This window comes from Gastrolobium bilobum, unplaced genomic scaffold (assembly GCF_033153095.1).
Source record: "Gastrolobium bilobum isolate Gb01-03AN ecotype WA unplaced genomic scaffold, APGP_CSIRO_Gbil_v1 utg66855, whole genome shotgun sequence".
Lineage (NCBI taxonomy): Eukaryota > Viridiplantae > Streptophyta > Magnoliopsida > Fabales > Fabaceae > Gastrolobium > Gastrolobium bilobum.
In genome coordinates this window covers 72,583-144,671 of record NW_026895258.1, presented here as the reverse complement: position 1 = coordinate 144,671, position 72,089 = coordinate 72,583, and the positions used below count along the sequence as shown (strand labels likewise).

General features: G+C 35.5%; 3 protein-coding genes across 3 annotated transcripts in view; 2 read left to right on the top strand and 1 right to left on the bottom strand.

Moving 5' to 3' along the window:
* Positions 1-25,779: 25,779 nt before the first annotated feature.
* Positions 25,780-30,381, top strand: LOC133302313 (probable LRR receptor-like serine/threonine-protein kinase At2g16250). Its single transcript, XM_061502073.1, has 5 exons — positions 25,780-26,232; positions 26,313-28,219; positions 28,529-28,654; positions 28,821-28,843; positions 29,085-30,381. Exons 2-5 carry the CDS (start codon positions 26,355-26,357, stop codon positions 29,684-29,686), a joined length of 2,616 nt encoding a protein of 871 aa, XP_061358057.1. The 5' UTR covers positions 25,780-26,232; positions 26,313-26,354; the 3' UTR covers positions 29,687-30,381.
* A 2,086-nt stretch (positions 30,382-32,467) lies between these two features.
* Positions 32,468-46,184, bottom strand: LOC133302350 (uncharacterized). The gene is made up of 16 exons (XM_061502117.1): positions 45,903-46,184; positions 45,573-45,650; positions 45,200-45,420; positions 44,682-44,774; positions 44,434-44,517; positions 35,113-35,223; positions 34,593-34,698; positions 34,439-34,501; positions 34,231-34,284; positions 34,017-34,074; positions 33,655-33,731; positions 33,354-33,424; positions 33,217-33,277; positions 33,057-33,116; positions 32,874-32,936; positions 32,468-32,590 (listed from the first exon to the last, which is right to left on the bottom strand). Exons 1-16 carry the CDS (start codon positions 46,182-46,184, stop codon positions 32,468-32,470), a joined length of 1,605 nt encoding a protein of 534 aa, XP_061358101.1.
* Positions 46,185-72,061: 25,877 nt separating this feature from the next.
* Positions 72,062-72,089, top strand: part of LOC133302358 (probable methyltransferase PMT28) — a 6,644-nt gene continuing 6,616 nt past the window's right edge. Inside the window, exon 1 of the mRNA XM_061502129.1 lies at positions 72,062-72,089. This exon is cut by the window's right edge and continues 1,049 nt beyond it. The gene's annotated coding sequence lies outside the window, so the exon portion shown is untranslated.

Here is a 72,089-nt window from a genome sequence, read left to right as displayed (position 1 = left end):
GCATAGTTCATAACATAATCTCTATTCCGTGAATCAAGAATTTTCTCAAAGTTCTGTACACATCTCACATATACTTCCCATCACACAGGGATCTTCTAAACATATTCGTCCTATCACAAAGACTAATTTCACCTCAATCCGTGCACTGGAAAGTTATATCAATCCTTGCACTAACACTTATACCTCAACTCATTAACTAATCTTATCATTTTTGTTTTGACATTACACATTAGCTCTTTTGCTAAACACATAATTCCACACTTTATTGTAACTTAGTTCATACACTACTCACATGATTTCCCATCAGGTTGTACATTAGCTCATTCTCTAATCATACAATCTCTTCAGATACTTCCCATCATCGGGGATTTCATTCGGCCTCATTGTCCTTTTACAAAAATTTAATAATTTACCTCAGCACGGATAATTAGGCGCTCAGGCCATCACAAGGCGTACATACATATATATGTATACTGGCACTTAGACCATCACTGGATTATCATCCGTTTATTCATCAGAATAGGTATACTGGCCATCAGGCCATTAGGTATTATTCACAATGCATTACAACATCCACTAGTAATTAGGCCATTTAAATTACGATATTCATTCTTTGAGATTTCCAAGAGACCTACATCATGGATCAATCCTCTTATGCTTCATAACACCTGAATCTTATAGCCATTTCCAAGGAGAATTTCACACATTAACGCACACCTATAATCATATTTGTTTCCTTCATGGCATATCGGTCAAGCTAGACCATTATTCCGTTACGGACAATCATACTCTCAATGAACCTTGTTCAATGCCATCCATGGCGATTCTATCAACTTCTTCCTTATACATATAATACATAATTAATTCATCTCCCTTATGCTTAATCAATACTACCTCCTTATGGATTTAAATCCCATATTTCGATACATCTCAATTTAACAATTGACCAACATTATAATTTCAAGTGGTCAAATCCCATAGGATTAATCATCAATTATTCTATTTATTTCTCTGCATGAACCATCTCACTTTGTTTAAGTGTACATCATCCATCAAGGACTTATAACTTCTAGTCAACATAAAATATTCAAACTCATGCCTAAGCATATCTGTTCACCATTTTCAATAATCCAACAGGTTCTAAACCTTTCACCTTGATGAAGTCTATTCACCAAGTCCATTGTACACACTATACTACACACATACTTGGAAGCTTTACCCATACCATTTCCATACTATGGACTCATCTCATTTATATATCTTTATTATTCATGGTACTACAAGGTTCATCCATGCAATACCGTACATATCATAGATTTGTTTACAACTTTCACTTATAATCCAGCATTATAAATTTCATCTACAAGGTCAGACGAAACATTTAAGTCTGTTTCCCATAAGTCCTATAATATTCATATTTTACTTACTGCCATCTCTTGTCCATGGAGCAGTCAATACTGCAGCCACAACATCAGGCTAAGGACTTACATTCAGTGCTCCAAGGTTGCCACGCAGGCTTCTTACGATGACTACGCATGTAACACAAAGGAATGGGTTGATCAGACCCACACTAAGGAATCACATATGCAGTAATCGATAAGAATCTACATACAACTATGCAACACACAACACAACTATATATACATTATCAGAGTTCCCTAACAAAACTGCTCTGATACCATAAAATGTAACAGCCCGTTACGTACCGGTATTGTTAACATTAATTATGATATTAAGCGCAGTTACAATCACAGCAGTTCATTTATGAAACGCGAATAAATTTTTTTCGATTATTACGCGAGCATTTAAAACATAAAAAGGCGTAATAATTAAAAGCTGTGACCGTAACCATAAACTCTTGCGGAAGACTTATTTAAACTATTTTTATCACTTACGTTACTTATTATAAGTTACTAAGGAGTTCCCATAAACTCACTTAGCCAATTTCCAACTTTACGTTTTACACCAATTCGAAAATGTTACACTCTAAGCTTTTCTGCGACCAAACAGATCGCAACCAACCCTACTTCTCAGATTATATCTTTGTGTTACTTAATTCCCTTTTTAACAAGCTAAAATACGCTCAATTCGGAGCTCATTTGCTCCGGTTATCGCCGTTTGAAGTTGGATAAGCAATTAGCCCAAACAACCCCAAAAACAGCCCAAACCACTCACTTTGCCCGAATTACTGCACTCAATCTACTCGACCATTTGCTCTCAAATTTTTATCCTACAAACTAGACATCTCAAACTTCATTTTGATATATCACACGCTTAATTTGACGGAGAAACGAAGCGGGAATTAATTTCCCAAATCCGGTCCAGAATCTGCCTCAGGTGCAGGGGCACATGGGCAGTCCGTGTTTATCTATTTTTTTCAGGCCGAAGATCAACCCAGAATTTCCTCAAATTTTGACACAAGGTAGAGGACATCTCAACCTTCAAAATGGCGTATAGCACGTCCCTAGGGGACTTCTATGGAGGGAGATATGCTCTCCCAAAGTTCGCCTAAAATCTGCCAATTCTACAGAAAATTCGCCAGAGTTTCCTTTGTTTTTCCAATAATCCCAAATTTGTAAAAGATCATTTAAAACCTCAATGTACCTAATAAACACATGATAATACAGTAATAATCCAATGGGTGGCACACACAAGGACCAACAACGCCTTGGGGCACTTACAACCCAATCCAGTTTATAGTTATTAAACATAGAGTCCATATTAATCATTCTTAAGTAGTTGCAATCACTAACACCTTTTTCATGCATATTTCCATCATACATATTATCATAACCTAAAATAGGCCTAAGGCCCTTCCATCATAATTAGACATGCATCAATACTATTACAATATGGCTTTACAAATTACAACTTGAAACTAAAACTTCAAATTACATTCTTCTAAAATTTCGACTTAATTAAAAGACAACATAACCAAATACATCACTACTAGACTTAGGCAAAATGGCATGAACAAGATGCTAATGAAGCTACTAATAAATACAAATGACATGTTCATGCCCTAAGTCTAGCCTAGGCCACACGGCCAACAAAATGCAAAATAAGAAGCGCTCCACCGCTCACTCTGCGGGCCTCTTGCCCGAGGCTCCTGCTCCACTGCTACCTCCTGAAATAAATGCCCCGAGACGGGGTGAGATATACGAGTATATCTCAGTAACCAAGAGGTTCTGGAGAAAACTCCACCCAATGGTTCACTTCGATGCATATCAATAGAATACAACAACCACTTTGAAAACGGGATATAGCATGGGATTTAGAGAAGGGGGAATATAAAGAAAACAAAATACGACGATACGGGATGGTAACCCCAATTCCACGTACGCCCTCGGTATCATCCAAGGTGTGTTCACAGAAACCACAACCATGATGCCCAAACCAACCAAAACGCCAAAGACATTCCTAGTGTGCTCCTACCCGAATCACACACCATGACCGCAGTCAACTGGAACTCCCTCCTGGAGACCTATCCAGCGGAAGTCCGAAAATGCCCGAAGGCTAATAAAACTGTCTACTGGCCAGAGACTCGGTACCGCAGTACCCATAGCAATAATGCATGCATGCTCATGTGTTCTATACTATTCATACACACTTCCTACCGTTGCCATCAACTGGCAAGGTGGAACAAAAAAGGGGAACAAGCCCCAGTACCAAGAGGTTACCTTAATTCGTGTTTCCACAAGCTCCGCAGCAGCTTATCCCTCAACTCGGTACACAGCGGAATGCCTACACAGAGGACATTCCCAATCACTCTCAGTTCAACCCATACATGTTAATTTATAATTACACATGCAATGAACCAATTTCTTACCTCAATCCACTTGGTCCCGGACCAAGGGCAACTCACTGATTCAAGATTCGGGATTCAGGTCGACGTACGGCAACCTATACAATAACGTACATCCATCAGTACTCGTCAAATAGTATCAAAACGCAAAAACACAAAAATCCTCCCTTGATGGTTCGGCCATTGTAGTGTAAATGTGAGATTTATTTTTCTAAATTTTCTTTCTCATTTTGTTACGTCTCATTAGGTTGTCAATAGGCCAGTTCAAGTGTCGGTTCGTCATTTTCGCGTCGAATTACATCAAAACGCGAAAATCGCCAAATCACCCCTTTTCCCCTTGGAGGTTCGGCCATGTAGGTGTAAATTTGAGATTTATTTTCCTAAATTTTCTTTCTCATTTTATAACACTCCCTTAGGTTGTTTAGAGGCTAGTTCAATCATCGTTTTTCCGTTTTTCGACATTTACGCATCGTTTTGCGAAATATTTCATTCTGGGCTCATTTAGGTCTCTAACACAATTCATTTTTCTCCATTGATTCAAACATTCTCCAAGCACAACACAACCCATCTAAGCACCATATAACTACACAATTCATTATCCAAACCATTTTTCAACATCAATTCCACAATCTTTCCTCAAAGAATCGAATTTTAACCTATGGCATTCCAAGGAATTTCCATACAACTTTAATCATTCCAACCATCATACATCCTATTATATCAACATACAATCATACAACAACTCATCAATCCAATCCTAACACATTTTCAAAACTCAAAGTCATGACAACCTCAAAATTTTCTAAGTTAAAAATTCACATTTTTCATCAATAAATTTCATCGCATTTCTAGCTTTAATACATCATTCTAACACATTATCATCTAATACACATTTTCAAATTGAGCTCTCTAACACAACACATCATCAAATCAAGCTTTAGGTTTCCAAAAATTCAATCACAATTAAACCATGTAAATGGGATGGAAACATACTCACAACAAAGGCTAGAAGCTAACCCAAGACTCCTCCAAGCAATGGAAGATCAAAAAGCTCCATGGACAACCATTTTTTCTCCAAAATTTCGTGGCTGTAAATGGCCAATATCTCCCCAAATACACGGTTTCAAGGCTCAAGAGTGGTACCAATGTGTTTAGAAGGTTGTTTCCAACAAATTTCAACACAAAAATCACTTGATTTGGTTAAGAAATGATCAAGTTATGGTGAAAAGAAAATTTGAATGCAAATGGGGTTTTTGGGGGAGGGGGCTGCGGGTTTCATGAAGAAGAAGGGAGGAAAGTGATGCATGAATAGTGCCAAGCACATGTGGCTTAAGTCACTTAAGTGGGGTGGGTCTCACCGCCACCTCACGCGATTTAAAACTAATCCGAATTTTCCTCCGATTCCACTAAACGTCCGTAAATTCACAACCTATTTAGAAACTCAAATTTTTAACATTAACTATTCCCCTTTAATTAGGCTTGATCAGGTGAATTAAGAGTCCTCCATTCGTTCGGAGAAAACACTGTTTTAAGCTATTACGCGCGCCATTGGCACGCTTCCCCAAACTGTCTTAATTTCATCGAATATTATAAGAAATCATATTTCCTAACTCATTAGACCATTTTTAACTCATATTTGAAACCTAGAGCTCAAAATTCAACTGGCACGTTTTACGGTGCAATCGTAACGCGATATTTTTACCCGCGAAAAACACTATTCACTGATTTTTCTGAAACTTGCCCATCCACTCAATTTTTCGTTCTGAACCCATTTCCAGGGTTATTTTTACCATCTGAGACCTTCTACTCAATTTTTATCTTCCTAGGGTTGCGTGTTGGCTAATTACTGTTTTGCCCTTTCTTTGTATTTTGGCCTAATCTTTAGGATTTTCACTAATTCATCACTTGATTGCTCATTTAATATTTTAATTAATTGATTTAAAATTGTGAGGTGTTATACTAAGTCTAGTGTATATGTCATTTGAAGTTTTATGTTTCAAGTTGTAAATTAAAGTTGTGAATTTGTAAGTTGTAATTTAAAGTTTGAAGTTGTAAGTTGTAACATGTAAGTTAAATGTTGTAATTGTACAATGGATGCATGATGTATTATGATGGAAGGGCCTTAGGCCTTTTTTAGGTTTCTGATTATTTGTATGTTGAGAAATTGCATGAAAATGGACTTTGGTGATTGAAACAAGTTAAGGATTATAAAGTGAGCTATATTGTGTAATAAGTATAAACTGAGTTGGGTTGTAAGTGCCCCAAGGTATTGTTGGTCCTTGTGTGTGCCACGCATTGACAACTTGGGAATTTTAGGAAAAACAAAGGAAACTCTGGCGAATTTTCTGTAGAATTGGTAGATTTTAGACGAACTTCAGGAGAGCATATCTCTCTCCACAGAGATCCGATAGGGACGTACCATATTCCATTTTAAAGCTTGAGATGCCCCCTACATGTTGTTAAAATATGAGAATTTTCTGGGTCGCACGCAGCCCTGTAGGAGCCAGTGAACACTGACTGTCCAGATCACTCCTGAGCAGGGGCTGTTTCTGACAATTTTTGGAAAATTAATTCCCGCTTCTTTTCTCAGTCAAATTAAGCGTATGATATATCAAATTGAATTTTGAGGTATCTAGTTTGTAGTATAAAAATTTGAGAGCAATTGGATGAGTGAATTTTCCGCAGTAATTCGTGGAGTGAGAGTGGTTTTGAGTAATTTTGGAGTTAGTTGGCAGTTTTGCTTGTCCAACTTCAAATGTCGATAACCGGAGCAAACAAGCTCTAAATAAGGTGTGTGATAGCTTCCTAGAAAGGTAATTAAGTAAGAAAAAAATATAACTAGAGAGGAAGGTCTGGTTTTGCGTGATGTGTTCGCAGAAAAATAATTAGTGAAACATGTTCGGATAGGTAAAAACGTAAGATTGAGAAATTGGCTAAGTGGGTTTATGGGAACCCCTTAGTAACTTATAATAAGTAAAATAAGATATAAAAATATTTTAAATAAGTATTCCGCAAGAGTTTACAGTTATGGTCACAGCTTTTAATTATTACGCTTTTATTGTTTTAAATGCTCATGTAATAATCGGAAAAAGTTTATTCGCATTTTTATAAATGAATTGTTGTGATTGTAACTGCGCTTAATATCATAATTAATGTTAACAATACCGGTGTACAACGGGTTGTTACACATCTCAACCCAAAACCTTAAGATATTGGGTTCATGGGTCCATCCACTTATATTCAAGTCACTTAGCTAATTACCAATCAATGTGAGACTTATTACACTTGAATATCTTAACAAAATCCACATACACCCTTAGGGATTTGGTGCACAAGATTAAAAGGGATAGGATAAGATAGACTATCTTATCATATCCTTATCCATTGTTTGGTGAACCAATAGGATATCATGAACTTATACTATTGGCTTCTCTTATCCTACTTATGGTTTGATATTTATTTGGGGGGGGGGGCTTCAGTTAAGATGAGGATATGATAGGATAATAAAAACTACTTTTTTATTTTTCCCACTATAGCCCTTCCTATACATGAAATGACCTAAGAAGAGTATCCGCCTAAATCCCTTCTTCTCCATAGTTGCATTGGTTGGTTATCGCATCATCATTTTACTTGTCATCCCCTTCAGCATTTGTGCAAAGAACATAGTGTAGTGCAAGGTTTTCTCATTCATTTTGACAAAGGGTAGTAATGTGAAATCTGGTTCTAGATTTCATTTTTTTGTTTTTTTGTCTCACCTTTTTCTTCATTGCTTATCGATTTCATTACGTGGTGCGTCACAATTATGCTCTCAAATTTTTTTCATTTTTTGCAAGTACATATTATGCATCTCTAAATTTTTGGTAACTTTTCTATTATTGCTTATTCCTTCTATTTTTTTAAATGCTTATGAAATGTTTGAGGTAATTCAAATTTTGATTTTGTCTTTAAAATTTTAGTTTTGCTACACATGATCTATAACACCTCGTATTTCTAAAACGTATATTTATACATAAAAATATGGATTAAGGGGTAGGATTAGTGAAAATCCTGAAATTAGGGTCAAATCACATAAAAGAGATAAAATGGTAAATTACCAAACACGTAATCGTAGAAAAGAAAAATTGAGTAGAAGATCTCAAATGGGAAAGCTAACCCTGGAAATGGATTCATAACGAAAAATTGAGTGGTTAGGCAAGTTTTTGAAAATTTGATGAATAATGATTTTACCGGTGTTAAATACTACGATATAATTGTACCAATAAATGCAAAAATATGATCAGTATTTCTAGGAAGTAAAAATATGATGTGAATGAGAAAAATATGTAGATTATGAATTTATGAGTTAAAATATGCGAAAATATGATCAATATTTCTACAGTAACTCCTGGTAATCGATTACCACACTGCAAAAAATTAAAAAGATGTTATTATATAACCCTGAGTTGATGGTATTGCTCGGAGGGGTTATAAAGAATAAGTATTATGCTTCCGCGAGTTTTGCAATTATAATTACGGTGTTGGTTTTAATTGATTATGAAAATGGTTAATGGTTAACAACAAGGATTTAATAAAGGAAAAAGTTTACCCGTAATTTAATTAACTCAATTACTGTGATTATAACTGTGCTTAATATCATATGCAATGTTAACACTACCGGTATGTAACGGGTTGTTACATGATCGGTTTACCATTAGTGTGGGTCTTCACTATTTTCATGAATAAACTTACGATGTTAGTGGATAACTGTATTCTTAGGTCTAGGGCTTGGTGTTGGTGGTTGCTATGGATGATCTGACTGTGACTGTAATTTTTTTCCCTTCTAGGGTTGGCTGAAGTTGACTAAATTTACTTGGTCATTTTGGTTTGGACTTTAAGTTGACTCTGTAGTCTCACATAGTTGGGAGTCTATATAGGTAACAAATTCTAAAAGTGATATTGATCAACACATTGTTGTGGCTATAAAGCATTGTAACATTTGCTTCATAAGATATATATGATTTCTTGTTAGTTACTTCATTTTTCTGTGTCTGGGGAGGCTAAAATTGTGATGCATTTTCCTTAATTTATTATAGCCAAAAAAAATTGTTATCGTTTGTGATACATTTGTTTCAAAAAAAATTTCCTGATGTCTTCGAGTAATTGATATTTAGAAGTCTTACTCTTTGTCTTACACTTGTTTTGAGTATTCCATTATCTTTTTTCATCTTTCATGATCTTCACGTAGTCATTCTCTTATTCTGTGCATTTTATTTGACTATTTCATTGCTATGTTTTCCCTCACTCACTATGTATGCAACTTATTTCTTTATATTGTTGCTATATTTTCCTCTTTAAAAACATAGGCTTCATGTAGTCATTTTATGTGAGTCTGTTATGACTAATATTTTTATCTCAATAACATACGTTATGGATTGTAAGCGTTGTTCATCTCATAACTTCACTCTTGTTTCACTAACACATTTCCTATACCCAAGTCATACTACAGATAGCATACACAAATACATGTCTTTAACACATAACTCACATCTAAGGCATCGTTTGTAACGTAATACATGTATTTATTTGTTTCTAGAAACCAGTTCTAAACTCCACCTTACTAGTCATTTGCACGTTAATAATATGCCATTTTACTTGTTCAATAAGGAAGTGTGACTTATATGTAATCAACTTCCCATATAAATGGCAATTTACCGCATGTCTAAACGGTTCTACTGCAAGTAAATAGTTATAGTTGTGCTCTTTAACACCATTGTCAAATAAAAAAACCAATCATTTCTCGTTAAACCCGACTAGCGAATGTGGAGTGGAGATAATCCTTATACGCAACCTTATCCTTGCATAATTGCAAAAAGGCTATTTCCTGGATTCGAACCCATGACCTTTCAGTCATGAAAGAACAACTTTACCATTGTCAAATAATGGAAGTAAATAGCTATAGTTGCCATCGACATTCAGTAAACTAACTTATTGCTCTGTCATTTCTGGTTATTGAAGTTTGTTGATGGGGCATGATTTATTCTTTTCAATTCATAATATATTGTTATTTTTTATATTGACTACTTGTCTGTCATGTCTGGTTATTGGAGTTTGTTGATGAGACATGATTTGTTTTTTCAATTCATTGTACACTGTTATTTTTCATATTGCATATTGCTTTGTCATGTCCTAAATCCAATGAACCCTTACATTTGTCTAATTTATGATTTATTATTTGGTAATGTGTAAGAATAGAATCCGAGAACATCATGCAACAAAGTGGCAAGAAAAGAAGAGATCGTAAGCAATGGTCTGATGAGGAGGATGGAGCTCTTCTTGATATTTTAATTGAAATTGTGAATCAAGGTCAAAGACTTGAGAATGGATAATTCAAAGCACATACCTTAGGAATGACAGAGAAATAGGTTGGTTTACTGAATGTGTTGTTGAGGAGAATTTGGAAATGATTGTGCCACTAGTAAAGAAGTTGTTACCCTTGTTGACGTTGTTGAGGAGCTGGATAATGAAAATGAAGAAAGAAATGATGATGATATTAGAGTTGAATTGACTGAATCAACTTCTGTCAACAAAGCACAATTTAAGAGAAAGCATGATCAAATTGAAATTCAGCCAAGAAAGAAATATAGGAGCATAAGCCATTGCTAATAGCATATCTAAATTGAGAAAGAGTTTAGGGAAATTGCTAGAAAAATGCTCAGAATGATTGAAAAGAGTTGCAATCGCCTTGGAGTTGTCAAAGATTTATTTGATAATTCTATCGGCATCATGAATGCATTACAGAAACTTGATTTAACTGAAGAATAGTGCTTGGTTGAAGCAGATAAGATACTATTTGTGCCTTATCGGTTGCGTATATTTATGGGATCTAATTATGTTGTTCGTCTTACATTCGTGAAGTCATTGATATATAGATTGCTTTGGAGATTATCTATTTTGCTTTACTTTGTTCCTTTGATTATTTGATTTGATACAACTTGTCGATGATAATGATTTGAGAACTTAAGAACCTTGGTTATTAGTGACTTTATTACTTCACTTATTTTGTTTATGGCCTCGAAACATTATGTCAATGATTTTAGAACTTGAGAATCTTATTTGTCAGTAACTTTGTTACACTAATTATTTTGTTTATGGCAATGACATGTTATTGGCAATCATTTCTTTATGGCAAGAACCTTGTTAGCTAAAGAAAGAACCATTAATCTCAATGTCTTTTTGAATTGAATGAAAACATGATTTTTGAATGAAAAATGGAGCATGATTTTTTAATGAAACATGATTTTTGAATGATGCATAAGTTAGTAGTTAAATGAAACATGGTAATAGTTTGAGAACTTGGGAACCTTGGTTAGTAGTGACTTTATTATTCTACTTATTTTATTTATGGCCAAGACATGTTATGTCAACAATTTTAGAAATTGAGAACCTTATTTGTTAGTGACATTGTTACTCTAATTATTTTGTTTATCAATGACATGATATTGGCAATCAATTATTTATAGCAATCAATTCTTTATGGCAAGGACCTTGTCAGCGAATGAAAGAACCATTAATCTCAATGCCTTTTTGAATTGAATGAAACATGATTTTTGAATGAAAGATGGAGCATGATTTTTTAACGAAACGTAACTTTTGAATGATGCAGAAGTTAGTAGTTAAATAAAACATGGTAATGATTTGAGAGCTTGAGAACCTATCCTTGGTTATTAATGACTTTATTACTTTCCTAAGAGGTATCAAAACGGGCCACCCCGGCCCGTTTAGCGCTCGCCCACGCGGGCCAGAGCCAAAAAGCCCACATATTAAACATGCTTTAAAGTGAGACAGTAAATAATTACAAAAGTGAGGGGATACCAAACATACATATGATACTGATGCATACTAGAAACTTATTTCCGCGTATAAAATTGCATCAAGAAAAAAAGGATCGATGATAACAGTAAGAAGTCCAATACTCAAAAAAAAAGTGATCCAACAGAAACTCTCGATTTACAACATTTGATCAGGTACATTATTATGTTGTAAGCTTACTAAACACATACAAACTAATAAATACTTCAAATCTGTCCCGAAATGGTATCAGCGCCAGAAACCTTGACATCAAAGAGGGCTTCTTCAACATTAATAGCCTTAATCTTTTCATCTACCATATATGCAGACCATCTACACATAAACAACTACTACTCTTCTGAGATTTGGAATTTATAATGAAAGATATAACAAGTAAGTAATACCATCTAACACGACATTGGAAATCTATATCTAGATAACCAAGTTTATATTTTAAATCCACTTAAGGCAGTAAAGGCATTATACTTGAAAACATCAAGAGCTATAATTGTTAAAGCAAAGAAAACCTGCACAAAAAATAAATAGTAAGAATCAATTCATCAGAAAGATTAAAAAAATAGAGGATTCAAAGTGATATATGTACCAACTCTTCGTACTTCTCTAGTCTTCAATTTGAAATTCTGGATGTCCCTTGGGATTATGATGTTAGTGCTTCATGATGAGTAATTTTACAATCATCTTCATCTAAAACTTACAATCCATTGAAATGCAATCACTCAATTAGACAATCAATTCCAACATAACCAATGAATATTACAATTATGTATAAGAGATTATGAAAATTAACGCAAAGCATTACCATAAAGATTGAGAGTAAAACCATGCAACCAATTCCTAGTGCAAATCAATATTTTAATATTTTCAGGAAGAGTAGAACTTCTATATTTGGTAAGAACACGTCCACCAATACTAAAAGCAGATTCTGATGCCACTGTCGTAATCGGGATACTTAGCACATCTTGTGCCATAATATTAAGTGTGGGAAATCTACTTTCATTTAGCTTCCAATAGTTAAGCGAATCAAAATCTTCACCTTGACCAAATTTAACTTTTTGTTCATCCAAATAAATATCTAATTCACTCTTACCAACAACATACATGCTCTTGTTCTCAAATATTTCAAACTCCTGCAAAATATAATATATCAATTATTTAAATGAAACAATAATGAAGAAAATATTAAATTAGCATAAAAGAACATATTCTTATGTATAATTTTGATTTTTTGGGCTTATTCCCTTCTCCACTCGACTTGGGCAAGATACTGGATTTATTGGATAAAAGAGAATGAGAAGAACTTGATACTTGGAGATTGCTTGCATATCCTTCATAAAGCTTCTCAATCTTTTCTCTCACATTTCTAACCTTATCGTGAGAGGTTGAAGGATCCAGTTTTGTATAACAAAATTGTAAGAAAACAAGCTTCAAGCGCTTGACAAGAATAGCTCCAAAAGCGAGTTGACAAGAATAGCTCCAAAAGCAAGGACTACGTTGTACTCTTTCCACTATTTGTCAAACTTCTCTTTCATTCTCATTGACATATCCCTTATAACATCACTATCACTACACAAGTTTTCATCCAATATATACTCAATCTTCCAAACTTGCATAAAATACAAGTTAGAGGTTGGATAAGATGAACCTGAAATCATGTTTGTAATCTCATAAAATGATTCCAAAAATTCACATATTATCTCCATTCTTCTTGTGACAAACAATATTTATAATTCCTATCTCACACTTAGAGAATGTCAAACGCTTTTTCATACTTAAGCGCACTTTCTAGCATCAAATATGTTGAATTCCACTTGGTTGACACATTTGTTCTCAAACTAATGCTTGTGTCTATGCTAGCTTGTTCCATGCAATCTTGAAATTTAATCATTGTCACATCTGATGCTCTCACATACTTAACATTTTCTCTAATTTTATACAGTGCTTCAAAAGCCACTTTCAAACCTTCTTAAACAATTAAATTAATTATACGCGTAGAGAAAACGTATATGAAAAAACTCACCTTCTCACAACAAATTATTTTGCAAATGAAGATGGTTTATTAATATAAGTTGCATGTTATCATTCGCAACAGCATTATCCAATATAATAGAAAATATCTTCTTCTCAATACAGCTTTAAGCAATCAAACAAAGTAGTTTCCAATTCAACCCCAGTATATAGAGGCTTCATTCAACAGAAGTTCAGAATCTTACTAATTAATCTTTAATTATCATCAACAAAGTGAGCTGTTAAACAAATGTAACACTCACTGTTAGTTGTTGTACAAACATCTGAATCCCGACACACTCTATTTGGAATCCTCGATATGATTTGCTTAAGTTTGTCTTTTTATTTGACATATATTTTTTGAACATCAGACACAACGATTTCAAACATTCTTAAACAATTAAATCAAGTATATGTGCAGAGTAAACGTATATGAAAAACTCACATTCACACAACAAATTGTTTTGCAAATGAAGATGGTTTATTAATATAAGTTGTATGTTATCATTCGCAACAGCATTGTATAGTGTTATATAAAATACCTTTTTCTCAATACCCTATTGCTTCAAGCAATCAAACAAAGTAGTTTCCGATTCAACCCCAGTATGTGGAAGCTTCATTCGACAGAAATTCAGAATCTTATTAATCAATCTCCAATTATCATCAACAAAAAGAGTTGTTAAACAAATGTAACCCTCACTGTTAGTTCCTGCCCAAATATATTATGTTAGACACACTGTATTAGGAATCCTCGACATAATTTGCTTAAGTTTGTCCTTTTCTTTGATATACATTGTTTGAACATCTGGCAAACAGTTTCAAACCTTCTTAAATAATTAAATTAAGTATATATGCAGAGTAAACGTATATGAAAAAACTCACCTTCAAACAACAAATTGTTTGCAAATGAAGATGGTTTATTAATATAAGTTGCATGATATCATTCGCAGCAGCATTATCCATTGTAATAGAAAAAACATTCTTCTCAATACCTCATTGATTCAAGCAATCAAACAAAGTAGTTTCCAATTCAACCCCAGTATATAGAGGCTTCATTCGATAGAAGTTCAGAATCTTACTAATTAATCTCCAGTTATCATCAACAAAAAGAGTTGTTAAACAAATGTAACCATCACTGTTAGTTTCTGCCCAAACATTTGATGTTAGACACACTGTATTAGGAGTCCTCGACATAATTTGCTTAAGTTTGTCCTTTTCTTTGACATACATTGTTTGAACATCTGGCACAACGATTTCAAACCTTCTTAAATAATTAAATTAAGTATATATGTAGAGTAAACGTATATCAAAAAACTCACCTTCACACAACAAATTGTTTTGCAAATGAAAGATGGTTTATTTATATAAGTTGCATGATATCATTCGCAGCAGCATCATTCAGTGTAATAGAAAATACCTTCTTCTCAATACCCCATTGCTTCAAGCAATCAAACAAAGTAGTTTCCAATTCAACCCCAGTATGTGGAAGCTTCATTCGACAGAAATTCAGAATCTTACTAATCAATCTCCAATTATCATCAACAAAAAGAGTTGTTAAACAAATGTAACCCTCACTGTTAGTTCCTGCCCAAATATCTGATGTTAGACACACTGTATTAGGTATCCTCGACATAATTTGCTTAGTTTGTCCTTTTCTTTGACATACATTGTTTGAACATCTGGCACAACGGTTTCAAACCTTCTTAAACAATTAAATTAAGTATATATGCAGAGTAAACAAATATGAAAAAACTCACCTTCACACAACAAATTGTTTTACAAATGAAGATGGTTTATTTATATAAGTTGCATGATATCATTCGCAGCAGCATTATCCATTGTAATAGAAAATACCTTCTTCTCAATACCCCATTGCTTCAAGCAATCAAACAAAGTAGTTTTCAATTCAACCCCATTATATGGAGGCTTCATTCGACAGAAGTTCAGAATCTTAGTAATTAATCTCCAATTATCATCAACAAAGTGAGTTGTTAAACAAATGTAACTCTCACTGTTAGTTGTTGTCCAAACATCTTAAGTGAGACATAATTTATTATTAATCCTCGACATGATTTGCTTAAGTTTGTCTTTTTCTTTGACATACATTTTTTGAACATCTGACACAACGGTTTCAAAGCTTCTTAAACAATTAAATTAAGTATATATGCAGAGTAAACATATATGAAAAAACTCACCTTTCCACAATAAATTATTTTGCAAATGAAGATGGTTTATTAATATAAGTTGCATGTTATCATTCGCAGCAACATTATCCAATGTAATAGAAAATATCTTCTTCTCAACACCTCATTGCTTCAAGCAATCAAACAAAGTATTTTCCAATTCAACCCCGGTATATGGAGGCTTCTTTCGACAGAAGTTCATAATCTTACTAATTAATCTCCAATTATCATGTTAAACAAATGTAACCCTCACTGTTAGTTGCTGTCAAAATATCTAAAGTTAGACACACTCTATTAGGAATCTTTGACATGATTTGCTTATGTTTGTCCTTTTCTTTGATATTCATTTTTTGAACATCTGACACAATTATTTTCAAACCTTCTTAAACAATTAAATTAAGTATATATGCAGAGTAATCGTATATGAAAAAACTCACCTTCACACAACAAATTGTTTTGCAAATGAAGATGGTTTATTAATATAAGTTAAATGCTATCATTCGCAGCAGCATTATCCAGTGCACTAGAAAATACCTTCTTCTCAATACCCTATTGCTTCAAGCAATCAAGTAGTTTCCAATTCAACCCCATTACTTGGAGGCTTCATTCGACAGAAGTTCAGAATCTTACTAATTAATCTCCAATTATCATCAACAAAGTGAGTTGTTAAACAAATATAACCCTTATTGTTAGTTGTTATCCAAACATCTGAAGTTAGACACACTCTATTAGGAATCCTCGACATGATTTGCTTAAGTTTGTTCTTTTCTTTGAGATACATTTTTTGAACATTTGACACAACGGTATTCCTAGAATGCATCACAATACCAGGACTGATATAATTTATCAAATCCCTAATCATGTCATACTCAACAAATTTATAAGGTAGATCGTGATAAACTATGGCTCGTGCAAGCTTTTCTCGATGGACCTCTTAACTAATATGTATAGTACTAGACTTTCCATGTTGCTTATTTGATTCTGGAGTTTGCAAGAATCTTACAACCAAGAATATGACGACCCAAATGTGAAGTTCTATAGCTATCTCGAGTCTTAGGATGCCTACCAACTACATATTCAGTAGCACAATAATTACACGCAGCCTTTTCAAAATCATCCTTATGTGTACCAATTTTCGTAAAATACTTCTAAACATTAGAGATTTCTTTTTTTATTTATCCTAAAACTTCCAGACACTTCAAGTGAAGTTTCAGATTCAACTTTATCATCCATAACTGAAGCAAAGAAGAATATATTATGAGCAACACCAATTAATGTTTTGCTGAAATAAGAACGTAGTTTATATCCCCTATCAAAAGAAGAGTATTTTAATAGAAATCAGAAAGAATAGCGCTGAAATCATTTCTGCTTTTTATATTGTGAACATTAATCCACATTTTTAGTAACACGCATACCACATTAAGCAGGATAATAATCCCAACACTAAACAATCAGCTACTTGTATAGGTAAGATATACAAGTTACATCTGGCATCAACATTTGTAAAATGCATGCACAAAATATTTGATATGCAAAAAATCAAATTTTCCAATTAGAAATGGAAATGTACACATTCAAAATGGATTCAGAATCTAAACTCACTCGATTCAAAAATCTGAAAATTTCTGTTATCATTGGATGTACAACTACATACTTAACACATAAATAAGAAGTACCCTGCATAAATAGTTTCAATCATGAAGAATAAGAATTAAGAAAAAAAAAACAAGAAGCATCACATCAAAGAATTTCCAAAATGTCTTACCTCTAGGAACCCTCTTGGGCTTTAGGGATCTTCTAAGCCAAGCAAATACTACAAAGAGGATCACAACAAGGACTGCACTCCCATAACACCACGAATAATTGTCCACTTCTTGCTCGAACCTCCTTGTAAAGAGAAAAAAATGTATGTCCTCAGTTCTAAATGATGTGTTTTATTCTAGATATTAATATTCAGTAAGAGGCACGAGCATATACTTGACCATTTTTATTTATATGTATAGTTTTATTTATCCAATATTTATAAAATGAAAAAAAATACTATAATAAAAGTGGGCCTGAATTGACTCGAGCATAGGAGTTACTAGATAGCAGTAAATCAAAATATTGTTATTGTTTTGATTGATCAATGTTTGCATAGGAGTTACTAGATAGCAGCAAATCAAAACATTAGCATAGAATGTTATCTCTTTCAACTCCTGAGTCATAATAATCAACAATGTTCTCTCTCTGCCCAACCAATCCGAATACAAAATCACCACTTATGCCATATTAAATAAACTTGCTAGAAGTCAAGTGATGGCAAGTAAATTAGAATTTAATGGTTAGGAAGCCTCAATAGTGTTCAATTAAAAGTAATATTTTAATAACAGAAACCCAAATCACAATAACAAGAAACAACCTACAAAATCATATTTGCATAAATCACACGGTAAAAATGATGGGATCTAACTTGAAATCAAGAAAATTTACAAGAACCCAAAAATTAGTTTCACTTGAATTACAATGAAATGCGAGAAAGAAGGAAAATGGAGCAAAATAATGTAATGGGTCAATAAAGAATGCAAAAGGGTTAGACTACGTACCTCATTTTTTATTGCAGAGTAGAGAAGACAAGTTGGGACCAGATTAATAATTTATGATTTTGGAAAAAGAACATGGTTTGAAGTGAAGTTTGTCTCTAAATATTGTCCAAACTGTGTCGGAGAAGGATGCATTTGGTGAAGCTTGAAGGTGACTCACATATGAAGCATTTCAGTTAATGGGGACAACAAGGTGAAGTTTGAGGGGACCAAAACAGAGAAGATGAGTTTGAGAGTTTGAGAGTTTGAGAGAATAAAAAGGGTTCTAAAGAAGAGAGAGCACGGAGAAAATTTAGCATTTTTAAAATAGAAGCCGTGAAGTGAAACTTTTTGAGGAATGGAAATTTAAGTGGATGGGGGAATTCCCAAATGACTAAACATCACTGTTGTATTGTAGAATATGACGACAATTAGCTTTACATGTCGCGAAAATAGCCGGAGAGTTCAATTCCAAGCGGTTAAATTCTACTTTGATGCAAATTGACTGACGTATTATCCCCATTTTCTAATAGTGCTTGGACATGTTATGTTAATTGATTTTAAAACTTAAGAACCTTATTTGTTAGTGACTTCGTTACTCTAATTATTTTGTTTATGGCAATGACATGTTATTGGCAATCAATTTTTTACGGCAAAAACCTTGTCAACGAATGAAAGAACCATTAATCTCAATGCCTTTTTGAATTGAATGAAACATGATTTTTGAATGAAAAAATGGAGCATGATTTTTGAATGAAACATTATTTTTGAATGATGCAGAAGTTAATAGTTAAATGAAACATGGTAATGATTTGAGGACATGAGAACCTTGGTTATTAGTGACTTCATTACTCTACTTGTTTTGCTTATGGCATGGACATGTTATGTCAATGATTTTAGAATTTGAGAACCTTATTTGTTAGTGACTTTGTTACTCTAATTATTTTGTTTATGCCAATGACATGTTATTGGCAAAAAAAATTTATGGTAAGAACCTTGTTAGCGAATGAAAGAATCATTAATCTCAATGTCTTTTTGAATTGAATGAAACATGATTTTTGAATAAAAATGGAGCATGATTTTTTAATGATGCAAAAGTTAGTAGTTAAATGAAACATGATAATGATTTGAGAACCTTGGTTATTAATTACTTTATTACTCTACTTATTTTGTTTATGGCCAGGACATATTATGTCAATGAGTTTAGAACTTGAGAACCTTATTTGTTAGTGACTTTGTTACTCTAATTATTTTGTCTATTGCAATGATATGTTATTGGTAATCAATTCTTTATGGCAAGAACATTGTCAATGAATGAAAGAACCATTAATATCAATGCCTTTTTGAATTGAATGAAAAATGGAACATGATTTTTGAATGAAACATAATTTTTGAAAGGGTTTTATTAATCTCCTTTTACATAAGATAGGTATCTTATGTTGTAGAGAGAAACTAGGTGGGTCCCACCATTACAAGAAAAAAGAAAAAGAAAAAAAAAAGTGAGGTGCGGAAATCGAAGTGAGAGAAAATGAGATAAGCTACCTCATGTAAAAGGAGACTAATATTTCCCTTTTTGAAATATGGTACATACATGGAAGACAATTTTTAAAATTTAATTTTTTAAAATTTATTAGGGTAGGATATAATGTTTAATATTTAAAAAATTGAAAGTAATTTATGTATTTTAATATATTTTATTTAAAATTATACTTTCAATTTTTTTAATAATTTAAAAGAAGAAAGAATGTGTAAATAAGTAAAAAATAAGTAGTTTAAAAATCAATTTTAAAATATCATATGAAATTCTATTAAATGAGTATTTATGTCTACTTATATCATATCATGACACTGTATGGTTTACCCCGAAACACTATTGGATAATATTATTCTATCAGACTTCTTATCTAGTGCATATTAAACACATGATATGATGTGATTCTGATAAGCTCATATCATATCCTACTTTTATTTAGCCCTTATATTTTATCCATTCCTATCATATCCTATACACCAAAGTGACCAAACGAGGCATTAGTATAAGGAGGAACGGAGGAAAGTTGTGCCAAGAGCTTCAAAATATTTGAAGCTTAAAAGCACACCCAACTTTTAATTGTGTATTTGAATAATACTTTATAATTTTAGTTTTGAATAAATTTGATTTATCAGATTTAACATAGATCAAAAGTTGGCTTTTAATAAAATTTTAATATTTAAAAAAGTGTCTAAAAATTCATTTACACCTTGGTATTAATAAAAATCACTTTTAATTGTATAATTATTAAAATGGTATATAAGTTTCATATATATTATTTTTCCATATTATTATTTATTTATTATTTTTTGGAGTACCTTAAAAAATAATATGTATTGTTATAATAATTTGTATGATATTCTTAAATAAAGAAAATATATTCATGGTATTTTAGTTTTTAAAATAAGACATTTTTCCGAATTCCCTAATCCTTATTGAAATGAAAATATGCTTTATGTGTTAAATTTGAATTCAAATGAAATTTACCAAGCTAAGTTAGTTTAATCCTTAGTTAACTATTTATAAAAAAAAAAAACCCTTAGTTAACTGACCTTCAATTACACTCCTTGGTGTCATGACTATTCAAAAAAAAAAAAAAAATCATGACGAGAATGATGAAGTAAATTAAATAAAAAATTGGAGTTTTCATAAAACTTCATTAGTAATTAATAATATGAAAAAGAAAAACGTTTTATACATTAATAAAACCAACTATGGACCCAAAGGACTTATTATGTGCATGAATGTCGATCCAAATTAAATAAGAGAGTCACCGGCTTTTTTTTTGGATGGGCTGAAAAGTAGGCCACACCTACTTTTATTGAACTAACCACATGAGTTGCGAACATTGATACATGGGCTATTAGGAAAGGTTTTGGGATTGGGCTTTTTTTTTTCAACTGTATTATGTATATTTTAGTATTTTTAGTTAGGGTACGATGTTTGGATGTTTGTCCTTTTAAAAGAAATAAAATTATATTATTTTAAGTGAGAAAAAATACAAGTAAAAAAAATTATGGGAGATAAAATGGGTTATTTTTTAAATTTAAATTTAAATAAAAAATAATATATTGTGTTTTTTAACTTAAAATGACACAACTATATATCTTTAAAAGAATAAATATTTTTCGCTTTTAGTTATTAACTTCGGCCAAACAATAGATGAGAAAACACTTTAAAATGTAATTAAATAATTCCTTATTTATTTTTTTATCATCTTTATTAAAAATACATATATTAAGAATATTAAAATACATTATCAAAGAGATTTAAAATTTCAGGAAACAAAATGAAATAAGATAAGTGGATATATATAATAGCATATTCTAATAATAAATTTTACGCCAAATATTGATTTTCTTATGTCTAAAAGTTCAAATATTTAATAGATCAGAACCATTAAAAACAAATAAAATCTACAATCCAGATTGTGAATCTAATTGATACCGATATAAATGATCACGACCGTATATACAAAATTTGATCTTATCACAGCCGGTCGTATTGCAAAAATAATGTATGTTTTTTTTTTAAATAAAAAAAAAAACACTCGCATTTCAATTGTCATACGTTAAAAGGGACGTTGAATAATACCAAAAAAAAAAAGAAAAGCGACGTTATATACTTCTGAACGGAATAGTCTCATTTAAATAATCTGGAATATTGGGAAGGAAAAAAAAAAAACATGGTACATAGTATAGTATCCACACAAAAAAATGGCACATAGATTATTGATTGAGATCACACGCGTATGTAGAGCCAAACAAAGGGTAGCATCTAGAATGAGATTTTAGCAAAAGAACATAGCAATAAGGAAAGAAGAAAAGTGGCTTTCAAGACCAAAATAATTGAAGGATGAAAACACCTAGTCCCAATCAATCATTTCTACTTTATTGTGTTAATATGAATGAATGTAACAAAACAAGACCCTACGTTTGAACATTGCACCAGAGACTCAGTCAATGACATTGTGTTCTTCGAGTCAGTCAATGACATCCCGTTTGTGTCATTTTCCGTTCTATTGTCACTTCCGCGACCCCAGACATGCACTTAATCCAGATTTCACACGTTTCCCACTTTTCGAAAGAAAATAACTTAAATTGTTTTCTTATCCTGTGCAAAAACAATTGATTTTTTTTTTTTTTTTGTACATAAAATAGTTGAATTTAATCAATAAAAAAAAGGCACACGGACAATTCATACACGCAACTAAAAACGCAAAGATAGCACTGCATCAGAAGTCTTGACTCTACTTGAAGCCATATCCCCTGAATGAGAGTTTACATATATTTGCCTAAAGTGAGAATCGAACCCAAATTACAATATGGGCGGAAATTTAGACCAAAATGTTTATCCTCCAGAGTGGGTTTGGAGGACTCTTTATGTAGTCTACTTATATTAAAATATCATTTTATTATTTGCATGTATTAATTTGAGCATCTTTGCAGGTGAATTATTAGCTCACCGTAATATATGGAGTAGCAACCAATCAAGTTCATCAGAAAAAAAAAAATCAATCCATTTGGACTGATTATTACTCCTATTATCTTTTTTTAATTAATATTATGTTAATTTTTTAAATCTTATGACCTAATTATTCCTTTAAGACAGTGTATAAAAACCCGGCCCGACCATCAACCCGGCCGAGGTCAGGAGTCACAGGTTCAACCGGGAGATCAAGGGCCACTATGCTGACCCGGATTATATATTAAAAAAAATATAAGTATATGCATCTTATATGAAAATATTAAAAAACAAACCACCAATCATCAAAGATTCAAAATATATTTAACATAATTCACCAATTACAACCACAAGTCAATATTACATAACCTAATTAAAGTATCAAGATACTAAAGTACAAAACTCATTCTAATTGGGTCACTACACTGACCCAGTTCTACTTCTTTTGAGAAGATCCCTGACAAAGAAAAATTTAAAGGAAGTAAGAATGAGTTTTTATTTTTCATCGACGATCGTAAGGTTTTCATTGGAATTGATAAAATTCTTATCTTTTCTAGAAGATTCACAGCAGCGAGGTGAAGATTGAAGACGTCTAGGTCGCTGGGAGAGAAGAAAACGATTAGATTTAGGTTTGCAAGTATTTTTTTTTTAATAAAACAATGTTGTTTCGTGGAATTTTTTGTAAATAAAAAAACATGCAGTGACCCCCTTTGATCCTTCTGACCCGGGAGTCACTGAAATTCGGCCGAGTTTTGGAAGTCGGAGGGGTTGATATGCATAAAGGGTCCAACTTGACCCCAATTCTTAGAGGGGAGAGGTCAGGGTTGACCCGGGTCAACTCGAAATGCGAGGTGGAGTTTTAAAACACTCCTTTAAGAGTGAGATTGTTATGACTTAAATAGAAAAAGTGACCTTCACAACATAAAACTAATTTCGAGCTAAGTGATGTCTAATTCCGAATTTTTGAACCATGCTCTCTTGTTAATTCATCCTTAATATAGACCCATGGTAGTATTTGAGTCAACCATTTAATGTGATTTTTTTATGGTTATTGTTAGGGTTTAAAGTTTTTCATATCGTTAAAGATAAAATTATTTCTTACACGTATAAAAATATAAAAATATGATAATTTCAAAAAAAAATCTCTTCTTTTCCAAATAACATGTCTAACTTTTTTTATTATTATTATTAGAGAAATAACATGTCTAACTTTAAATCCTTATTGTTATTACTACGCCTTGCACACCATGTGAATTATGATAGATAAGAGTGAGGGGTTGATGGAGCCATTTATTCATAATTCATACAGAAATATAGAAGGGCTGAAATCAAGGAAAGCAATCGTTGTCGGACCACGTAGATTTGCGCGTAGGATATTGCCACGTCACTCATTATCTTTCAAACTTTCCACTTGGCCACTTGTTGCCTAACATGATCCCATATGGAACACTCGTCCTTCCTACTGAAAATAAAATCTTACGTATTTATTCAAAAGTTAACACAATCTTATCTTGTATAGTTAATTATTGTATCACATTATATTTTTAATTAAGTATACATGTTAGTTTATGGTATATAAGATATTATTATAATTTAAATTATTAGAGATCTGGGTTGTTTGTATGAGGGTATAAATTCAAATCTCATTGTCATTATTGTATATAAAAAAGATATTATTGTAGTTTATTGATAAGTTTGAAGTTTTTTATATCTAGGAGATAAAATTATCTCATTCACACATATAAAAATGTATGATGTATAATTTTTTTCTTTTTCTCTCTTATTCTTACATGACCTTAATAGACCTCACATATATATATATGAGATAATTTTATTATCTTCTATAACCCGAAAAACTTTTAACCCTTTATTAAGACGAGAGACCTTTACCACTCCCTAAATAAAAAGTTAACAGCTTTTTCTTTAGTGGAAAACTTGATTAGATTGCGCCTTTGCTGCATGGAGACAGCTTTCGTCCTTTGGATTATTTTTTTAACAAGTACTATTAATATAAAAATTGATTTCATTATAAATATTATATGTCAACAAGAATTAACTATATATGATACCAAGCATAAGTATAATTAAGTTTATGTAAGCAATGCTCTTAAAAAACTAATACTTATTTTGTTATCCTTTCATGCATTTACGGATAAAGATGCAATTATGTAGAGTAAAATTATTATTACGATTATCAAAATTACATATTTTTTTAATATTTGTTTACATTAGAGAATACAACTACTTAGGTTGGAGGGAAAAATATGTGTTCTACGTCAGATTTTAATTTTAAAAATTAAGATTGGTTCGAATGGTAAAAGACTGTTTTTTCTTAATCAAAGGTTTCAAGTTCGAGATAATTATTTGGATCAGACAATATTTAAATCAAAATAATCAAATAATTAATCACATATGAAAAATAATAATAAATATTAAATCAAACAAGAAAATATTAAGTCGGTAAACAAAATGTTTTATAGTCAAGTTTGCACAACAAATATTATGGGATTTGACCAATTTATGGTTGCTTTTCTGTGACTTTTGTTTGCATTAAAAGCGTGGCAACTTAAAATTGATGTCCTCTTTGAAAATTCTACGTGTAAGGACACAAGTGGGCACAGTGCTGTGCCACAATTCCTCAATGTTTGTCACATGGTGATTCACCAATCATCATCGCCTTGCTCTTCTGCAACACAAACCGCGAAAAGAAAAATCAAACTTGAAAAGGTACTCTAATTCGAGGAAACTTCTATCCACAAACTGACAATCATTTTGTTTGCAGTTGATTTGATATTTACCAAAAAGAAAAAAAGAAAAAAAACTAGACTCATGAGTGGTAATAAAGCTCCATCATAACATAACTACCATAAACACACCCACCATTTTTTTGAAACACTTAAACACTGTTCTTCAGTTCACCACCTTCCAAAACCCAAACGCATTAAATAACAGTCCGGTGAGTTTGAAAGTGTGTGATGACTAGTGGCAGTTGGAGCCCATAGCATAACCACTCACTTCCCTCATTAATGTTTTCCCTGAATCCTATCCATTCTATAAAAGAGGCAGATACCCATTTAATGTTTTGTTACACAAACTTTACCTCAATTCCAAAAATACCATCTTCTTTTACAAAACACACTCCACTCAACTTTACATTCAACCTTAAACATGTCTAACGTTGTGTTTCATCGCAAAGAAAACAAAAAAACCAAGACAGAGACATATTCCTCTAAATTAGAACGTTAATGGAACCTTTTTGTAGATTGGGTCAGGGTTTAGAAGAAACAGCAGCAGCAGCAGCAGCACCAAGTGCAGAATCAGAGCTTGTCATTGGAGGTAAAAAAAGAAGAAGAAAAATTTAATTTTTTTTTTATGGGTTATATGCCAAATTTTGCTAAATTCAAATGAAATTGCAGAGAGTAACGTGAACTCGAGTTTCTGAGTGTGAATCATTAGGCATGGGATTGCAGCGAGGATTGGCACTTAGTGCGGTTATAATGTTGCTGTTGGTACAGTTAACGATGGGTTTAAGTTCTGAAACCGAATGGGTTGCGTTATTTAAGCTTCGTTCTTCGTTGGGGATAAGGGGAAAGGAATGGCCCTTAAAAGCCGAACCGTGCCTGAACTGGACCGGGGTTCGGTGCCGGAACGGTCGAGTCGTTGGGATAAACGTGACCGGTTTGAAGCGAACCCGAACCGGTCGTCTTCACCCGAACTTCGAAGTGGATTCCCTTACCAATTTAACACTATTGGAGTCTTTCAACGCTTCTGGGTTCATGCTCAATGGGTCAATTCCCGAGTGGTTTGGTCAGAGCCTTGGTGCACTCCAAGTGCTTGATCTAAGGTCTTGTTCCATAACGGGTGTGATTCCTGATTCACTTGGGGGTTTGAGTGTGTTGAAGTCTTTGTTCCTTTCAGGGAATAGTCTTACTGGTAGAATGCCTCCAACATTGGGATTGTTATCTGGGTTATCTGTTCTTGACCTCTCTAGGAACTCGCTTTCAGGAACAGTGCCTAACTCTTTGTCTAAACTTGGTAACCTTACAAGGCTTGATCTTTCTTCTAATTTCTTATCTGGGTCTATTCCACATGAACTGGGTGGCCTTTCAAATCTCCAAATTCTGAACCTTTCTAATAGTGCCCTCACTGCTTCTGTTCCCCCTCAACTGGGTAACCTTTCCAAGTTGGTTGAGCTTGACCTTAGCATGAATTTTCTGTCTGGGTCATTGCCGGGTAGTTTGTTTTCTTCTACCCTTGTTGCCCTTCAAGTTCTCATTCTCAGTGAGAATTTATTTCATGGTTCTCTTCCTGCTAAGATGTGGTCAATGCCCAGCTTGCACTTTCTTGATGTATCCAGCAACAATCTCACTGGTCCACTGCCAAAGTTCTCTAATAACGTTAGTTCTACTGGTGCCATATTCAATCTCTCAAACAATTTGTTCTATGGATCTCTGTCTCTGAATACTTCGTTGAACAAGTTTAAAATGATTGATTTGTCTGGTAATTATTTACAAGGTGAGGTGCCAGGTGGTGGTCTTAGTAATGTAACTCTAGCTAGAAATTGCCTACAGATGATTTCAAACCAGAGGGGTTTGGAAGATTGTAGACTGTTTTACGTTCGGAGAAATTTACACTTTGATCCTGGTGAGCAAGAACCAATTCAACCCCCATTCCTAGGAAAGTCCAGGAGCAACAAATCAGTTATATTTATACTGGCAGGTATATTTGGTGGGCTTGGCTTAACTGTGCTTCTGGTATTGGTCCTCTTACTGGTTCTAAAACAATGTCATAAACATAATAGCTTGGTGATTCAAAGGGGGACCGTAGAAGGGGGACCTGTTCCAGATGGGGGAAGACCTACTCCTCCTAAGGATCCTGTCTTTGTAACTGGAGTGGGAGAATCATTTACTTTTGAGCAAATTGTTCGTTTGACTGGCAATTTTTCTGAAGCAAATATCATAAAGCATGGTCGTTCTGGAGACCTCTACTGGGGAGTCTTGGAAAGTGGAGCAACTGTGGTTGTCAAAAAGGTAGATTTGAATTTATTTAAGAGAGAATCATACATTGTGGAATTGGGATTATTAAGCAAGGTTTCACATGCAAGATTGGTCCCAATCCTGGGACAGTGCTTGGAGAATGAGAATGAGAAATGTATAGTTTACAAGTATATGCCAAATGGAGATTTGGCTACTTCATTGCACAAAGTCACTAGTTCAGATGGTAAATTACAGTCCCTGGATTGGATCACGAGATTGAAAATTGCAATAGGAGCTGCTGAAGGCCTAGCTTACCTACACGAGTGTAGCCCTCCCCTTGTTCACAGGTAATAACAAGCGCAACCTAGATTGTTAGGGTTCTCTCAACATGATTGGAAAAAATATGATATGTCACGGAATTGAATTTGTTAGAAACATCATTGCATTTATTTTGTCAAAACATGCTGCATGCTCAATTTTTTTCAGCATGGTGATATCTTAAGATTGAATTTGTTAGTGATATCTTTTACTTTACAGTTGTATCGAGTTACATTTTATGTTCCTTGTCAACAATGTGTAAAATGTGGAGGTCTGTGAGAACTTTTGCAGTTCTTCAAATTACTGAAATTTTACTTTTGATTTTTTTCTTTTTGAAGAGATGTCCAAGCTAGCAGTATACTTCTTGATGATAAATTTGAAGTGAGACTTGGAAGTTTGAGTGAGGTTACTGCCCAAGAAGATCTTCATCAGAATGTCATCTCAAGACTTTTCAGCAAGCCACCGTAAGTTTTGAATTCATCAACAATGGCAACATGATAAAGCATAGCTGTTTTATTATAAATGAAAATTAAAGGACAAGTGATTCTATGATGATATGCAAACATGTTCATATTTATTTTCAAAAAAAAGTGGTAACCAACTGTTTTTTTTTCCCTTGTGATTTTGCAGATCTTCTAATCAAGTCAACTCTGGTGAGTAATTCGGTTTAAATTTTACACATTTATAGTTAGTTTTTATCCTATTATTGATCCATGCATCCATTCAAGTACAGTACTCGTTTTATCCCTAGAAAACGTTGGTGATCTCCTACATATGTTAGCACAGAGAAAGGGCATGCATACTTACATATTTAACGTTATAACCTTTCTGTTGTTTTAAACTGTTACTGGAGAAATCATAAGTGTTTTCTTTTTGCCCTGTGGTAATGAACAGGTACATCATCTGTGACATGCGCCGACGATGTCTACTGTTTTGGGAAGATTTTACTCGAGCTAGTTACTGGTAATCTTCATGTCAGCAAATCAGATGATGCCGCCGCAAAAGAGTGGTTAGAGCAAACCCTGTCTTACATAAGCATATATGATAAAGAACGTGTGACTAAGATTGTTGATCCATCTTTGATCGTGGATGAGGACCTATTGGATGAGGTATGGGCTATGGCAATTGTGGCCATGTCATGTCTGAATCCCAAGCCTTCCAAGCGTCCTCCTATGAGATATGTCCTCAAAGCATTGGAAAATCCATTGAAGATTGTGAGAGAAGAAAATCCTAGCTCGGCAAGGTTGAGAACAACCTCATCTAGGAGATCTTGGAGCACTGCATTCTTTGGTAGTTGGAGACACAGTTCATCAGAGAGTGCTACTGCCACAGGGAATGCAAACAAGGAGGGTACTAGTGGCTTTAAACAATCAGGAAGAGTAGGTTCTCAAGGTAGTACTGGAAATGATCACTCATCTTCCAATAAAAGATCATCCAATGAAATTTTCCCTGAACCATTGGATATGCAAGATGTAGAGACTGGAGAGGCAAGATGAGCACTTAGGAAATGGATTTTGTTATTCTTTAATGGGTTTGATTTTTCTCATGTTGCGTGAGATAATTTATCTCATGCAACACAAAAAAGTGAGGAGGACCCACTTTGAAGAAGAGAGAGAAAGGAAAAAGATGGGTTCCACCCACTTTTTTATGTGTTGCATGAGATAATTTGTCTCATGCAACATGAGAAACACATTTCCCTTCTTTAATTAGTGATGTTATTCGCAAGTCAAGCACATTGCCCTGCATTCATTATGGTTCATCACTGCCATGGTGCAGCAATGAAAAGCCATACTAATGTTAGTGGTAGCTCTTGCTTTCTAAAGCAGATTAAGCAGTACGCATTGAAATGTGGTATATAGAGAGCTCCAATAAAAATGAGTAATTTTAGTCATTCAACTGATTTGTTTAAAACACACCCCCCCACCCCTCCCTTTAGGTCATTAAATGTGTGATAGATTGTAACATAGTGATTTCATTTTTTGAAGAATTCGAAGTGGGGAAAAACATTGAACTACTAAAATTTCTCATTGTGGGTTGGTGATATGTAAGTAAGCATTGTAAGTCTTCTTGAGCTTTGTAGCATATATTATCTTGGAATGGAGTAACTTTCTTTCTTTACCTTTTTGCGCAATAAAAAAATGGTTAATTGTAGTTAGTTAACTCCATTAACTAATTCATTAGGGTGGCTCATTAGGTAGTACTACATTGGTTAGAAACATAACTTTTACTGTTCAATAAATTTCGCCTTTTTTTTCATCTAATCATTCTTCTTGAAATTCTGTCATCTCTACCATGTTTCTCGACACAAGTCTTTTGGAACTTTGGGGCTTATAACAGCATAACTTTCCTTTCCAAACTTTTGTGTATCAAGGAAAGAAAAATAAAAATAAAAAACATCGCATTACGTATAGACATAGTTCAAGGCTTTAAGCTTGATCAGTCTAATACCAAATGGACAGACTCTAATCACACGCGATTGAAGGTAGAGGATATTGAGAAGAGAAGAAAAGATTAATGAGATGTTGCCAAGATGCTTGGAAGCTTAACGAGATGAGGTTGTATGATGCGATATGGTTGGGCAGTGTTTGTGCTTCTTTGGTCTGTATGAGAGCGACGGGAGGTACCTTGAAAGACACTCCAACGCTCAAGTAAGTTTAATATCCAACGAAGTTCAAATATTCAGAGAGATATCATATTCGGGCCAATGACATCTGTATTTATAGTGCTTGAGCGATGTGTTTATCATTGTCTTTCGTGAGACAATGTCCATGTTGATTGGTGAAGAGGGATGACTTTTATTAGACTATTCCTTGATGGGCAAGCCTATGTTTTGAATAGATTCTGTAGCAATGGCAGCAAGCAAGAGCTGCCATACTTTCACTGGTTCTCGTTTATAGCCAACTTAGCTGTTGATTTTGGCAATTATGGTTCCTGTCAGTTTAAGTTATATTGGCTTGGTGGCTAAGTCATGATCGAGATCCCTACCTCTCATAGCGAGATGGATTACCTTTGCAGCTATTTCGCATGAGCGAAGGAGGCCTTTTGGGCCTTGGTACAAATGGGTCTCTTTCCCATATATAATACCTCCGGATCAAAGCTTAACCTCTTGCCATGGGTTTTCTAACATTATATATAAGATTAAATAGATTACTATAAAATTACATAACTTTGATAGTATACATGGGTAGCAGTCCAACACAGCTCCCCCTCCCCCTCTCCAAAAAAAGTAGTCTAACAAATTGATATCCGCTACATACAAAAAAGGATTTATATTTTAAGAAAAAACAGATTTCACTAAACTTATATTCTATGAGAATTATATGATCCACCGCAAGAAATTCACTATATACATCTGAAACAAAACAATTATTAATTTTGCCTTAAATTGTTATTAATAAGTTATCTGTTTGTATCTTTTATAAGTTCATTAAGATTGAATGGCTATCCTGAGATAGGGCAACAACCAAGCCTAGCCCTTAATTTTTATTTACCAATGATAAAATGAAGCAATTATTAAGACATTAATAAAGCCATAATTATAAAAATAAAACTTCGAATAATGTTTGAAGTCAAAGCGAGAAAAACAGGATCATTTCAGCCCCACTATATGCCCGCTGATCTCCGAGTTCTTACATTAGTTGCAGAGTCCATATTACATTTTCCTAGTCAGTTCAGGACAATAATTTAACACCACTTCAATTCAACGAAAGATTTTTATTTTATTTTTTTAATAGTACAATCATACGAATAACACAATCTCTTTTATGAAAATCTTATTACCATTATTTTACAGAAATGTTATTTCTTATATTGCATCAGATAAATTATGCAACATATAAAAATTAGGTGGGACCTATTAAGGGGAATAGCGAGAAAGAAAACAAATTAGGTCCGCTCATTTTTGTGTGTATAAGAAACAATATTCTCTTTTATATAGATAATAAAATTCCTTTATTTAATTGAACCTAAGCAAGCATGACAACATCAAATTTATGGATATATGATATACTTAAAAAAGTTTCTGGCTAGCTAAACAAGATTAAAAGAGAACCACAGTTGCTACAGCCCAGCAGCATTGTCTAAGAAGAAAGGAGGTTGGATTCCATTGTTTCCATAATTGCTACTGTGTAGCGCCATAGACATTCCATAAAGTACCGGACAAAGCTAATGCTAAAATCTGATAAGCATCTACTTTTTTTACCTTCTATAACAGACGTTCAAAACCTCTTCTGACACTAATATTACTTTTTTAAGGAACCCGGGGGCAGTAGCATAGTTCAGTCTTCCAAAATGCCAAATTCATGCTGCATAAAATCTTCACTGGGTCTGTAGTACTTGTCTGAAGAGAACAAGCCCAAGTTAGATACTTGGCTAGTATAAAGGCAAGCAAATCTCTCAACCTGCACCATGCACATTACACAAGTTCATTAAACGAATTACTATTCAGTGAGGTCAATTTGATACTATTATGATTTGGGGTAAAAAAAACACTATATTTAGATGCATGGTCACCAACATGTGCTTTTATTCCCTGGTATGATATTTGAGGCATAACTTAGAAGGATACTAATACTATGCTATTTGACAACACTAGCACAACGCCCTACCAGCCATCCTGTTTTATAGTGTGAAAATATACACCAAAGGTAATGTTGTACAGTACCAAAGAGAATCAACTTTTACCTGATGAGCAAAGCGAGAGTTCTGATAACCAGTCTTCATCAGCTGGCCCCATGGCTCGTGAAACTGCAATGGTTTATTTCAAACAATCATTATCTCATGTACAAAGTAAATTGAATATACGGCAAGTGTACCAGACTATTTAAGAGAACTAGAGATAATAGAAAAGGGCTACAGGTTTCCTACCTTTTGGTGTAATTTTCTTTGAGCTTCTTGATGACTTAATCGCACACTCTCTCTTTCAAGCTGACAAAAAAATTAGCAACTTAAAAACAGATGTCCATAATTGGAGTTCTATGAAAGACATGAGAAACGAGGACGGAGCAATGGAACTAAAAGGCCAAACCTTCAATGTATCAAGTTTTGAATTTAACATCCCCTTTGCATCGTCATCTGGATTCTTGAAACTGCAAAATTGTAAACTACACTGTAAGACTGCAATCAGATAATAAGACATGACATCAGGTCCAGAGTAATACTAACTTGAGAGACTGGCTCAAATTATGAATTTCATCCTCAATACGATCACGCTCGCTCCTCAGGAATTGAAGTTCCTGCACAAAGCTACTCAAGTAAGAGTCTTAACCCAAACGTGTATTGGCTTGTCAGGTGTTTATTGAGAAAGAATGCAAAAGCGCACTTCATTAAAAATGTCAGAAGCCCACGTGATATCTTTTCTGCATGAAATAAAACCTATTCTTTCTATTATTTCCTTTTCTATTCTTAGGAAGCTGAGCTTTATCATATTAAAACAAAAATCAAAGATAATAAAATATATTAGCACCTTGCGAGAATCCCTCAACTTCCAGAGGAGTTCAACCTCCTTCTCAAGCTCTGGGATCACCAACATTGTTCTCCAACCTGCTCATGAACACATTGAATCATAATCAAAGTTACTTAAAAGGAGAATCAACAAATATACATGATTTTAAAAGAATGGAGTTATTATTTCCGCACACAAAAAAGCATAACTTGGACTCGTTTATTAAAGCTTCCATCAATGCCTTTTTTTTTTTTTTTTTTCCAGCCACCTTTACTCCGTCATAAGATTATAACCACAGATAAGCCCAAGTTTACTGGTAGCTAGATAGGATTCAAACGCACAATCTATCTAATCGAAGCTTGATAAGGATTAATATAATATACCAAGAGCCTTTTTGCTGCGTAGTATATCTCCATATATGTGATCCCCAACATATAGAACCTACAAGTTTAAAGAAAGCTTCAGGTTAGAATTCCTAAATCAACAACTATCATGTTTTGCATAAAACCAATAAGCTCTTCAAACCTGAAACACGATTCCCAAAGAAATTTACTATTTATGCTACCAATATATGTTTTCATAAAAGAAAATCAATACCTGTGAACTTGATTCTATCGAAAGTAGACTGTGTAGGTGACCAACGCTGCCTCCCTAAAATGGAATATAATCACCATATACAGTTATAAAATGTTGAGCTATTAAACTTTTACAGATAAGTATTAAATAGCATTAACTTCAAATTGTTTCCCTCACGGAAACCTAACCAAAATAAATTTCATTTTACATAAGACAATGATCAATGTACCTGAAAAACTTTACGAATACGGTCCTCCTCTTCTGTTAGTAACCTTGGTGAGATACCACCCACCTTTAAAAGGACATACAAATAAAAGACAAAAACTTTAAACCAAGGTCACTGGGGGAATCAATACAATGATTTGATGTGCTATTGTGCTGACCTGAACCATAGGAGAGCCATTATTTGTATTAAGTAGCATTCCACTCTCAGGCTCAACCTCAAACAGGCTAGCATGATTTCCCTCATGAAAAAAGCTTGGCTTTGCACTGTATCAGTTTGTTAACAAGGAAATCAGTAAGTCACATTACTGCATTCTGTAGGACACCCAAAAAATTAACTTTCCAGCTCAAGAACACAGTATGAATTGGAACACAAATATATTTTAATTTTTCTTAGAAATTAGTACAAACACAAACTGATTGATTCACAATGTATCACCATCAGAATTGTAATGTAAATATGTTTTATGGTTGGTATAAAAGAAACTGCAAATGCCATTCACTAAACAATGCAAGCACCCAACTGAATGATTGCAAAGCCTCCTAGTTTTTGTGATAGCTTGAGCATTTTTAAAAGTCCAAGGGCTCAAATTTAATAATGTTAAGGGAAAATTCACTTTAAGCAGGATGATGAATAAAAAAATAATTAACTTGCTGTAGATGCTAGGAGAAGAACATAACCTGCCAGTGATGACAACATCAAAGTATTGAAGCCAGTCAAAATTGGTACCGCCATTAATCCCAGTGGATCCACAGATGAAATTCATGACAGTGTTGGTATAGTCCCATAAACTGCAAACAATAGTAGTGTGTGTTTAAAGTATTAGTTAATTGTTAGTAGAGAAAGACACCATTGTATAATTGAGTAAATATGTCACAAGAGCTCTTTAGATTTGAAACATACATGCACAGGCCCACCCTACTTTGTATTGTATTTTAACTTTTATTGAGAAGAACAAGGGAAACAAGAATCAAACACTGGACCATGTATGGTAATAGAGGCTTTGACACCATGTCACGTATCAATTATTTCAAAAACTTAAGCTTAGTGAAGAAAGCACAGGAATAGTTTTACTTGAAAAAGGGTATTCTAATATATTATAGAATTGTAAATAATCTGTACAAAGGGTTCTCTATTTATAAAGAATATTTGACCTACTTTTAACCTAATGGGCTTGGCCCAATACAACAAAGGACTTGGCCCAATACAACAATAAATGACTAAATAAAAACTAAATAATAACTAAGTCAATATTATTTACAACACTCCCCCTCAAGCTGAGGAATAGATATTTATCATTCCCAGCTTGCTAGTAAGTTCTTGAAATCTGTCTGAAGGAAGCCCCTTTGTTAATAGATCAGCTAATTGACGCCCAGTGGGAATGTATGGAGTGGTAATCAACCCGCTATCAAGTTTCTCTTTGATAAAATGGCGGTCAACCTCAATATGTTTAGTCCGATCATGTTGAACTAGATTATGAGCTATACAAATAGCGGACTTATTATCACATAGCAGCTTCATAGGTCCCTCACATTTTATTTTGAGATCATCAAGAACAATTTTCAGCCACAGTAACTCACAAATGCCTTGAGCCATAGCTCGAAATTCAGCTTCTGCACTTGATCTGGCAACCACATCTTGTTTCTTACTTCTCCATGTCACCAAGTTACCGCAGAGAAACATGCAATAACCAGTGGTAGAACGACGGTCAGTCACGGATCCAGCATAATCAGCATCTGTGTAGACTTCTAAAGATAGATTTCCATCACGTCGGAATAACAATCCTTTACCAGAAGTACCTTTAAGATACTGAAGAATTCTCTCTACTGCCTGCATGTGTTTTTCTTTTGGATCGTGCATAAACTGACTGACAACACTAACAGCATAAGCTAGGTCTGGTCTAGTATGGGCCAGATATATCAATTTCCCAACTAGTCGTTGATATTGTCCTTTATCAACTGGAGGACTCTCTTCTTCATAGCCCATCTTGTGATTCTGCTCAATAGAAGTATTAGAGGGTTTACACCCGAGCTTTCCTGCTTCTTTGAGAAGATCAAGAACATATTTCCTCTGGCTGATAAAAATTCCTTTGCTTGAATGAGCTACTTCTATCCCTAGGAAATATCTCAGTTTCCCAAGGTCTTTGATTTCAAACTCAGAGGCAAGCCGTGTTTGCAGAATCTGTCTCTCCACAAAATCATCACCTGTGATAATAATATCATCAACATATACAAGGAGCACAGTAAGCTTCCCATTTTGGGAGTGCTTGAAGAAAAGAGTGTGATCTCCTTGGCTCTGTCTTATTGAAAAGAAGTTTTTTTATATTTTATATTGAATAAATTACATGAGTGAGTATTTATACAAGAAAGAATCGCTAAGAATGACTAAGCGATGACTAATCAATCCTATCACAATCCTAATCACAATTAATTCTAATCAATCACAATTAATTCTAATCAATCATAATCAATCCTAATCAATCATAATCAATCCTAATCAATCCTAATTAATAGGAAATAAAAACGGAAACATGTTTGAATTCTAATTTTCTACACTCCCCCTCAAGTTGGGAGGTAAATATTGATCATTCCCAACTTGCCAATCAAGTCTTCGAATGCTGGACGGTGTAGGCCCTTGGTAAGGACATCTGTCGTTTGCTCTTTGGTTGGAACATATATCAAACGCACACTTCCATCATCTAATTTTTCTTTGATGAAGTGACGATCAACTTCCACGTGCTTTGTTCGATCATGATGCACAGGATTTTGAGCAATGCTAACAGCTGCCTTGTTGTCACAATATAGTTTTATTGGTAGGGAATATGAAATCTTCAACTCTTGAAGAAGTCTTCTCAACCAGATTCCTTCACAAACTCCATGAGCTAAAGCTCGAAATTCTGCTTCAGCACTACTTCTTGCAACCACTGTTTGCTTTTTGCTTCTCCAAGTAACAAGATTTCCCCACACATAGGTGCAATAGCCTGAGGTAGATCTCCTGTCTACTGATGAGCCTGCCCAATCTGCATCAGTGTAGATTTCAATTGTCCTTTTATACCCATTTTTAAAGAATAATCCTCTTCCTGGAGTATTCTTGAGGTATCTAAGCACCCTATAGACTGCACTAAGATGCTTCTCCTTGGGTGAGTGCATGAATTGACTAATCATACTCACCGCAAAGGCAATGTCAGGACGCGTATGAGATAAGTAGATTAGTTTACCAACCAATCGCTGATATTGTTCTTTATCCACCTCATTCCTATCTTCAATACCTAACTTGGTATTAGGTTCCACAGGTGTCTCAGCAGGTTTACACCCTAACATTCCTGTTTCCAACAAAAGATCTAGAACATATTTCTTTTGTGTTAGAGTGATGCCTGTTTTGCTCCTAGCAACTTCCATACCAAGGAAATATTTGAGAGTGCCAAGGTCTTTGAGTTCAAATTGAGCTGCTAGAAATTTCTTCAAGGTGTTCAATTCCTCAATATCATCACCTGTAAGAATTATATCATCTACATATACAATAAGAATAGCAATTTTACCATCCTTAGAGTGTTTGTGGAAGAGAGTATGATCAGTCTGTGCTTGAATGAAGCCTCTTCTTTTGACTGCTTGTGTGAATTTGTCGAACCATTCTCTGGGAGACTGTTTCAATCCATATAGAGACTTTTTTAGTTTACACACTGATCCATTTCCCTTTTCAAAACCAGGTGGAGGATCCATATAGACTTCTTCATGTAAGTCACCATTTAGGAATGCATTCTTCACATCTAACTGTTGCAGAGGCCAATCTAGATTGGCAGCAAGAGATAAGAGAACTCGGATGGTATTGACTTTAGCAACCGGAGCAAAAGTCTCATGATAATCTATCCCGTGAGTCTGAGTGAAACCCTTTGCAACCAATCTTGCCTTGTATCTGTTGATGCTATTATCTGCATTGAATTTTATTGTAAACACCCATTTGCATCCTACTGCCTTTTTTCCTTTGGGTAGGGTCACTATCTCCCAAGTTCCATTTCTTTCTAAAGCATTCATTTCTTCAAAGACAGCATCCCTCCATTTTTGATCATTGAGAGCCTCATGTATATTTCTCGGTATCTTTGTACTATCCAACATAGTATTGAAAGCACGAAACCCTGGGGACAACTTTCCATATGAAATATGATTAGAAATAGGATGAGTAGTACAAGATCGAGTACCTTTTCTGAGAGCAATGGGCAAGTGTAGATCATTTTCACCATGACACTCAAGTATTGGGGTGCTGGAACTAGAACATGGTTCAGAATCCTGGCAGTGTAGAGGCTCTGGGTTATTCACACTTTGAGGAGGCTTTCGCCTGCTATAAGCTTGTCCCCATTTTGAGGAGGCTTCTGATGGTGAGGATTCTGTAGCTCCCCCTGTTTCCAAAAGTAGAGGTAATACTGTGGCATTAATAGGTTCCCATGACTGATCTTCATCTACTCCTATAGACTCCCCCTGAAGAGAAGTCGAGGGGAAGAAAGGGTCATTCTCAGAAAAAGTGACATCCATAGAGACAAAGACCTTACGAAGAAAGGGTGAATAACACTTATAGCCACGTTGAGTAGGAGAATAACCAATAAAGACACACTGGAGAGACTTAGGATCAAGCTTAGACCGTTGATGGGAGGGAATATGGACAAATACAACACAACCAAATAACTTGAGAGGTAAGGAGGAGACACCTCGGAAGGAAGGGAAGATACGAACAAGACTAGAAAGAGGAGACTGAAATTTCAGAATGCGAGATGGCATTCGATTTATCAGATACGAGGCAGTGAGAACTGCCTCTCCCCAAAGATATTTAGGAACACTCGTGGTAAACATAAGAGCACGAGCAACTTCAAGGAGATGTCGGTTTTTTCTTTCCGCAACTCCGTTTTGTTGGGGTGTGTCAGGACACGAGCTTTGGTGAAGGATGCCATGTTGGGAAAGGTATTCTCCAAGAATAGAGTTAAAATACTCTTTGCCATTATCTGTACGAAGAATTTGTATAGCAACTTGGAATTGGGTTTGAACCATGGCATGAAATTTTTTAAACACGGATGCAGCATCAGACTTATCCTTTAGAAGATACACCCAACAAACTCGAGAATGGTCATCAATGAAGGTAATGAACCATCGAGTACCTGAAATATTTTTAACACGGGCTGGACCCCATATGTCGCTATGAATTAAGGAAAATGGGGAAGAGTCATGGTGAACTTTAGAAGGATAATGAGCACGAGTATGCTTGGCAAGTTGACAAATATCACAAGAAAAAAAACTTGGACTTTTATTAATAAATAAGTTTGGCAACAACTTCTGAAGATAAATAAAATTTGGATGGCCTAGCCTACGATGCCACAACATAACATCATTACATGAATCAAAAGGAAACATAGAGTTTTTTCTACGAAAACAGCTTCATGAGTCACATCCTCCTCAAAGTAGTAAAGTCCACCATCCTCTCTAGCACTGCCAATCATCCTCTCCGAGTCCTGTTCCTGAAAAACACAACCATGTGGAAAGAATTTAGCAAAGCAATGCAACTCAGAGGTGAGCTTGCTAATGGAAATGAGATTACAAGTCAGAGAAGGAACATAAAGAACTGATGTCAAAGTAATCAGCTCAGAAAGTTTAATGGTTCCGTGTCCTGCAATCTGGGAAAAACTGTCATCGGCGATCTTGACCCGAGAAGGTTCAGAATATGGAGTGTATGAACAAAACAAGCCAAGATTACCTGTCATATGATCAGAGGCTCCAGAATCAAGGATCCAATGATTTTGACTATCAACATGGAAAGTTGTACCTTGCTGGACCACATGACTAGTGGCCTTAGGAGGTTGCTCGTGGTAATAAAAAGAGTGTTTTGAGGAAGCCATGAATAAAAAGAGAAGGGTTGACCGTTGATGAAAAATCAAGTTTTGTAAACTTTTGATCTGACCTCTGGAACAGGAAGGGGAGAAGCCGGCGAGAAGGTCTGTGCAAGTCGCGACGGAAAAAATGTCTGGAAGGCGGCGCGTGCAGCGGCTGACGGCGATGGGTCAAGCGGCGGTCGACTCGTCGGATCCTTCTGAGTCGAATGGTCACCTCACTTTTTTGATCGGAGGTCAGTAAACTAGGTTTCTGTGTTGGACAGATTCAAGGCGGTGTTTAGGAGGTGTTTGACGGTGATGGAAGTGTTTGGATGGTTATTTCAGATTTGAATTAGGGTAGGAACGAACCCGCTCTGATACCATATTGAAAAGAAGTTTTTTTTATATTTTATATTGAATAAATTACATGAGTGAGTATTTATACAAGAAAGAATCGCTAAGAATGACTAAGCGATGACTAATCAATCCTATCACAATCCTAATCACAATTAATTATAATCAATCACAATTAATTCTAATCAATCATAATCAATCCTAATCAATCATAATCAATCCTAATCAATCCTAATTAATAGGAAATAAAAACGAAAACATGTTTGAATTCTAATTTTCTACATGTCTGTATCCTAAGGTCATCATAACCTTAGTAAATCTTCCAAACCAAGCACGAGGTGACTGCTTCAATCCATACAAGGCCTTTTTTAATCTACAAACTTTATTTTCCCCCTTCACAGAATCAAAACCAGGCGGGATTTCCATGTAGACTTCTTCTTCTAACTCACCATTGAGGAAAGCATTTTTCACATCAAATTGATTTATATCCCAATTGTAATGGGCAGCAAGGGATAACAAGATTCTCACTGTATTAATCTTTGCAACTGGAGCAAAGGTTTCTTCATAATCAATGCCATAGGTTTGAGTGTAACCTTTGGCCACTAATCGAGCCTTATATCTCTCAAGAGTGCCATCAGAATTATATTTCAGGGCATAAACCCATCTGCACCCTACTGCTTTCTTTCCGTTGGGTCTATCAATAACCTCCCATGTTTTATTTTTCTCCAAAGCATTCATCTCCTCTTGCATGGCTTGAGCCCAATTCCTATCTTTCAAGGCTTCATGTACTGATTTTGGGATTGCAATAGAATCTAGTGCTGAAACAAAGCTTTTGTGCTGCACAGAAAGATTAGCAGAGGAAACAAAGTGGGAGATAGGGTATTGAGTACAAGAGGGACAGGAGGAACAAGTTTTCTTGTGACAAGATCTTTTTTCCTTTTCTAAGAGCAATAGGTAAGTCATCAGAAGTAGAAGCAATGGGTAAGTCATTAGAGATATCATAAGAAATAGACAAATCATGAGAGGAAATAATATTAGAATCAGAAACAGGAGATTCAGGAGACTCAGAAGAAATAGGAGATTCAGGACTTACCAGTGGTTCAGACGATTGAGGTTGCTGGTGAGACAGTATGGGTTGTATCTCAGGTGTATTTGAAGGTTCTGACACACCAGGAGCAGACACAGTAGGAAGAGAGAAGATTGATCCAGACTCAAAGAAGGAAGGGGACGAGTCTTCTGAAGAACTATTCTCCCCCTGACGATGAGGACCCAGGAAATAAGATTCAGATTCTTGAAAGGTGACATCCATAGAAACAAAAAATTTCCGACTTGGTGGATGATAACACTTGTACCCTTTTTTATAAGGGTTATAACCAAGGAAGACACACTTAAGAGCCCTAGGATCCAACTTACTCCGATGTTGTTTATGAACATGGACAAAGGCAACACATCCAAACACTCTTGGTAGAAGGCTCTGCAATATGGGAACAGAAGGAAAGAAGGAAGTCATGGAATGAATAGGACTGATATTGTTAAGGACCCGTGAAGGTAAACGGTTGATCAAAAAAAGTTGCAGCTAATACTGCTTCTCCCCAATAAGAACTAGGAACAGATGTCTGAAAAAGTAGTGCTCTAGCAACTTCAAGAAGGTGACGATTTTTCCTTTCAGCAACCCCGTTTTGTTGAGGGGTATCAACACATGTGAGCTCATGAATCATACCTCTGTCTGAAATGAATTGTGACAGGCGTTGATTGACGTACTCAGTACCATTATCAGATCTGAGTCTTTTAATACCCTTACCAAACTGAGTCTCAACCATGTGATGAAACCGAATAAATATCTCTGGTACTTCAGACTTGTCTTTCATCAAGTATATCCATGTTATCCGAGTACAATCGTCAATAAAAGAAACAAACCACCTAGCACCTGAAACACTGTGCACTTTAGAAGGGCCCCAAACATCAGAATGGATAAGAGAAAAAGGTTCCCTGCTTTTAATAGTGCTAGAAGGAAATGACACTCGATGGTGTTTTGCAAATTCACAAACATCACAATGAAAGGTCTCAACCGACTTATTGAGAAACAGAGAGGGGAGCATAGACTTCAAAAGACTAAATGGTGGATGCCCGAGACGCTTGTGATGGAGCCAAATCATAGACTCTGCAGTAGAAGGATGACGTGTCATTAATAACTGATTTTTGCTAGCATGGTCTGGAAGGAGATGATACAACCCATCCTGTTCATTAGCAACTCCAATTGTCTTCTTCGTGGTAAGATCTTGAATAAGACAATGAGAAGGAAAAAATGTGATAGAACAATTCAAATCAGTTGTAAGTTTTTGAGTGGAGATAAGATTAGTAGAAAGCTGAGGAACATAAAGAACATTTTTAAGAAACAAGGAAGGTTGAATTTGAATGTTACCAGAACCAATAACTGATTTATGGGATCCATCAGCTACGGATATAGTATGACTACCAACAGTAGGATGATAAGAACAAAACAACTCAGTACGACAAGTCATATGATCAGTTGCACCAGAATCCAAAATCCATGAGGTTTTAAAATCAATGCAAGAAGCAAGAAGAGATATAGAACGTGTGCTCTTACCAGATAAGATCGAAGAACTATCATGCTCAGCCATTCTTTAACAAAAAAAGTTAACAACCAGCGATAAAATCAACCAAACAGAGTATCAAATGACCTCTGATCAGAAAAATAATTACAGATCCAGACAGAAGACAAGAAGACGAGAAGAATGGTGGTGGTCCGGTCCAAAAACACGGCCGCACGCGCCTCCACGCGCCGGAGAAAGGAGCTGCGCGTGGGATTCACTCGCCGGGAAAGGGGCGGCGCGTGAGAGCGCGTGGATGGGCTTCACCGGCTGAGATTTTTCTGGTGTGGTCGTCCGGCGAGCGCGCACCTGTCTGTGGGTGGTCGCGGTTGAAAAGTCGCCGGAAAGTGGTCCAAACGGTGAAGACAGATCTGATTGGAGGCGATCGGAGGTGTTTCGGTCGTTTGTGGCGGAGGAACACTGCGTAGAATGATAGATCGGAGGAAAATAAGGTCAACAATGGTCCCCTTGGTCCAAAAGGTCCCCAGAAAAATTTTCCGGTGGCGGCTAATGGCGGCAAGAGGCAAAGAAATTATGGGGCGTTTGGTACGCGGCATTTGGCCGGATTCCCGGGAAACTGAATTTTTCTAAATTTTAAATTTTCGAATATTATCGTAAACTGAATGTAAAAATCATATTTTTGAAAATTGAGATTCCCGGACAAATAAAAATTTCTCCTGTACCAAACGCCCCTTAGGGTTTTGTTAAAAAAGAAGATAATATGTGCGGAAGCAAAGCCCTCAGATCTAGAGCTCTGATACCAACTTGAAAAAGGGTATTCTAATATATTATAGAATTGTAAATAATCTGTACAAAGGGTTCTCTATTTATAAAGAATATTTGACCTACTTTTAACCTAATAGGCTTGGCCCAATACAACAAAGGGCTTGGCCCAATACAACAATAAATGACTAAATAAAAACTAAATAATAACTAAATCAATATTATTTACAACAGTTTTTAACACCTCTTTCACTTTTATAATTTTGCAATATTTGAACATTGAAATATTAAATAACATATAAATGTTACAAATTCTTATTTGTAAAGAAATGACACTGTGTTTCTCATATAAAAATAATGTAAAATTGTTTTGTAAACAAGTTTACACATTTATTAAAAGATGGTTAGAAGTCTTGCTAATAACATTTTATTGTACAACTGTATAGGAAATTCATCACTACCTGTTCGTAACCAAAAAAACAGCGCGTCCAGAATCTCTGAGCATTTTGAGCATGGGAACTATCAAGGTGTCTTCATTGATATACCTATTATTTTAAGTTTAAAAAGAAAAATGACCAAGTCAGAATAATTTCCTTAGGAACCCAGAGACAATCTGTAAAATTTAAGAAATATTCATTTCAATAACTACGATCTCTAAGATAACACAAAAATAGTTTGTTACTATGATGTGCTAGCGATTTTACATTACCTTTTGGGATCTTTTGCTACCTTTTGCTTCAATGTTCCATCTCGGTGGCACAAATCTATTGCATTTCGAACATCTTTGTAAAGTCGAGCATAACTGGAAAGACAACTCATAAACAATATTATTGAATGCCCTATTTTATACTATCTATGATTTTCCAACATTTGGAGAAAAAAGAAAAAGTTATGGCCAGTGCCCACTACGCATTTATTTCACCTGCCTAATATTCGTATGGCAATGTAGTCCCTAGTTATTTACTGTCCTGTACTATTGTACAAAAGGGTTTAGCAGCAGCCAACCATAACCTTTTAATGCCATATAAGGATGTTGAAGCCAACGTTTGTGATAGTGATCTAGACATGTACGCATGGAGCGTGCAAGGATCTACGCTCATTTTATTTGCATCATAAAATACTTTTTAAGAGGCCAATCAAGCTTGCCTCCCATTTTAAGGAATAAAACCAACAATTACTAGTCCAAGCATGCAATTGATCTTCAAAAATGCTTAAAATAAGACTTACTCAACACTCTCTGGAATCTTTCCAGGATTTCTGTCCTTAAAATCAACCAGTTGAGCAAACAAGTAGGCTTCCGCAAGTGAAAAGAGGGTATCGATTAGAGCATAATCTGGCCCATCAAAAGAATCGAACACTAAAGTATTTCCATAGATCCCAACTTTATCTTCTTTTGATAACTCCTTAAATCCATGATAGGCTACTTTGACATACTTGTGCCGATCCATCTAAAATCATGAAGTGATAAAACCAGCAATAACAATTAAAAAGAGAAATTTTTCTAAAAAAGAAAAAAGAAATTGTTCTCCATGCAATCTTCCTATATATTCTTTTACCCAGTAAAAAGTAGAGGGTATAAAACATTTTTTTCAATCTTAACCTTCAAGATGTTGCCTCTCTTTTTGTCAAGAACCAAGCCCCTAACCATGTAATTGGAGTCAAATGACCAACTCAGTAACTGCAGAAAAAAAAGTTCTTTTAGCCAAAATACTTCGTGATGTATCATTGGATTATACCTACAAAGAAAATGGTAATAAAATAAATCCTTAAGATTAAAGAATATTACCTTGTGAGAAGGAGTTGATGGATACAAAGTGAACCAAAAAAATTTGAGTACGTTAATTAAAATAAAAAATCATACACCAGTTCTACCATCATTGACACCAACAAACAGAAGAAAAAAATAATTAAAATCATAAACTGGACAAACCTCGTTAGGGTATTTCAAATCATAAACCAGCTTTTCAATTGTGTGTTCATAAGCAAGAGATTCAAAAGTTTCAGGAATGTATTGTGCCAAAGTATAGTCCATGTCAAACCCCACAGCAACAATGTTCTTCATATTTAGTGGCCGGTTACAAAAGATCTGCTTGCCTATATCAGTTTTTTGTCCAGGAGATGATGACCATTCTTGTGGCTGTTTGACACTCTCACTGCCAGGAAAATCCACTGAGCTTTGGTCATGTACAGCAATTTCATGCATCTTATCCATGGAAAATTGAGTACGCAACCAATTGGATCCTGATAGATTTTTTCAATGACAAAATGAAAATCTATTAGTGACAAAACGAAAACGACTAATAATTTTATTCCGGTAATAATTAGAAAAGACTTTGATACAAAACGAAAATAACAAATAATTGTATTCCAGTAATAATTAGGAAATTTGGTACATATAACAACATACCAATGTATTAATGCAAGTTAAGTTCTATATACAGAAAATATATATCGAATTCCTAAACTTTCTCCAAACGGCACGATAACAGCAAATTTGTCCAAAATCAACATAGAAACATGCATTTACTTCCTGGTTTTCTCAACATTGAACATGTTTAGCCAAGAGTAACCCCATTGTAGTATAAATATTCAGACAAGAAGGGGACAACTTGCAGTTTTCATTGTAATAGCAGAAAAAGAAAGCGGAAAACGTTCAAGAAAAAAAAAACAACAACAATAAACCCTGCTTTTAGCTATATTCATGACACATTGCCTTGATTAATCATGGAAGCACTATTGCACGTTTTCACCATAAGGTGAAACAGATATTTGATCTAATAGCAGAAAAACAAAGTAAAAAAAAAAATTAAATTAAATTAAATAAGAAAAAAAAATTGTAGCAACAACAAACTCTGCCTTGAACAAGATTCTTGACACCTTGTCATAATTAATCATGAAAGCACTATTGCACTATTTCACGATAAAATGAGACATATTTGATCTAACAGCAGAAAAAGAAAGCAAAAACAAAAACAAAAAATCAAGAGAAAAAATGAGTAGAGTAACAATAAACCAAGCCTTTAACAAAATTCTCGTCACGCTGCCTTGGATGTGAAAGAATTATAAGGCACAGTGCACCAGGCTATGTTCAGACTCAGAATTTTCCCCAGCCTAGATTCCAACAAACACCTAAAAATTCAACTTCTCAATCGAAGTAATCATCCAAGTTCCTACTATACAATGTGTATAACTCACTGCATATAATTAACTCTACAGCAAATCAAGCATGAACAAATCACTTGCATGAAGGATTAACACAACAAGGATTAACAAGAGAATCTGAAAACCTTAAGGAACAAGTAAAGCAGGAAAAGAGGGAAATTAAACCGAACGAACCTGCGGAAGCAGAGTGAGAAAGTGCGAGAAAGGCGAGAGAGCGAGGAGGAATGGCCAAGATTCCAGAAGCGAAGCAAATGTGAGAAGAGGAAAGAGATGGTGGAAGATAAGAAGAGAAGCTGCTAGTCGAAGAAAATGAAACGAAACGGTTTGAACTTCGCATCATGCAAAGCAAGCATTAAATAATGCTCTTACAAGATAGAGAGAGAGAGAGAGAGAGAGAGAGATTAGGATGATGCTACAAAAGAAGCGTTATGTTTGACTTGGATGCTTTACAACTTAGCAATGCAGCTTCATAATAAGCGCTTAATTGGAAGGTAGTAGCATAGTGGGAGCTAACAAATCAAACAGCTATTTTTTATTTTTATTTATTTTTTTACTACTTAATATTGTGTAATATTTTGATTCCTTTTGAAGGATAAGCATAAACTACAAGGCACAATGGAAGAAAGAAGAAAAAACGAAGCAAGGGTTTTGCAATTGGATTGGGAGGTTGTTTGTTTGGGTTGCGTGGGAAATGTGAAACGTTGGTGGAAACATGAAAATAAAAGAAGCTAAAGAGAGTGGAGTGAGGAATATGAGGGGAGCAGTGCCACGTGGAAAAGAGCGAGGGTTCTGCGCTGGGTGCTTTTTGCCTTTTAGTGCTGATTTTCTTGCATGGATAAGTTGCGCAGAGTCATACGCTTCAGTTTCTCATCCTCTCTTGTTCTTCTTCTGTCAACAATTTAGAAATATTGTCTCATATGAGTTAGAAGAAATTAAGCATGGGCCAAACAACCCTGTATAGCGCTCACTCTTCTCGTGATTACGTGAATCTAATTTCTTATCAAGTTGGATCCCATTCAAGGTAACCTTTTATTAATTGTTGTGATTTAGTTGCTTTTTATAATAAATGATACTACGTCGGTCATAATTAATGTTATATATTTTAAAGACTAATTTAACTAAACTATTTAAAATACGTAATATAAGTTACAATGTCATTGACTAATTTTCTTTTTAAATTTTGTATTAAGAACGGAATTGAATAAAGATTAAATATCTTAATATGATTTTCAAAAGGTGAGATCATCATACCATTATTATAAACATATTTATATAGAAAGAGTATTATATTTTGCCAAAAATAAATATTACAATAAGAGTTCAGTGTTTCTCCAATCAACATAAATTATCTCCTACAATTTTAAAATAATATTATTTTGAATTGTAAACAAAATATAGAGCATTTTGGGAAAATTTATATTATAAAAAAAAATAGATAAGTACTTTAAGTGTTTCTTTTGCATAAAAATTATGGGTTTAATGTTTCTCATGTTACAAGAGATAAAATCATATTTTATACACACATATTTTTATGTGTATATAGAAGATAATTTTATCTCTCACACCGTGAGAGGCATTAAACACAAATATTATACCTAAATAATTTTTTTTTAAATTAATGGAATTAGATCTTTTATTTAAGGCATTAATATTTCTACAATGAATGTAAATAAGTTATTTATATCACTCCCAAAACAACGTCGTTTTGAGTAAAAAGATTAAAAAATTATAATTATAAAGACTATTATAACATTGGAATAGATTGTAATTATAAAAATATATTAATTTCCGTCCCAAAATGATATATTTTGGGCTAAATAACTTATCTACGTTTATTGCAGAAAAAATGAACCATTTATTTAATTAGTAAAATATTTAAATATGGTTATAGGACATTCAGAGCTACATGGGTTATCATACATGCAATCACTGCTACATGTTTAACATATACCTTTACGGGAAAAGTTATATTTACAAACTTTTTGTTTACAAACTCTTATGAATTACACTATGTCTGACCGGTCATCTAAAGTCTGACCAGTCATACTTAGTATAGTTTGTAAGAAGAAAAAAATTTGTAAATATAATCTTCCTCTACCTTTACAATTAACTAGTTTACGGACACAACGCCAATTCGATAAAACAAAGCTCAACGAAAAATCAGTATATAAGTTTGATTCAAAACTTGGTTAATTGTCTCAGTAAGATTGTTTTTATTAACTATTATAGGGTGCGACGTTTGCTTTCAATTTTTTTCTCTCTCTCGCTAATTATAATGTAACGGGTATACTGGTGCAGTAAGAGGAAGACATGGACGAGAAGAAAATGGGTAACTATATGTGTCCAAAATTGGTTGCAGTGGTTTGATGCTTAAGACAAATTTGACAATCAAATTGTGGCGTATATTATAAATTTTCAATTTTCATATGGAACAATTTCATGTGCGAAGTAGGAAATGGCGGAAATGCACGGCATGTGTGACACTTGCAATAAGTTTTAAAAAATTATCATTTTTCTAAAAAAAGTTATAAAGTCTTTTAAAATAGTACACATATTTTGAAGTAAATATCATTGCAATTTTAAGGTATTTGTAAAGTGATGGGTTATGTTTACCACCATTTTTTTCTTATCACATTAATTTTATTACCAATTTTTTTTATTACCAATTTTGTTATCGTTGGATCAAAATCAAATCAAAAATCCCACACTACCTTGCAATTGAATCGTAACATCTCACCATGCTCCGCAACCCTCGCGCTAATGCAGTCTGGCTTTGCACCTTTACCAATCATGGGTGAACACTGCAATGACAACATCACCAGTCGCGTCGCTTGATTGCAACTGGAAGACATAATGAAAGGCTCTGATATCAATTGATATCATTGATTTGATTTTGATCCAATAATAACCAAATTGGCGATAAATGGTGGCAAAAAAAAGATAGTAAGTATAGCATCCCCCATTTGTAAAATTTTAACTTAACTTTATTTAAAAGTGTTGTAAATTAATGCATATTACTAAAAGCCTCTTGAATGGCGCGAATCGCATGATATCCAATCAATTGTTTTGAACAAGATTCCGCTCCAGCAAATAAGATCTGCTCTCGATGTAAGAGATTTGTTGTAATATCGGGAAACAAGACGCCAGTCAATGCATAATAGCATCCTTGGCAGAACCAAAGGAGGAAATGAGACATGTAACAATCAGGGGACCAAAGGAGGAATTGCATAAAACCTTGAATAGAGGTAGTTGTTATCTCATCCCTTTTAAAAGGAAGAAATCTCATGAAGGTTAAATGGCGAGACCATCCAAACTATAAATTTTTTCACAAATTGGCGCAAGGACAAAACATTCCAGTAGGTTAAAAGGGAACCTTGCATCCCTCGATCGCCAAACAAAGCATCATGAGCATTAAATGATGCCTATAATACATAAAGATCTGCAATCCAGGAGCGTCATGATCATTAAATCCAAACAATGTGTGCCCTCTTTAGTAAAAAGACAGAAAGTGCGTGATCAAAATACTCTAAGGATGAAACTCTAGACGTAAACTCCAAGAAAGAAGCACACTCGGGAAAAAAAAACCTTTGTGAAGACCATTCTTCAAAGTTAAGACTTAAACCGTAAGTGTTATTTCTTCAAAGCCAAGGATTAAACCCCACACCCCACCTGCACTTCTTAATGCGAAGGTTTAATCCTCGTGCATTATTTCTTCAAAATTGAAGTCTAAACCTCATGCGTTTATTCTCCAAAGATGAGGCTTTAATCCTCGGTTGCACCTTTTCAAACCAAGGCTTAAACCACATGTGTTATTTTTTCAAAGTCAAGGGCTTATACCTCAAGCATTATCTCTTTGAAAGGTATCAAAGATCAAGAAGATAAAGAATAGAGCGAAGAGGGAAAAAATAGAACAGAGAGAGAGAGAGATTCTGGAAAATGTAAATCTTGATTAATTAATTGTGAGTCTGTGATACAATTTATATACAATAGATATTGCTAGCTAACAGATACTAGTTTGTTAGGATACTAACTAACTTAATTATCTAACTGAGTATAACTACAATTAGTTGGGCCATTCTCTATTGGGCCTAGGGCCTATGACTATCATCCCCCCTCAAACTGAGGGGGCTTGGATGCAAGAATCCGAAGTTTGGATGTGAAAGTAGAGAAAAAGGACCGAGACACAGCCTTTGTAAGCCCATCAGCCAATTGATCCTGAGCAGGTACATGGTGAACTGTAATAGCCTTGGCCAACACCTTTTCGTGCACAAAATGCAGATCAAGGTCAAAATGCTTGGTTTGCGAATGAAAAACTGGGTTGGCGGTGAGAAGAAGAGCAGAAAGGTTGTCACAGTAGACCGTAGGAGGTCGAGGAATAGAAATCCGAAGTTCTGAGAGCAAGGACTGTATCCAGATGAGTTCAGCAACAGTGGAGGCTAAGCACCGATATTCAGCCTCTGTACTTATAACACCTCGTAGTTCTAAATATATATTTATAGATGATAATGTCGCTTAAAAGGTTAGGATTAGTGAAAATCCTAAGATGAGGGTCAAAATGTATAAGAAGGGCAAAATGGTAAATTACCAAACATGTATCCCTAGGCATGAAAATCGAGTAGAAGGTCTCAAATGGTAAAAATAAGGCCAGAAACGGATTCAGAACGAAAAATCGAGTGGATAGGCAAGTTTCTAAAATTTTGATGAATAGTGATTTTTCCGGTATAAAATACTGCGGTATAATTGTACCGATAGGCGTGAAATTTTAATCATTATTTTTAGGAAACAAAAATATGACACGAACGGGAAAAATACGTAGTTTATGAAATTGTGGTTTAAATTAGATGTTTCATTAAAGTTAAATCGCGTGTGGGACCCGCGGAACCAAAATCCACTTAAGTTTCCCTCATTTTCTCACTAACCTCACGATCTCTCTCTCTCTTCCTTCTCCTTCCCTGCGTGTGTTTTCCCCATTGAAGGCTTTGAAAGCTTTTCATCCAAAACCATCATTTCTTGGCCAAATCCTTTGATTTTGGTGTTGAAATCAATTGGAAAAATCATTCTAAAGCCATTGGTGATATCCACTGGGCTTGAAATCGCTCCTTTGGTGAGTATTTAGCCTAGGTCAGTTTTGAAAGATTGGAAAAAGTGGTGTTCATGGAGGCATTGGACCTCTAGATGCTTGGAGAAGCCTTGGTGGAGAGTCTAGCATCGATTGTGAGTGTGTTTACATGGTTTTTATGATTGAATTCATAGATCAAATTCATGAACCATATGCTTGTAATTGTTGATTTATGATGATTGGAAGCTCAAATGGAAAAATTGCATTAGACGATAGTGTCATAGAATGACAAGATTGAGCTAGAAATGCTATGAAAATTCTAAGTGAAAATGATGATTTAACTTAGGAAGAAAATCAAGTGTCATGGGATTTAGAAATTTAGTTGTGTGAAAATGGCATGATTGTTTATTGTATAGGTTAATAATAGGATTTTATGACATGTGTAATTGTTGAATTGGATTGAAAACCATGAGGGGTGGTTCATTGATGAATTCGAACCATAGGTAGTTGGTAGGAAAAATGATGTGAAAATATGGTTTAGGCAATGGATGTTGATTTAGTGTATAATGGTGGGGTTGATGAATCACTTTGATGAGTCAAGGAGTTAAGATAATTGAATTAAAGGGAAATGGGCCATTAGGCCTAAGTGACTATAGGTTGGTTTTATAATTGTGTGAAATTGATGAATTGTTTGCATATGTTTGATGGTCATTTGTTGATCATATAGGGTACCTCTCTCGGACGCGATAGTGGAAGATTGAGCTCGGAGCGTACGTTTGGACCTTGTGCTTGGAGTTGAGGTAAACCCTTGGAACTGGGGTTTAGTCCCTTGTGTGCTCCACCACACCTAGTGGAAGGTTGTGGTTGGAAATTGTGTTGTATGATGTGGTGTGGAAAATGTATGTTCATGCATCATTACTGTTGTGTGCATTGTTTGTGATCTCTGGCCAGTAGATGTGTGTTGGTTTGGACTTCCGCTGGAGATATCCTTTGGGGATTCCGGTCGGGTTTTGCCGTGGAACCGACTCTGGGAGCGGTACCAGGATGATCCAAACGTGGGACTTCCGCTGGATAGGTCTCATGAGGAGTTCCAGTTGGGTTTTGCCATTGGGTCGTCTCAACCATGGGAGAGGCACCAGGAAGATTCCCGGGAGTTATATGATGGGGTCCTCGAACGGAATCCTTATGAGGATGTTCTTGGATGTGCCCAGTTGTTTGTGATTTTGTATGCATTCATTTTTACATGATATCATTTGTAGCACTTTGAGTGAGCCATGGGGTGGAGTGATCCTCTAGTACCCTTGGTTTACTGAGATATATATGTATATCTCACCCCACGTTTGGGGACATTGTTTCAGGACATTATGAGCACGGAGGAGTTTCGGACAAGAAGCCCACTTAGTGGATGGCAGTAGCACGTGGTGCATATGGAGTACATGGTGTTTTGGAGGAGCATATATGATGCACATAGTATTTTAGTTAGCATCTTGGGACTTAGATTATGAACATATTGCATGTGGAGGTTTCCATGCTTTTGTGATGTTCATGATTATATCCTAAGTCTTTTGTATTGGATTTTCATTATGCCTCTTGTTTATATTCGCATTTTGTGTGAGCATGGGACTTGTCCATGGCCACCTATGTTGTATTTGAGGCATTGGAAAACTTATGTTGTATATGGACCATTTCATGTGTAAATGGCTATGATATTGAGAACATTGTAATTGATGCATTGATTAATGAATATGCATGATGGAAGGGCCTAGAGCCTACATTAGGACATGTGTAACGTGTATATGAAGTAGCAATGGGTTAAGAGTAAGTTAGACCACTCATTTTGGGTCTTTAAAGCTGTCATCTATCATTTTTGTTGCATAGTAATCGATTACTTTTCAGTGGTAATCGATTACCTGCAACAGGGGACGAAAAATTAAGCTTCTGTCTTCAAAGTAATCGATTACCAGAGCATTGGTAATCGATTACCTAGTTGAGTAATCGATTACCAATCTCTGGTAATCGATTACCAGAAAACAGGGGAGCTGAATTTGAGGTTCTGACTTCTACAGTAACCTTGGATAATCGATTACCTCAAGCATGGTAATTGATTACCACTGTGTTAAAGTTCAAAAATGTGTTTTCAAAAAGCTAAAATAAGTGGCATTGCTTAGAGGGATTATGTTTAGTAAGTTTTTAAGCTTCCGTGAGTTTTGCAATTACAATTATGGCGTTGTTTTAATTGATTACGGACATGGTTAATGTTTCAAGAAAGGAATGTAATAAAAGAAAAAATTTATCCGTAATTTAATTAACTCAATTACTGTGATTGTAACTGCGCTTAATACCATATGCAATGATAACATTACCGGTACGTAACGGGCTGTTACAGTACTGGAGCGACTAACAACATGTTGCTTTTTGGAAGACCATGTGACAAGGTTGGAGCCAAGGAAGATGCAAAAACCACTGGTGGAACGTCAATCATCAGAGTCAGAACCCCAGTCAGAGTCACAGTAAGCAGATAAATGAAAGTTCTGTGAAGGATCAATGATTAAGCCATGGGAGATCGTACCACGAAGATACCCGAGAATGCGTTTGACCGCTTTCCAGTGTGTATCAAGAGGTGCATGCATGAATTGGCACACTTTGTTCACACTAAAAGTGATATCAGGGCGAGTGATGGAGGCATATTGAAGAGCACCAACGATTGATCTATACTGAGTGGGATCAGGATGGGGAGAACCATCATGGGAGGAAAGTTTAATGCCAGAGACCATAGGTGAAGGCATGGATGTACAGTCTTGCATGTTGGTCTTCTTGAGAAGATCCAAAACATACTTTGATTGATGGAGATGGTAGCCACCAGCTGATGTTTTGGAAGCTTCAATCCCGAGGAAATAATGCAAGTGACCAAGATCCTTGAGGGCAAAAGCACTGTTGAGAGACTTGATTAAGGTTTGAATGGCAGAGGAGCACGAGCTAGTTACCAAAATATCATCCACATACACTAGAACAAAGATTGTAGCAGTCTTAGTGATGGAAATGAAAAGAGAAGAATCACATTTTGCAGTGGTGAAGCCTAGATGATGGAGAGTGGTGCTCAGCTTTTCGAACCAGGCCCGTGGTGCCTGTTTTAATCCATAAAGAGCTTTGGTCAATCTGCAAACCAGAGTTGAATCTCGATTAATGAAGCCTGGGGGCTGCTGCATGTACACTTCTTCTTGAAGGTCACCATTCAAGAAGGCATTGTTGACATCAAGTTGATGGATAGGCCATCCCCTAGAGAGAGCTGCTATGAGTACAATTCGGATTGTGGTTGGCTTGACCACAGGACTAAAGGTTTCTTGGTAGTCAAACCCCTCTTGTTGGTGGAAACCTTTGGCTACAAGTCTAGCCTTATGCTTGAGAATAGTCCCCATCAGGGTTGTATTTGGTGCGAAACACCCATTTACAACCTATAGGAGATCTGTCATGAGGAAGAGGGACCAGCTTCCAGGTTTTGTTTTGGAGAAGGGCATCGTATTCTGCTTGCATTGTTGTTTTCCATTGAGGAAGCAAGAGTGCCTGTGCAGCAGTGGTTGGTTCAAGGCAGGTGAGGAGAGCTTTTGGTTTAAAGATGCCATTCTTAGATCGTGTGGTCATTGGATGTGCTGGAGGAATAGGAGTAAGGCTGCAATCAGTGTTAGAAGCCCTGCAAGAAGGATTAGTAAATCTAACCAAGGAATTAACAGTAGGAGAATCCAATTTTGTGTGTGCAAGAGGAAGTGTAGAAAAATTCGATGCACTGTTATGAAGAGGTGTGATGTGAGCTGAACCAGAAGAAGGAATAGATGATTGTGCTGATATAATTGGTGATGACTGTGCAGGTACAGTGACTAAGTGTGGTGAAGATACACTTTGAACGAAAGGTATAATTGGGGTTGAATGTGAAGTGGGAGTTGGACAATGAGAGACAGAAGAAGGTTGTGTAGAATAGGGAAATTGAAGTTCATCAAATAAGACATGTCTTGCAAAGAACACACGACCAGTTGGACTTAGGCATTTGTACCCCTTATGTTGAGAACTGTATCCGATGAATGTGCATTTGGCAGATCGAAAATCCATTTTATGCCTGTTATAGGGTCTAAGATATGGATAACAAGCACATCCAAAGGTTTTGAGGAAATGGTAATCAGGAATTCTTTGATACAGAATTTCAAAAAGAGATTTGTGATTAAGGGTAGGAGTTGGAAGCTGATTGATGACATGTGTGGCAGTGAGGAAGGCATCCTCCCAAAATTTGTTTGGTAAGTGAGAGTGAGCTAGGAGAGCTAAACCTGTTTCTACCACATGTCTATGCTTTCTTTCTGGTTTTCCATTTTGTTGATGGGTATAAGGGCATGTAAGTCTATGGATGATACCTTGTTTTTGTAGGTAGGATGTGAATTTCAAATATTCTTTTCCATTGTTTGTTTGAAGGGATTTAATTTTCTTGTTTAGTTGTAGCTCAATCATGGTTTGGAATTGTACAAAAATGTCATATGCTTGAGACCTGTTAATCATGGGAAAAATCCAAGTATAATTGGAAAAGGCATCAATGAAGAGGATATAGTACTTAGCACCCGAAGTGCTTTCTGTGGGTGCAGGACCCCAAATATCTGTGAGGATAAGGTCCAAGGGACTAGTATAGACGGTTGTTGATTTAGGTAGATGAAGTTGATGTATTTTTTCCATACAACATGCACAACACAGTTTAGACTCATTTGTATTGATGTAGGGTATATTACAATGCCTAAGAACCAACTTTACAGTTTGAATTGAAGCATGAGCTAATCTAGAGTGCCAAAGATCTAAAGTTGTAGCACTAGAAGTGTTATTACATGAAACAGAATTATGAAAGCTTGGAGGACTTCCAGCAACACAAAATCTAGGAAGTAGTTGTGCTCCATCAAAGGCATAGAGGCCATTTTTAAGCTTGCCATGGAGAAAGATCTCCTTGGTAGCCTGTGATTTAACAAAACAGAAGTCAGCATGAAATTCGAAAAACACATTGTGCTCTTTTGCAAATTGAGAGACACTGAGCAAGTTTTTAGATAAACCTGGGACATGTAAAAGATTTGTTAGTGTATAATATTCTGAACTGATGGGAGAGTAGAGAACTGAATGACCTACATTTTTAATTCTTAGGTTAGATCCATTACCTACTTGCACTGCATCTTGACCACTGTATGTGGCTTTGTGAATCAGGTTGGTGGCATCTGGTGTAAAATGGTTTGTGGCTCCAGAATCAGGATACCAGCTAGAGTCTGTAAGGGAGAAATAGTCAGAGATATCATCACTTGGTTGGTTTGTACTAGCAGGGTTTGTTTTTGTTAAGTTGGCTTGCAGATTGGGATTAGTGTTTGGTTTAGGTTGGCCTTGGAAATTCTGATTGAATCTTTGATAACAGTCTAGAGCTAGATGACCAGTTCTGCCACACACTTGGCATTGAGGCCTGTTATAGGAGGAGTTGCTGTTGTGATAGGAGTTGAACGAGTTGAATGTGCCTCCTCCTCCTCTGTAACTTATGTTACCTCCTCTATGAAAACTTCCATAGTTTCTCCCTCTGTTGAAATTTCCCCTGTATGCAGATGAATTTGGTTGCCTTCTGAACTGCAGCTGAGCTGTGTTGGCTTGAAAGTTTCCAGCAAGATTTTTCTTGTGTTTCTCAAATCTCTGCTCTTGAGCCATGAGGAGTGCTTCAATCTCTCCTACAGTGTATGGATCAAACCTTGAAATAACCGAAGTGACAAAGGAATCATAGTCTTCATTTAATCCATCCAAGATCGCATCAAGTGATCTTCTGAACTAACAGCAGAACCATAAGAAGCTAAAGAATCTACAACTTTCTTGATTTGTAGCAAATACTTGGACACTTCACCATCTTTCTTGGTGTTCTTTAGTTGTAACTTGAGCTGTTTAACTTTGGCTCGTGTTTGTGATGAGAAAAATTCTTCAAGTTTACTCCAAACTTGGAATGAGTTAGTGCAACCAACCATACGTGTGTAAATCGATTCTGACATGGAAGATAATAGCCATGACAGAAGGAGCTGGTCTTGCTGAGCATAACGTGCTTTCTGAATATCTGAGGCCGAACCTCGATCGGCAGATCCACTTTCTGCATTTCCTTGAACTCCAGATGCATTTGCTCCAGGGGTATGAGCTTCAACAGATACAGTATCTTGAGTATCTTGTGTGATGAATTTGTTCAAGTCATAGCCTTTGATTGTGGCTAGAGCTTGTTGTTTCCATGGTAAAAAATTGTTTTCATCCAGTTTGAAAGATACTGGATTGGAGAAGGTGTGAACTGAACTTGGCGCAGGCGTGTTGGTCTCCATGGATCAGATTAGCTGTGATACCATGAAAGGTATCAGAGATCAAGAAGATAAAGAATAGAGCGAAGAAGGAAAAGATAGAACAGAGAGAGAGAGAGATTCTGGAAAATGTAAATCTTGATTAATTGATTGTGAGTCTGTGATACAATTTATATACAATAGATATTGCTAGCTAACATATACTAGTTTGTTAGGATACTAACTAACTTAATTATCTAACTGAATATAACTACAATTAGTTGGGATACACCACCCCAAAAGCTAGCTCAAAGGGTGGGAGTTCCCAAGGCCTTATAAAGGCCATATTAGTTGCCCATCCATTCAATGTGGGACTATATATTTTAACACGCCCCCTCACGCAAGAGCTTTTTTAGGCTAGAAGCGTGGAAATTGCACAGGCCCATTTTTGGTTTACCTTTTTGTGCTTTTTTATTATTTTAATTCTACTTTTTAAAACAGGGGATGGTGAGGCTCTGATACCATGAAAGGTATCAGAGATCAAGAAGATAAAGAATAGAGCGAAGAGGGAAAAGATAGAACAGAGAGAGAGAGATTCTGGAAAATGTAAATCTTGATTAATTGATTGTGAATCTGTGATACAATTTATATACAATAGATATTGCTAGCTAACAGATACTAGTTTGTTAGGATACTAACTAACTTAATTATCTAACTGAATATAACTACAATTAGTTGGGTCGTTCTCTATTGGGCTTAGGGCCTATGATTATCACTCTTCAAATCGAGACTTAAATCACTAGTTATATCTTTTAGGTCAAGGCTAAAATCCTTCTATCACATATCTTCAAACTAAGGACTAAACCTCCAATTAGATCTGTCAAGATCAAGGCTTGAAATCTTTGGTTATAGTACTTCAAAGCAAGGCTTACAACCTTCTATCATGTCTCTTCGAATTGAGGCATAAACCATTGAATATATTATTAGGTCAAAAATTGAAACTTTCGATCATACGACTTAAAACCAGGGCTTAAAACCTCTGATTACTTCTCTTCAAGCCAACACCAAAACCTTCAATTACATCTTTTTAGGTCATGGCTTGACACCTTCCGTCATTTTGCATCAAACCAAGGCTCAAAACCTTTAATTACATTTTTTAGAAGTTAGGGTTTAAGCCGCTAACATTGTTTCTTCTAAGTCGAAGGTTAAACCTCTGGCATTATTTCTTCAAAGCTAAGGCTTAAACCCTTAGTCTTGTAACTTTTAACCAATATAACCAAATGTCAAGTCTCAAAGTCTTGAAAAAAGAGGTGTAATCTCCTCAAACCTTAATATTATAGGGTTTGTACATATGTGAGTCGACACTCTAACAAGTAGAATAATGAGCTATGGGGCAATTATTCTAAACTGAATGCACTTTGTCGTGGGCTAACTCGCTAAATTGGCCTAAAAAGGGCCTTGTGGCTACACTTCACAAGGTAGTACTTGCAAACTTCATGCACTCACCTGATTGACGAGACCACAATAGTGTATAGACTATTGAGCCGAGATGTGATCAAAGGAATGTGGGAGCAAAAATATGAGGAGCAAGTATTATGTTTGAGGAGCAATTAATCATATAGTGAGAAAATCTACCCAAGTTGTGCAATCGTACGCATCAAGTTATATAAGGTCCGTTATAAGCCCTAGATTATTGCGCTCAGGGAACAATTGTAAAAGTTGTGTTTAAAAGAAATGTAAATAAAAAAAGGAAATAACAGAGAGCAAACAGAAAGTAAATATCAATTCGCTTCAAGGAGCCAATTCATTCTCAAACCAAAGTTAGCCAACAAGCACTTGTCACCAGCTGGTTGAACAGAGTCAAAGAATCTGAGTGACTAAGAGCTGAGTTTCTCCCTTAAATTTTATTGAACCTTGCATTGCAGGAATTTGAAAAACGTGGGAGTTGAGAGCAACAGAACAGAGAGCGAAAGAAATCAAGAGCAACAATTGGAAATCAATAATAGTGAGAATAGTAACAAAAATAGAGAGCAAAAGAGAAATGATGGTTGAAAAATTCTTAACTTCACCAAACAAGTAACAACAATAAAGAAATAAAATAATGTATAATCAAGATAAAAAAATCGTAGGCTCATGTTGGTATTTTTTTCCCTCTTGGTCGTTCCTACAACTTCATTCATTTTCAGAAACAAAATATGCTCTCAACAACCTTTAAGGCTTTGGAGACAGATTCCTCTATCAATAAGTTTTAACACTTGAGCAGCCTCGAGCAAAGGCCTTTTAAACCAAACTACTTTAAGAGTCATATTAGTTAAACTCAAGAGAGATTATGTGTGCCTCCTTCGAAGAAATATGGCTGAAGGGATCACTAGCAAAAGTGATTTACACATAACAGTGTTCCACTTTCTGGGTATTCTTCTAGCTCAGAGCAAAATATCCAAAGACCTCTAATATTGCTCCACACTGCCTTGTGATAGTTTCATCTACCAGGTCGTCCCAGGATGAGGTTGCAAACAAGGGGTTTCACAATATCAGAATATTAAACCAAGAAACAACATATATTTCATTAAGGAAAATAGATTTATATCACAAGTCCAACCTAAGACAAAGAGGGGTACTTCTACTTCATCCCTTCCTACTAAAAATACTTAGCTCATACTAAGGAGCATAATAAAAACCTACTTACAAAATGAAACATAAAACCAGAAAAATAGAGAAATCCTAAGGAGGATGAAGAGTCCTATCTAAAAGTGCCAAAAAACTTCTTTAGATTGTGATTTCTTCAGTATTTATAGGTGAGAGGTCCTTCTTAAGTCAATCATGTCCCTTGATTTAATCAATAGTTCATATTTCATTAATTGCTCCCCAATCAGGAATGTGCTCCTATATAAGTCAGTCCTAAATTCCTTATTCTTTTGTTGAATTTTTTATGTTGTGATATCGCAAAACGTTGTGTCATTACCCTCTCTACTCCACTGACGTGTCCACCAGCCATAGGTTGCTTTTTCAAGAAAAGGATGCTGGTACATTTACTTTTTCTGCTTTCTTGTCTCCCTTTTCTCTGTCTTCTTTCTTTCTCTCCAACTTTGCTTCTTTTCTAAATTGGGCCTCTTCTAAATGATTAGTGAACCTCCTAAAAATGCCAAAATAGTCTAGTAAGTCATAAAGTAATAAAAATAAATCATTTTACACTCAGTTACTTTCTAATTTTCAGAATTGTAAATTGTTTCGGCCCAAATAATATTTTGTCACTCCTAAACGCAAATTTAGTTATAATTGACGAAATTAATATCAAAAAAGGGTTTGGTGTTTGTCATTTTAAATGACATAAGTTATGCCATTTTAAGAGAGAGATAGACACAGAAAATGGAAATCATGGGAGAGAGAAAGTGGGTGATTTTTTAATTTAAAATTTAAATAAAAAATTTATTATGTGTCTATCTCTCTCTTAAAATGACATAACTTTATGTCATTTTAAATGACAAACACTTTTTCCATAAAAAAATAGGAAATTCAGCAATGAAATATACAAAATAACTCTCCAATTTTGGCGCTATCATTAGAGATGGCAAAACGGGCTCAGCCCGCCGGGCCGGCCCGATAAACGGGGCGGGGCAAGCTGAGTTTTCTTGCCCACTTTCACAGGCGGGGCGGGGCGGGCCAGCCCGCTTTTTGACGGACTTATGGCGGGCACGGGCGGGGCGGGTGTAACACCCCGTTCTAGAACCGGTTTGTTAACATCGCATTATGATATTAAGCGCAGTTACAATCACATGGGTTCAATTAAAATTCGGTTAAATTTTTCTTTTTAAAACATGCCGAATTTAAAATGCCCAATTGCGTGATCATAACCATATTACATTGCGGAAAAAAATGAATTAAGCTTAACATAATACTCTTATTATATTAGACCAAAGGTGGTTAAATGTCCTCCTCTCTTCATTAGCTACGCGTGGTTTCGAACCGCGCCTCATTTGGAGCTCTGTAGCTTAAGTTATGACAAATTATAACAATACATGTTTATATTGGACACAGGCCGCGTGCGCTTAAGCGCGCTATCGGGCGCTAAAGCGCCCACTGGCAGAGAGGAACTCGTCTTTTTGCAGCTAAGGGCGCTTAAGCGCGCACCAGGGCGCTAAAGCGCGCTGCCCTGGGAGCTTAAGCCCCCATTTGGGCGCGGAGGCAAGAGCATGGGCTCTGACAGGGGCAGCAGGGAGCTTAAGCGCGCTACACGGAGCTTAAGCGCGCTGCCAGAAAATTCTACACACTTTCATTTTTCAATTCTAAACCTAGGGGAAGTGAATCTCACTTGACAAGCCTCAAATGTCCATGCTTCCAAGCTTATTCCTAGTACTTCTTCAACCTCTCCACATGGATTAGACAAAAATTGGGCAGCATCTCCTTTGTTTTCTCAATGTTTCCCAATTTATCACTAGGTACCTAATTAAGTTTCCAGCTCAACAAGTCCAATACATATACATGCATTTATCTTAATGTAAGCATCATTTACAATATATCTTCATTACAACCCAGGGAACTTAGCTTACAAAATACTATGATCATTCCCTTGGCTCCCATCCACAAAAGAGATAACCAAAGGCATGAGCATAGGCTAAGTCCATTCAAATAAAACAGGATATACATCTATCAATGAACAACTCTATACATGTGAACTACAAAATAACATGTATAATCTCAAAAGACAACATCTTCATGTATTACTACTAATCCAAATAAGGCCACTTGCCACTGGTGGCTCCTGCAACATCTTTACCTGAAAGGGGGTCCCCACAACACGGGGTGAGATATACGAATATATCCAGTAAACCAGGGGTCCTTGGACCATCTCTCCACCCCATAGTTCCAAAAGCAGTGTAATAGCAATAACAATAATAATGCAGTAAATACATATCTATGCAAAGTGTAAATAACATCTCCAGGAGAAATCCCTCTAGCTCTCAAGCTGTCCTAAGGATACTCAGATGCAAATAGTCCTACTGGCCAGCTAAACTACTAAGTATGAATTACGCATCGTCATGCAACATACCAACATAGGGAAACACCATCCTATGCCACACCAAATGCATACACATACGTATAACAAAGCATTAAACTATTTCATTGCATTTATATACACTATCACAACCACTACCCATTCAGGGCTTGGTGGAACAATCAAGGGAATTACACCCAAGGTCCGAAGGCTTACCTCAAAGCTTCAGTCCACCTTTGTTCTTCACCAACTCAACAACCAAACTTTACAATCAATACCAATTTAAGTGAGCTAATCAAGTTCCATAGCTTCCTCCAATGGTTGGTCCTCCAACGTTAATTCACAAGGCTCAATCCTAGCCATCATACAGGTACAATTAACATTCAACCAACCCATTGTTTACCAATGCAAGAAAATCCACAAACTAAGTATACAACCTAGCAATTTTCAAAGCATAATCAAATAGCCAAATAAGTTCATTTCTACCGATTAAACGTCATTCCTAGCATTCTTCATAACATGTACTAAGTCTCAATCCACCTAGAACATAGTCAATTTACTTACATAATCACAAACCCTAAAACAGTATTCATCTAAACATAAACTCGTGAAAATAGAGTTCAAGGAGAAGAATCTTACCAAAATTGGGTATACAACCAAGGGATGTTAACCTCCTAAGCTCCCATGGAAGAAATCACTTTCAATCTCCTCAAAACCCTAAATTTTCGCCCCAAAAAGCAAGGAAAATCCCACTCCACAAAGACTCCCACTCAAAACCAAGCTTTGATTGTGAAAGAGGGAAAGATTTGGAGTGGTTTAGGCTTTGGAATGGATGAATTTGGCTAAGGTTTGCTCAACCTAGGGTTTCCCCCTTCTTCTTCCCTCTTCTCCTTCTCTTCTTCTCCTTCTCTTCCTTTCTTTCTTTCCTCTTCTGGTGGTCGACGGGAATGTGAGGGATTTTGGGTTCTTTTTGTGGTCTAGTCACTTAACTTAAGTTAAGTGGAATAAAGTGGGTATTGGTTCATCTATCTATTCAACTCCATTAATTACCAAACTTTACTCAAGTGTCTGGAATATTTTTCTAAGAATATTTCCACTTTTATTTTTAGACTTTGGGTACTTTTGCCTACACCCATTTATACCCCTTAATTTTCACTGAGTACATTTTTTACCTCAAAAGTGACCCCAATTCCCTTAATTAGGTCCTATACTTAATTTTACTCACTATTACATGATTAATTATTCAATCACATTTAATTTATTTATTAATTAGATTAAAGCTATTATAGCGGGCAGTCCGCTTTGTCATCCCTAGCTATCATGGACCTATGCAAAAGCTGAGTTTCTCTAACATGCCATGTATTGAGAGCTATGCCCTACATCCTAGAATAGCAATTTACATGCTCGATAACAGTGTCCTCAACCTCATTACAAATACAGGATCTTCACCCTTAGATATGTACCTTTTTCTATGCAAATTCCATCTCACTGAATCACCAATTTGAGCGTCACAATGGATCTGGATCCTCTCATATGAAAATTCACATGACAATATCATGCGGAGAATCATAATCATACAAGATGAATCAATGATAATAAAAAGGAGAGAGAAAAAAATGTTAAAATAGGTAGTTACAAAATCATAACCATTGATTTACTTTTGTATGATTGTGATGATTTCATTTTCAAATGACCATATCCATTTCGCCTCACAATACCTTATAGGTTCAACGACCCTTCGTAACGTTCAAATACCGGTTGAGAACGGAGAGGAACGATTCCAGATAATTTACCATCTAAAAAAACCTCTTGCACTAAACGAGATGTCGCATCCAACTCTATCCGTGGTTGGGAACTCATGTGACCATCTTTGAACTATATAAAACCAACCAGCCCAATGTACATGCATGTTATGTTTGGTAGAACATTAACATCAAAAATAAAATTAAAAAAAAATACTTTATCAATTTTCTAAATAAACAAATTTTTTAAAGAGAAATAAAAACAAATGAAAAAGATACTTCAGTAAATGTGTTACGATTCTTGGTATAGAGCTACCAAGAATCAGCCCACTTATCGAACTAACAGAAACAGAAAACATAAGAACCAACACACAAAAAATTTATACTTGGTTCAGAAATTCTTTGTAAAAGAATTTCCTACATCCAAGTTGGCCAGAGAGGGTCAAACGCCCTCTAGCATGCAATTTATTCAGATAACAGTAATAGGTACAGAGTTTACAGTAGCCAACAGACCACAATGCAAGAATCTCAAAGAACAGAAAAGCAAAGGAAGAAAATGTACAAATATCACAGCAAATAACCAAAAGAATAAAGAACATAAAGAACCGATTGCTATTATACTAAACAGAGAATAACTACAAGAAGAGATATCACCGAGTAAGCTCCTGACACCGCAAGTTCAGCAACCTTCTTCACCGAGAAAGACCTTCTCTTATCACCGAAGAAAACATCAGGATGCAAGAAACCCCAAACCCCTCTTGAATGAATTCCCACAAAGTACACCGATTAAAATGTTCGCCTTGTTATTCTGATCAACTTCCTCCAAAGCATTGAGTAGAGATTCTCAATGTATCACTCTCAAACAGCCTCACAAACTCTCGATGAGAAACCCTAACTTTTTCCCCTTTCTGAGAACTTACGAACAGAGAGAAGAAAAAGCTAGATGAAAAGCATGTGAATTTTCCTGAATCTTCTAAATAATAATCCAATAGAAAAAATAACTTGCAACTTAATAGCCTTCTCACAAAAACAAAACGCTGTGTATCATTTAGGTGAGGCTAATGAGCTAAAAGAGATCAGCATGTGGGCCTTTGGATGAAATAAAATACTTTTGGCCCACAAACAGTAAATAGCAAATGACAACAAGTTTAGTGAATACACAGTACCAAATCTCCACCTATTTACTAAACATACAACAGAATAAAAAATGCACACCAGAGTTTTTATGGCGTTTAACCCAAGGCCTATGCTATGCATGCAATTTAGGGAGGTTTTATTTTTAGCAAATTTAGAGCCTCCCTAAATTTACTAAGAGGAACAGTCTTAGTCAAAATATCTGCAGGATTTATTTCAGTTGATATTTTATTCACACTAATCTGACCATTACTAATTATTTTCCTTATGAAATGCAACCTAACATCTATATGCTTGGTCCTTTCATGGTATGCACCATTTTTGGACAAGTGTATGGCAGATTGAGAATCGGAAAATACCTTAGGAGGGTCCTTACCTAGACCCAACTCAGAGACAATTCCATGCAGCCACATTGCCTCCTTGACAACTTCTGTGAGAGCCACATACTCTGCTTCAGTTGTGGAGAGTGCCACAATGTGTTGCAAGCTTGCCTTTCAGCTCACCACATTTCCTCCCACACAAAACACAAAACCAGTTAGAGATCTTCTTTTATCAAGATCAGTAGCATAGTCAGAATCACAATAACCAGTAATATCATAATTAACTGAGTTTTCAGCAGTATAATGAATACAGCAATCAACAGAGCCACTAAGGTGTCTAAGCAACCATTTCACAGCATTCCAATGTTCCTTAGATGGTTTACTCATGTATCTACTTACTACACTAACACCATATGCAATATCAAGCCTAGAACCTATCATGGCATACATTAGGCATCCAACAACATTGGAATATGGAATATTGCACATAAAAGAAGCCTCATCCGAGGCTAACTCACTATCAACAGCCTTTAACCTGAAGTGACCAGCAAGGGGAACACTTACAGGTTTGGCCAGGTACATGTCAAAGGTCTTTAAGACCTTTTTCACATACTCAGATTGAGAGAGAGTCAATTTCCTCTCATCTCTTATCCTTGTAATGTCCATGCCAAGTATCCTTTTGGCTGGACCAAGAAATTTCATCTCAAATTCCTTTTTCAACAATGATTTCAGATTATTAATTTCATTTATGTCCTTAGATGCAATTAACATGTCATCAACATAAATCAGCAAGTAGATAAAACAATCATCATACAATTGTTTAAAGTACACACAATGATCAAAACTACTCCTATTAAAGCCTTTTGACAAAACAAAATCATCAAATCTCTTATACCACTGTCTAGGGGCCTGTTTTAACCCATAAAGGGACCTTTTCAAAAGGCACACTTTGTTCTCAGCCCCCTTTTTTTATAAAACCTTCGGGTTGCTCCATGAATATGAGCTCTTCAAGGCTACCATGCAAGAAGGCAGTCTTGACATCCAGTTGTTCCAATTCCAAATCATGAATTGCAACAACTGAAAGAATGAGTCTAATAGAAACATGTTTCACAACAGGGGAAAAAATTTCATTGTAATCAACCCCCTCAACTTGTGAAAAACCCTTAGCAAAAACCCTTGCCTTAAACCTGGCAGCTTCAACACCTGGGATTTCTGGCTTCCTTTTAAAGATCCATTTGCATCCAATCACCTTCTTGTTCTTTGGACGCTCCACCAAAACCCAAGTCTTATTTTTCTCAAGAGACTCCATCTCTTCCTTCATGGCTTTTAGCCAATGAATTTTGGAATCCAGCCTCATAGCCTCTTGGTATGAGCTAGGTTCATTAAACTCCAACACATCTCCAACTTGGAGTGCAAATGCTATGACATCTGCATGTGCAAAATGACTTGGAGGTCTTATATTCCTCCTAGTCCTATCCCTAGATAGTAAATAATCCTCTAGATTATCTCTATCCACTTCCACATCATGCTCCTCAATGGGAATGTCATTCCCATCATCTTGAACTTCAGCAACAGTGTGCTGTTGTTCATTTTCAGCCACATCAGGTTGCTGCCCAGTGTTGTTAGGCAACTCCACCTCCAACTCAACTGTCCTAGGAGGATGCTCTTTGTCACTAAGTTTGGATATGTCTATATAGAATGTGTTTTCTTCGAAAATCACATCTCTACTTATGACACACTTCCTTTCAGCTATGAGCCATAGCTTATATCCCTTAACACCTGAAGGATAACCAACAAATACAGATTTAACAGCTCTAGGACTCAACTTATCTTGTTTTACATGCATGTATGCAAGACAACCAAATGGTTTTAAGTGTCCTAGACTTGGTGGCTTACTAGACCAAAGCTCCATAGGGGTTTTAAGACCTATAACAGTGGATGGGCTCCTATTTATAAGGTAACAAGTTGTAGAAACGGCCTCAGCCCAAAAAGATTTAGGGAGACCAGATTCAGCCAGCATACATCTGACCTTATTTAGGATGGTTCTATTCATCCTTTCAGCCACCCCATTTTGTTGGGGTGTTTCAGCACAAGTTATGTGCCTTTTTATACCATGCTCATTGCAAAAATCAAAAAATTGATTATTGCAAAACTCAAGCCCATTATCAGTCCTTAGGACCTTGACTTTCTTATCAGTCTCATTCTTTACAAGGGTCTTCCAATTCTTGAAGCTATCAAAGGGTTGATCTTTTTGCTTCAAGAACATGGTCCATACTCTTCTAGAATATGAATCCACAACCGAAAGGAAGTAATGGCAACCAGAGAGAGAAGGGGGAACATTAGGAGATCCCCACAAATCAGAGTGTATGTAATCAAGGACAGATTTAGAAAAATTTGAAGAACTAGGAAAAGGTAACTTGTGTGCTTTTCCTAAAATACAATTTTCACAAAATTCAACACAAGTTACTTTCTTAGAACTTATAATATCTTGTTTACATAACTCAGACAGACCCTGGTTGCTAATATGACCCATACTCTTATGCCAGAGAACAGATTCATCATCCTTGGCTGCTGTTATACAGCTTTCAGATGAAATAGCATGGCCCTGTAATATGTACAGGCCATTAATCAACCTTCCTTCCATTAAAATTTCACTACCCTTAAGAACAGTGAGTGAACCTTGCTCACTCTTGAATAACAGCCCACTTGAGTCAAGCATACCTAGAGAAATTAAATTTCTCCTCAAGTCAGGGACATACCTCACTTCTTTGAGGATTTTATGACTGCCATCAGCCATTAGAAATTTGACAGCCCCAATCCCTTCTATTTGACAGACCTGGTCATTCCCTTTAAGGACCTTTCCACCCTTTTGGAACCTTAAACCAGCAAGCCACTCCTTCCTAGGAGTCATGTGAAAAGTGCAACCTGAATCCATGACCCATTCAGTCTCAAAACCCTTATTAGATACCATAAGGACTTCAACACCCTCACACCCACTAAGTAAATTTGCATACTCAGTTTTAGTTGCTGCCTTTGCAGCTCCCTTATTATTTTCAGGGCAATTCTTCTTGATATGCCCCTCTTTATGACACAACCAGCAGGTAAGTTTACCTTTTGGCTGCTCCTTATTTTTATTACTTTGTGTGTTTTGGTTAGGTTGAGATACATTATTGTTTCCCTTCCATTTATTTTTAAATTTCCCCTTCTTGTTCCCTTTACCCTTCACAACCAACCCCTCAGCATGAGGCTTTTTATGGGAGAGTATTTCAACCTCCATTGCTCTCAAAGCTTCAGTTATCTCATCTAAGTCCATTCCCCCTTTGCTGTATTTTATAGCATCTTTTACACCCCTATAAGAATCTGGAACAGAATTCAAGAGGATCAAAATTTGATCCTCATTTGAGGCAGTTGCCCCAACATTATCCAGATCTAAGGTGAGTTTGTTAAACTCATCAAGATTGTCCTCCAAGCACTTAGAAGGATCCATCTTGAAGGAAATAAATTTCTCCTTCAAAAACATCTTGTTTGGGGCATATTTAGTTTGATAGAGAGCCTTAAGCTTTTCCCAAAGCTCTCTAGGATTAGTTATCTTACATACACGCCTAAGGACACTATTAGACAGATTTACAACAATTAGACTATGAGCTAAAGCCATTAAGTCTTTTAGTTCCTTAGGTGTCAGGGAATTAGGAAGATCCTTTTCAGGACCAACAGCATCCTCACACTTCTGTTGGACCAAGACAACCATCATCTTGATCTTCCACATGTTAAAGTCACCCCATCAAACTTCTCCACCTCAACCTTGGTGATACCCATCCTCTTCAGCTTCCAGCAACAGAAAACACGAGGACCAGAGGGAAATCCACAAAAAACACGGAACAGAAACAGAGACAAACCAGAAGGGAAAAAGAACCAAGAACCTAAGCTCTTGATACCACTTGTTACGATTCTTGGTATAGAGCTACCAAGAATCAGCCCACTTATCGAACTAACAGAAACAGAAAACATAAGAACCAACACACAAGAAATTTATACTTGGTTCAGAAATTCTTTGTAAAAGAATTTCCTACATCCAAGTTGGCCAGAGAGGGTCAAACGCCCTCTAGCATGCAATTTATTCAGATAACAGTAATAGGTACAGAGTTTACAGTAGCCAACAGACCACAATGCAAGGATCTCAAAGAACAGAAAAACAAAGGAAGAAAATGTACAAATATCACAACAAATAACTAAAAGAATAAAGAACATAAAGAACCGATTGCTATTATACTAAACAGAGAATAACTACAAGAAGAGATATCACCGAGTAAGCTCCTGACACCGCAAGTTCAGCAACCTTCTTCACCGAGAAAGACCTTCTCTTATCACCGAAGAAAACATCAGGATGCAAGAAACCCCAAACCCCTCTTGAACGAATTCCCACAAAGTACACCGATTAAAATGTTCGCCTTGTTATTCTGATCAACTTCCTCCAAAGCATTGAGTAGAGATTCTCAATGTATCACTCTCAAACAGCCTCACAAACTCTCGATGAGAAACCCTAACTTTTTCCCTTTTCAGAGAACTTACGAACAGAGAGAAGAAAAAGCTAGATGAAAAGCATGTGAGTTTTCCTGAATCTTCTGAATAATATCCAATAGAAAAAATAACTTGCAACTTAATAGCCTTCTCACAAAAACAAAACGCTGCGTATCATTTAGGTGAGGCTAATGAGTTAAAAGAGATCAGCATGTGTGCCTTTGGATGAAATAAAATACTTTTGGCCCACAAACAATAAATAGCAAATGACAGCTAGTTTAGTGAATACACAATAACAAAATGAATAATTTAATATGTGTTTGAATTTTTTTTAATTTAAAATGACTTATAAAAGTTTTATTGCTAATTTTTTATTTTTAGAAAAGTAATTTTTTGGAAAGAAAAAAAAAAAGAAGTTTCACCAAACACCATAATCTTAACATTATTATCTATTATCAATTAGTCTATGAGTATTTTACGAATTAATCCTAAATTTATAAACTCATGCTAAACTAAACTAATCTTTTATGAATTTATGACCTAATACAAATATTATCCAAACTTCTCACTATTAGATTAATTCTAGTGGCTTTAAACTAATATTTTCTTAATGTGACTTTACTCCACAATGTTGATAAGAGTTTCATATATTTGTGCAATAACATGAAATTATAGTACAAATCTTAACCTCAAAGGAGTAATTAACGACGGTATAAATTTTTTTTGCAAATCTTAAATCTAATACCAAAAAATTGAAAGCCTTGGGCCGAAGCTGGACACATGTACTCGTTCTTCTTATTACAGTTTTGTAAACGCTGACTACTAGTATTTTCTACTGTCCCTGCATCCATCCTTAAAGGGATCGAGGTTCCGAGGAACAT

What these genes read in the sequence shown, in the direction of transcription:
- LOC133302313 (XM_061502073.1), top strand. Translation starts at nt 26,355, where the DNA reads ATGGGATTGCAGCGAGGATTGGCACTTAGTGCGGTTATAATGTTGCTG. An exon ending in AGACTTTTCAGCAAGCCACC is followed by an intron (nt 28,655 to 28,820) that starts GTAAGTTTTGAA and finishes GTGATTTTGCAG; the next exon opens with ATCTTCTAATCAAGTCAACT. An exon ending in TTCTAATCAAGTCAACTCTG is followed by an intron (nt 28,844 to 29,084) that starts GTGAGTAATTCG and finishes GGTAATGAACAG; the next exon opens with GTACATCATCTGTGACATGC.
- LOC133302350 (XM_061502117.1), bottom strand. Translation starts at nt 46,184, where the DNA reads ATGGATAAGATGCATGAAATTGCTGTACATGACCAAAGCTCAGTGGAT. An exon ending in AGAGAGGCAACATCTTGAAG is followed by an intron (nt 45,421 to 45,572) that starts GTTAAGATTGAA and finishes TCATGATTTTAG; the next exon opens with ATGGATCGGCACAAGTATGT. An exon ending in AAAGAAAATTACACCAAAAG is followed by an intron (nt 32,937 to 33,056) that starts GTAGGAAACCTG and finishes AAACCATTGCAG; the next exon opens with TTTCACGAGCCATGGGGCCA.